Source organism: Rutidosis leptorrhynchoides, chromosome 3 (genome assembly GCF_046630445.1).
Source record: "Rutidosis leptorrhynchoides isolate AG116_Rl617_1_P2 chromosome 3, CSIRO_AGI_Rlap_v1, whole genome shotgun sequence".
NCBI lineage: Eukaryota > Viridiplantae > Streptophyta > Magnoliopsida > Asterales > Asteraceae > Rutidosis > Rutidosis leptorrhynchoides.
The window spans coordinates 472,764,543-472,836,631 of NC_092335.1; the positions used below are offsets into that span (position 1 = coordinate 472,764,543).

The following is a 72,089-nucleotide window of genomic DNA, read 5'->3' on the forward strand; positions in this document are numbered from 1 at the left end:
AATATATTGCAAAAGCATTTAAAAAGGGAGTAAATGAAACTCACCATAATGTATTTTGTAGTAAAAATACATATGATGACATTGAACAAGTGTAAGGTTGGTCTCGGATTCACGAACCTATATCATTTATATATATATTAACACATATAATATTAATCAACTAAGTTTGTATCGTATTAAGATTAAAATTCTTATATATATTCATTTTAATACACATAATATGTTATAATATGTATATAATATCTAATTTAATTAATATCATCTTACTATAAATGATATTATATTAAAAACATGATATTTATGTGATATTAGTATATTTATGATATAGGTAATAAATATATTTTGCATGAATAGTATTTGTTATAATAATAATAATGTTTAAAATGTTAATAATAATAATAATATTAGTTATTAGTAATATTTATGGTAATCTAAAAAAAAAGATTAGATTTTAATAATGATAACGATAATAATAATAGTTTTGGTAATAATAATAGTAGTAATAATAACAATAATAATGCTACTTAATAATAATATCCATTTTTTACTACTAATGATAATAATATTAATCATTTTATTAATGTTAACATAATAATACCAATAATTGATATATATATATATATATATATATATAACAACAACAACAACAACAACAACAACAATAATAATAATAATAATAATAATAATAATAATAATAATAATAATAATAATAATAATAATAATAATAATAATAATAATAATAATAATAATAATAATAATAAAAAAAAAATAGAAATTCTACATCAAAAATAAAATAGGCTAAGGAACTAATGCCCTAGCCCAGGTTCGAACCCGTGACCTCTCGCTTAACAACCACATGCCTAACCAGTCCTCTGCCAATTGCTTAACTGTTTTAATTACCGGATTAATTTCTTTTAACCGTTCTACGTCTGTCTTTCCTCTTCTCCTTTTAACCTTCATTGTGGATCATTTAAATCAAAGTTTACAAAAGCTTAAAGGGCTGTAGCAGTTTCAACCAATCCGAAGCCCAATTTGCAATACTTAATTAACTAGAGATCAAGCTAAACGTCCGCTAGTCCTCGGCCCAAGAATCAAATATATGGCTAAAATTCTAAGTTCATTATTTGTTGTTGTGTTAATGATGCGATCTTTGCAGAAGGGTAAATCAATCACACCGTCCTTCCTTTCTTCTTTCATCATCCTTATCATCGTTTATTATGATATCAGCATATTCATGTTATTATCATCATGATATTCACTAACCCTAATGATAATATTAATAATGATTCTACTAATTTTCTACTACTTAAATGAAAAAGGGAGCAAGTGGTTGATTGTTTCGGCCCACATCATGAAGTAAAACCGAAACATGGGTTACCACAATCATAAAGCATCCTTATCGTGTATCACCTTTTTCCCTTTCATTCTTGTCATCTACTACCAATCAACATCATTTTTACTCAATTTACTCATAATCATACGTAATTCATCTAAAGGAAATATAATGGACGTTACTTTTTGTGAATTCTTGGTCGGCCATTGAGCTTTTAAAACATCCCACTATAAAGATAGGGACGGTGTTGTTGGCCAAGGGATACAATATAAATCAAACCTTCCATTTACTTGATCAACATAATCAACTCACCGTAATATATAGTTGGTACCGTTTGTTGATAATGAAATGAGTACAGCTACCCTACCACTTAACAAGTGTCTTTGGTTTAAAATAAGAACAAGAATTAATAACGGTTTCAAACGGGATCATTGATAAGGTGTTTTACTGTTCGATGTTTTAAAGAGAATAAAGGTGGTGTTGGGGGTGATATTCGAATGGGTTTGTGAAGTGTAACAGAAAATGGATATAGCAAATAGCAGATCACGAAGGAATAGAGGGAAACGTAGAGAGGATTTAAGGGCGAGAGAGAGTGGTTTTGGTTTTATTTGGCTCGAATGGATACTAATCGAGCAGATGGTTTTGATGGTGGCGAACAGGAGTAAAGAAATTGAGATGGTGAGCAAGAGTTCATGTTTGTTGATGGTGGTTTCGTTTGAGCAACACAAAGAAGAAGAAGAAGAAGAAGAAGAAGAAGAAATATGGGGTTGTAGTGATGTTCTTTGAAAGTTTGAATTTGATTTTTCTGTTTTCAATTTCCTCCCCTTCTTTTCGAATTACAGTAGACAATGTGATATATAGTCAATATTGATTATATGAATCTACTATGTGAAGCAGTAGAGTTGGTTGTTTTCTAATGTTAATGGTCGACAAGAATCATTGAGCAGGCAGATAAAATAAATATATATATATATATGACAGATTGAGATTGCTAACAGAATTGGATTCATCCTAATGTTTTAGATTATGATTTGTACAAAAGAAGACCAATTAACTATAGCTTGACAAGGATTGGAAACAGAATACGTTCCCTTCTATATTTATATATGTACATAAGGTGTTTATATACTTATATATCTGTATATGTAATTATATATGAATATATCTGTAAATTAGTTTATCTGTTTATCTACTTATATATATAACAGTATTTTTATGTATGTATTTGTATCAGATTATCTTCTGTATTAATAATATATACATATTTTAATAATATTACTACTAGTAATAATTGTATAAATAATAATAATAAAATTAATAATACTGATAATAATAATAATGTAAAAAAATGATAATTTTAATAACTTTAATAATAATAATCATAATAAGAATGATGACAATAATATTATTAATAATACTATTAATAACACTACTTAATATTGTTAATTATAATATTAATAATAACAATAATCAGATTTCATTTTATATAATAATACTAATAATACAAATATTAATATTAATATTATCATTAATAATAATAATGAAAGTAATGATAATTATATTCAAACTTGTAACTAATTTTATAATAATAATATTACATATTATTAATTATGTAATATTTACATTACAATATAACAATAGTGAATAACTATTATATATATTACTACATACATATAAAATTAATTGTGTACATAATTCATATATATATTTATTCTAATAACATCTTATTTATTTGGTATATTATTCTACATATTTGATCCAAATGATTAAATGGTATTATATCAATTCAAATTAATATATACACTTACTTTTATATTTACATATATATTTATTTACACATTTTTTTACACATAAATTTTCGTGAATCATCGAGCACGGTCAAAGGGTAATTGATTACATGAACATAGTTTCAAATCTTTTTGAGACTCAACATTACAGATTTTGCTTATCGTGTCAGAATCATATAAAGATTAAGTTTAAATTTGGTCGAAAATTTCTGGGTCGTCACATGAATGACTCCAAGTAATATCTTTAAATTGAGCAAATGCACAGCAGAAGATTTCTTTCAATCCTGAGAATAAACATGTTTTAAAGTGTCAACAAAAAGGTTGGTGAGTTCATTTGTTTATCGTAATCGATTATTTCCATAATTTTAATAGACCACAAGATTTTCATATTTATAAACAGAACCTCTCGTCTGCATAAAGATAAAATCATTCATATGGATTGAACACCTGGTAACCGACATTAACTTTAATGCATAGAATATCCCCAAACAGAACCTCTCGTCTGTATTATATAAATCTCGAAGTACTAAAGCCATCCATAACCTGAATGGGGGTTGTTAGGACCAATAGATCTATCCTTAATATTCACGTCAATTAGGAACAGAACCTCTTGTCTGCCTAATTCTTAGGTTACCAAGCTAAAAGGGGTGATATTCGGTTTAATAATCTAACTATAAAATGTAGTTTCGATTACTTGTGTCTATTTCGTAAAACATTTATAAAAGCAGCGCATGTATTCTCAGTCCCAAAAATATATATTGCAAAAGCATTTAAAAAGGGAGCAAATGAAACTCACTATACTGTATTTCGTAGTAAAAATACATATGACGTCATTGAACAAATGCAAGGTTGGCCTCGGATTCACGAACCTATATCAATTACACATATTAAAACATGTAATCGTAGTCGAATAATTTATATATTATTATTATTGATGTACTTTATATATTTGATATTTTATAAGTTTTATTATTTATTTACATATTTTCATTTCATATATATAAATATTAATATAGTTAAGTTATGCGTATTAAATATACCTATATATAAATATCATTTATTTGTTAAATTAATGATAATACCAAAATAATGATAAATAATTAGACTTAATAATGATGTTGAAAATAATAATTTTTGATAATAATAATTCTTATTTTCATGATAATTCTAATAGTTTTAATAATAATACTTTTAATAATAATGATGAATAAATAATGTTTATATAGAATCGTGTCGATGATAATAATACTAATAGTACTGATAAAAATATTAACTATAAAATAACCATTTTATTACAAATGATAATAATGGTAATAATAAGTTTAATAACAATACTAATAATCATATTAATAATAATGGTGATAATATTAATAATAATACTTATGTCATTAATAGTATTACTAATATATATATATATATATATATATATATATATATATATATATATATATATATATATATATATATATATATTATATATATATATATATATTAGTATATTAGTAATACTATTAATGACGTAAGTATTATTATTAATATTATCACCATTATATATATATATATATATATATATATATATATATATATATATATATTAGTAACAATGGTAATAATTATAATGCTAGTAATAATAACAATAATAATAATACTGATAATAATAATAATAATAATATTAATAATGATAATACTAATAGATTTTAATTGATATTACCTATAATAATAATGATAATAACACTCATAATGTTAATATTAGTGATAACAATAATTAACATAATAATAACAACATAATTATTAATAATAATAATAATAATAATAAAAATAATAATAATTATAAATAAGTAAATAAGTAAACTACCTTATGCGAATCAGCTTTCTAAAAAGAAAATAATGTCCCAGCTAGGGTTCGATCCTGCAACCTCTTGTAAACCCAAAACCCACACAAACCATCCAGCTATACCCGTTTTTCTGAAATTATACTAAACCTAATTCTTTAAAACCCATTTTTGTTTATTAATTCCTTCTTCTTCTAAAAGAATTGGATTGATCAGATTAAATCAAATACCATAACAGTAATTACAAAGATTAAATTGGGTTTTTAGAAATTGCAACCTAAATGGAAATTGGCTGTGAATCATTTAAATCATCATAACAGAGAAAAATCAATTGAAAAAAATATAGCAACGGCAGAATAAAATAACGTGAAGAACACTCAAACATGATTTTGAATTTGAGACTATTTTGATTTACGATTCCTTCATGAAATAGGTGTTAAATGACTCCTAGAAACTTTAGGAATCATTAATTTGCCTTGAAACATCCAGACGAGCTCCAATTTTCTTAAGAACAATTTGGTTGACTTTTTAAATTAACACTTTGACTCACAAATTCGAATTTGTTTTGAGAAATTGGAACGTGAAACTTTACAGAAAGTTTGAGTGAAGGATTTCTGACAAAACTACATTTATACATTTTGAAATTGACTTCAAATTCGAGGTTTTGCAGTTTGAGTTCAAAATCGATGTGTCGAGCTTTTCTGTAATATTTTTGGGTTTTCTCTCCCTTAGCAGACGCGAATGACAGTATCTATATATGATAATAATGTTTGTAATCGAATAATCGAACAGAACAATGATGTGATTCAGTTTGTAAGGTTGTGATGGTGGTCGACAAGTATATTTCAAACACCTAGTTAAGAACAAAATAAAAAAATAAAAGTCTGATATCAATCTGTACAGATTTTTGGTTATATCTGGATTGAGATAGACTGGTATCAACTTGTTGATATGAAAACAAAAATTCACAACAGAATGATAGATATAGGTAACAAGGTTGTACGATATTCAAATTTATATAATTATTATTAATAATTAATAAATATATTAGTAGTAATAACAATTAAATTAATAATACTTATATTATAAATAATAATGATTCTAATTCTAATAATCATAAAAATGATTATAATCGTATTCTCAATGATAATAATAATAGATTGTATTATTTTATAATAAATATAACTATAATAATACTAATGATATTAATAATAATAATAATAATAATAATGATAATATTGATAAAGATAATAATAATAAATAATCATAATAACTTAAAATTATAATTTTACTATTAATTATATTAATATAACACATTAGATGTATCAATTCTATATACTATATTAAATGATATACTAATATTAATATTAATAATAATATTAATATTAATACTAATATTAATAATGAAGGTAAATATAATAATATTAATATAACTTTTATATTTTAACTTGTAATTAAATATATTAATATTACAATTTATTAATCATGTAATATATAATAATTATATAATACATATATATATATATATATATATATATATATATATATATATATATATATATAATAGCATATATTGAATATTTAAAATTTATACCTTACAATATAATAATAATTATTTATAGAAATCATATATATATAGATTCATAATAATATTATATATAAATTCATATATTTTCATATAACAGTAACTTACTTATTCTATTTATTATTTTACATTTTTAATTCTAACTGATTAAAGTGTATTTATTTATTCAAAATATTATATATACGCTTATATTTATATTTCTATATATATATATATATATATATATATATATATATATATATATATATATATACACACACACACACACACACAATTGTTCGTGAATCGTCGAGCACAGCCAAGGGTAATTGATTACATGAATATAGTTCCAAATTTTTTTTTTTTTTTAGACCTAACATTACAGACTTTTCTTATTATGTCGAAATCATATAAAGATTAAGTTTAAATTTGGTCGGAAATTTCTGGGTCGTCACAGTACCTACCCGTTAAAGAAATTTGGTCCCGAAATTTGATCGAGGTTGCCGTGACTAATAATAAGAATGTTTTCATGACCGATATGAGTTGATAAATAGAGTTTTATCACTATTGAGTAATATGGGTAAAGTAATTCGACTACTCGAAACGTAAGAGTGAAGCTATCACAAAAGAGTGAATTGAAGTAATAAAGTTTCATCTTAACTCTTGATGTAGTCATTGTTGATCTCCGGAATTCCAGCGATTTAAAGATAATCTTCGAATCTATATAAGATTTGATTCTTCGGTATCTAAGGAATTTAGGATCCGCTTTGATTAAATGCGATAATCTGTTTTGATTTCCCTGTCGAATATTTCGCTATAAATCCACCCTCTTCGTTTCCTTATTTCCACAGTTCACACCCTCTTTTCTTTCTCCTTCAACTCATACTTTAAAGAATTCGTCAATATGCTCCATCCGGTTATAATTCTTGATATACTCCTAACTTTCATATCTGTCATTCTTCTTTTTCATCTGCTACCAGAAGAATTTATTTACTTCTACTATACTCTTGGTTTTATAGTGTTTTTAGTTCTCCCGTGTCTTTATGTTACTATATGCATCGATATATACAGTTTGTAATTTCTAGGTTGTTGTTGGGTTTTATATATTCCCTTATTTTTTAAAGTCTCTGCTTCTGTCTTCTATAATCATTGTCATCCACAGTTAATGCTCGCTCCTATTTGCTGTGATTTATACTTCAATTTTTATTTCGAAGCTTCATTCTTTTGTTTTCTCTTCTTGCCATTAAGCACCGTATGTAATGGTCCAGAATTCGTAGATATGAATTTTAGAATGAACATAGTTAATGTTCTAAGAAGAAAATTGTAATGGCACGATCTTGATTTGTCAAATTACCAGAATATCTGGAAAAGACTGAATCATCAAGAAAAATATTTTCTTTATATTTTTAGAGGTTAAATAGAATATCAGAGTCGTGTAACATGGCACATGATGACGGTATGGCCTGTGAATCGTCATGTCCCATTAGAAAATCAGCATGACTTACTGTAATATAATCACGTTGATCAAGTGTCATTATATTATACTAACTCATGCTTCAGTTCCCAACACTACTTCAAAAATATTCATATTTTAAACTCGAGTGTTTTAAAATTTAGAAACTAAAATAGTTCCTTTTATGATGTAACGCAGATAGCGCGAAGAGATAAATAATCTCAGATGAGAATAGTTATGAATATATCTTCAGAAATATGGAGAATATTTATAATGAAATATACGATGATATCTTAGAATATCTAAGGACAGAGGATGATGAAGAATATTGTCCTCAAGGGTTTTAGAGTAAGGAGCAATGTATTCGCTAAAGACTTCAGCAGGCATTGAATCATTTGGATTCTTTGAAGGTAGATTTTGCCTTTGTGATTTGTCCACAGCCTCCTTCATAGTTTGCTCAATTCGCTTTCCAGTTCCAAACCTTCTTTTTTTCTGAACTTTATCAACACACTATTCTTTATCATCAAACTTTTTACTGCTAAGGTCGTTTACAGTTTTTGCTGCTTCATCAGCATTTTTCAAAATTTCAAGAACTAGTTCACAGTTCAGGGTGTTTTTCAGAAACTTCACATTCGGAGTATGTAAGTCTAGGAGATAGACGTTATATGTACACATATAATTGTTGGCGTAGACATGTTGCGAGATTTCAAAATACTGTTTGCTAATTCCCAGTAATTGACATGACAATTCTTGTTACAAGATGCGGATGAGTAAATGATGGGGTTTCGATAAATATAATGATTTTTCGGGAAGTCAAAAATCAGTGAAGTTGTTGGTAAGTTTATTGCTAATGTGGTGGAACATAAATGGTTCCCCGGTAACGATGGCAAAAGGGCAACGTATATATCAAGGTTATAATAAGACTGTTTCGACTGAAATGTCGAAGTTGTCTTGCTGGAGCTGTGACAAAACTGTCTATTTTGAAAAGAGATCGAAAAGTTGTTTTAGCTAATAAATGCCAAAGGGTCTGACACAGATACGTGTTAAACTATGACTTTGGTTTTTAGAGTTTTTCAGATGCATGACTGTGGTTAACATGTGGTTGGATCATCATCTTGATTGTTCATTATTTGAAGTGTCTTCAGGAATTTCGAAGGGTTTGAACACAGATTGAAATCGTTAATATACATATGATGTTCTAGCACAGTTTTTAAAGTCAAAGTATAACTTCAAAAGATGTAGGAATCTAAGAGTGATGATACTGGTTATATTTCGAATTGAATTCTGCGATTTCAAAATCAGAATATGTAGTTGAATTTAAATGAGTATGGTTGTTTTGATTTCTATAAAAGAATGTATATTGTTGAGAAAATGGTGAGTATAGTTGATGATTGCTGAATCAGATTTGAAGAATGTAACATATTAATTGTGAATTTATATATCTCTCGGGTATTACCTACCCGTTAAAAAAAATTCACAGTTAATATTTTGTACAAAAAAATTTTATTACAGTCTTTATGAAATATATATGTGTATATTTTCTTCAGATGTAACATAGATTTAATGAGTTAATATTAAACTCATTTGATTTACGATTGAAACTAGAATTGAATAACCCCTACAACTTTAGTATTTCTTCAATGTAATTGAAATTATGAATCAATACTTTGCATGAGGTTGGTGTTCATGGAATTCTTGTGAACTTCGCAAGGTACGAATGATGCTATCTAAAAAGTTTCGAGTACATCGATGATGAAAGTGTAAAATCAAACATATATTTGAATAGTACACTTGATTTATTATGAAATGGAATTCATTGAATTAAAACAGAGATTGTAGTTAACGATGGTTAAGTTGCTGACGAAGGACGTACATTATTGCATATTAGTAATATGAATTAACCGAGTAGTTAAGATTCACACATAATAGCTTAGTACGGAAAGATTTATTATGGTTCAAAAATTTATATATAAGATATACATATAAATCCTTTAGTGGAAATGAGTTAATACTTCATAACTCGTTGATATGACATACTTGTTGTTGATTTGTAATGACGTCCACGGTGATTCTTGAACTGTCGGAGCTTGTGATGTTATAGGTGCTGCTAGTGCTGATGATGCTGATGGTACTGACGGTGCTGGTGATGCTAACGGTACTGTTGATGATGTTGATAAAACAAGTCTAGCTTGTAAATCACGCACCATTCTTTTCAGGATTTCTATTCTTCCTCCTATCAATTTGGTTCATTCATCTGATTTACGGTTAGGGCTAGAATAGATAATCTCTAAGACTTTGGAGATTACATAATTGCTGCGAAAAGTTTCTCCAATGAATCAATACTTCATCGGTTATTATTGTTGGTACTCCTTGTTATCTACGGTGCGTATGACATTGATATTCGAGGTACAGATTGTGATGTTGAGTGTAACATCCCGTTTTTCCCGAATGTGTATTAAGGTGCGTATTTATCCTCGTGAATTGTATCCGTGTTTGATTATGTTTAGTTAAGGGTTTAATGTGAAGACCCGTCCTAATCCATCCGGACGAAGTCCATATCGATTACAAACGATTCACAACAGTTGATTACATCGCGAGGTAATTGACCTCTATATGATAAATTTTACAAACATTGCATTCGTTTTTAAAAGACAAACTTTCGTTACATCGACAGTTGACAGGCATGTAAAGCATTTCATAATATATCCAAATATAATTGACTTAATAATAATCTTGATGAACTCAACGACTCGAATGCAACATCTTTTGAAATATGTCATGAATGACTCCAAGTAATATCCCTAATATGAGCAAATGCACAGCGGAAGATTTCTTTCGTACCTGAGAATAAACATGCTTTAAAGTGTCAACCAAAAGGTTGGTGAGTTCATTAGTTTATCATAAAGAATCATTTCAAAATTTTAATAGACCACAAGATTTCATACTTCCATTTCTCATAATCATACGTCCCATGCATAGAAACAAAAATATCATTCATATGGATTGAACACCTGGTAACCGACATTCACAATATGCATATAAGAATATCCCCATCATTCCGGGATCCTCCTTCGGACATGATATAAATTTCGAAGTACTAAAGCATCCGGTACTTTGGATGGGGCTTGTTGGGCCCGATAGATCTATCTTTAGAGTTCGCGTCAATTAGGGTTTATGTTCCCTAATTATTAGATTACCAGACTATATAAAAAGGGGCATATTCGATTTCGATCATTCAACCATATAATGTAGTTTCAATCACTTGTGTCCATTTCGTAAAACATTTATAAAAACAGCGCATGCATTCTCAGTCCCAAAAATATATATTGCAAAAGCATTTAAAAAGGGAGTAATGAAACTCACAGTACTGTATTTTGTAGTAAAAATACATATGACATCATTGAACAACAGAACAATGCAGGGTTGGCCTTGGATTCACGAACCTATATTATTCATATATATATTAAAACATATATTTGTAATCGAACAAACATATATATTATTATTAGTGATATACTTTTATATCAAATATTTATATATTTCATTACATATTCATTTTATATATTTTAAGAATATAAGTTTTGTTAGGTTATATGTACTAAATACATTTTATTTATATATATCATTTGTTTGTTAAAACGGTATCTTTGATAATACTAAGATAATATTTGTAATGATAATATAATGATAATGGTAATACTACTAATAGTTTTAATGTTAAATCTTATAATAATAATAATAATAATAACAGTAGTTTTTAATAAAATGAAAAATTTAATAATGATAATGGTTTCGAGAATGATGATTTATAATCTTATAATACTTATTACTGGATAATAATAATATTTATAACTATCTTGTTACTAATGGTAGTCTTAATAATAATACTTTTGTTACTAAAAATAATAAGTCTAAAATGATGCAAATGCTAATATTACCGATAATTGTAATGGTTTATATTACTTTCTTGATAACTATAATAATAATTTTTAATCATAATAATATTTATATTGATATTAATATTACTAATAATATTGCTAATAATACCTAATGACGTTACTTAATCAAAATGTTAGTATTATTAGTCAGAGTATTTATGTGAACATAATGATAATAATAATTCATCTATTATTAGTTAATAAATATAATAATCATAGTAATAATAACAATATTTTTAGTTATAACTTTACTTGTAATAATAATAATGATAATTGATAACTAACACTTATTAGTAATAGTAATAATAATAATAATTGTAACACTAACAATAATAATAACAATAACCATAATAATAATAATAATAATAATAATAATAATAATAATAATAATAATAATAATAATAATAATAATAATAATAATAATGAAAATGAAAATGGAAAAGGAAAACTACCTCAAGGCCTTTTTAAAAAATTTATGCCATACCCGAGACTCGAACCCGTGACCTCTCGTAACCCAACACGATCCTTAAACCAACTGGGCTGTCGCCCATTATCCGAAATAACACAGCAAAAATTTATATTTAACCCGTATTGCTTATGCTTCCTTTTTCTTCTTCTTCTCTCAAGTACTCAATCGACCAAGCTCAAAATTAGCCTCAACACATTATGTCTCTACTTTAGGACTTTCATACGAATCATAATCAGTCCATATGAGTCTTTAAATTTCTTGAAAAAAAAAAAAAAAATAACAGAAAGACAGCCAACAGCGACGACTGTTTAATAGCAAAAAAAAAATTAAATTTGATTTTTGGGACTTTTTGGTAAATGATATCTACATGAAATAGTTTCTAAATCATCATTGGAATATACAAGAATCATCAATTGAAATTAAAACACTAACAGGTAATCAAATTTTGTGATGAATCAAATGTTAGAGTTTTTAAAATCAAATTTGACTTCTGAAATTGATAATCGATACTAAAAATTGAAACTTGTAAATTTACAGATAGATTAAATGAAGGTTTCCTAACATCTCTGCATTAACACAATTTGGAATTAAATAGGAAATCGAGACATTGTGAAAAAGTATTAAGAACAGGACACGTCGTCTGTTCTTGTTTATATCTGTTTTAAACAAAAAAAAATTGATACAGCAATTTTAATTGATACTGATAGGAGAACGTGCAGTTGCTTGAGTGTGTCCAACTTTGATTAAAATCCTTGGTTTAAAGCAATTTGATCGACACAAAATCATTTGTTCAGTACGAATATTAATAAAAAATTTAAAGTAAACTTGTGATTTTTCAACAGCTTGTACGATTGACTAAGTTGTTTAACATATTCATAGATAGAAACAAAATTTGTTATGATTTGATTGTGATGTAAATGGATTCTGCATATATATATATAACTGATTACATACAATTTTGTGTTAATAAATAAATAAGTATATATAATACTAGTAATAATTATATAAAATATAATAAAATAAAATTAATAATAATAATACTATCAATAATTCTATTAATAATAATAACAAATAATAATGATCATAAAAAGAAATTGATAATTTTATTGGGTTTAATAATAACAATCATAATAAAATGATAATAATAATAATAAAAATAATATCACTACTTTTATTAACAATAATAACAATAAATAACAATGATTCTAATAAGATACTAATAATCATATTAATGTTAATTAATAAGTTTAGTAATAAGAATGATAACATTAATAATCATAATATTAATAACTTTTAATATTAATTACATTAACAATAATTATATTACTAATACTTTATAACAACAATTATAATAATGATAATTCATAAATTACAATTATAATATATTCAATAAACTAATATAGGTATTGAGATTAGTATTGTATTAATAATTAATAATGAAAATTATTATGTTAATTATATTCTTAACTTGTATTTACATTTAATATATACAACTTATTTAGTTTATATCTTATTGTACTTATTTAATTTTAAATGTTTAAATTACCTTTTTATAATTTCTATCTATTATATATATACTCACATTTATATATATATACATATTTGGTTACAAGAAATTGTTCGTGAATCGTCGGAATTAGTCAAGGTCAAATGGATAATTAATTACATGAATATAGATTTCAAAACTTTCGAGACTCAACATTACAGATTTTGCTTATCGTGTCGAAATTATATTAAGATCAAGTTTGAATTTGATCGGAAATTCTCGGGTCATCACAGTACCTACCCGTTAAAGAAATTTCGTCCCGAAATTTGAGTGAAGTCGTCATGGCTAACAATAAAAATGTTTTCCTGGCGAATATGAGTGGTAAATAGAGTTTTATCGTTTTCGAGTAATATAAATTAAACGATTCGGTTACTTGAAGCGTATGAGTGAAGCTATCGTAAAAAAAATGAATTGAAGAAAATAAGATTTTCCTTAGCTTTTGACGTAAATAGGGTTGAATTTAGAAAATAAGGTGCGTCTTAACCTTTTACGTTGTCTTGGTTGGATTCCGGAATTCAAGGGATTTAAAAGAAAATCTATAAGATCTGATTCTTCGGGATTTATGGAAAATAAGATCTCTATAATTAAATGTGATCATCTGTCTCGATTTCTCTGTCTGGTATTTTCACTATAAATGAACTTCTTCCGTTCTATTACTTCTCACCACTTCCAATTTCTATATTTTAATTCATACTTTCAATTCATCAGTAAATATGCTTCATCCAGTTTTAATCCTTGTCCTTATCCTTACTATCGCATCAATTATTCTCCTTTTCCAACTACCACCGGAGGAATCTGTTTTCTTCTACTTCGCCCTTGGGGTTATAATGTTTTTAATTCTCCCATGTCTTTATGTTTCGATAAACATTGATATGCACAGTTTGTAATTCCTGTGTTTATGATCAGTTTTCTATTTCCTTTTATTTTTCGGTGCTCCCTGCTCTTGTTTTCTCTTCCCGACTCCAAGTCAAGCGAATAATGGTCCAGAATTCTTAGATATAGAGTTTCGAATGATAATAATGTTCTAAGTAGGGTGGAACGTGATAGTACGATTTGATTTTCAAATTTATCAAAATTACAGAAGATAGAATCATCAAGAATACATTTTCTTGATATGTTCCGAAGTTAAGTAGAATGAAAGAGTTATGTAACATGGCACATGATGACGTTAAGATCAGTGAATCATCACGTTCCATTAGAAACTCAGCATGACTTACTGTAATATAATCACGTTGATCAAGTGTCATTATATTATACTAACTCATGTATCAGTTCCCAACACTACTTCAAAACATTCGTATTTTAAACTCGAAAGTTTACAGAATATAGAAAACTAACAGTTTCTATATGATGTAACACTGATAGCACGAAGAGATTAATGATTTCAGATTTGATTAGTTATGAAAATATCTTCAGAAATATGGAGGATATTTATAATGAAAGATACGATGATATCTTGGAATTTCTAATATCGATGGATTATGAAGAAGATTTATCCGTAAGGGTTTAGATTCGGAAGCAAGGTATTCGCTAAAGATTTCATCAGAAACAGAATCATTTGGATTCTTTGAAGTCAAACTTATTCTTTGTGATTTGTCCACGGCTTTCTTCATAGTTTCGCATAATCTGCTTTTCGGTACTAAATTTTCTATTGAATGTTTCCAATATAATGATACCCAGGAAGCACGAAGAGGTATATACTTTCGGACGAGAATATTTATGAAAATATCCTCAGAAATATCGAAGATATTGATGATGATATTTTGGAATTTCTAAGTTGGATGGTTGATAGAGAAAAATTTTCCGTAAAATTCTAACATGACTTCGGAGCAAGATATTCTCTAAAGATTTCAACGGATCCAGAATTACCTGAATCCTTTGAATATAGGGTTTGGTTCTTGTATTTGTCCTTGGTCTCCTTCATGGGTAGCTTAATCTGTTTTTCAATACCCAATTTTCTATCGAGCGTTCCTAACACTCCTTTCTTTATCATCAAACTTTTGGTTGTTTAGGCCATCTACCATTTTTTCTGTTTCCTCTGCATTTAATGCTGTGATATCTGAATCATCGGTTATTAATCCGAGGTGGTTTCAGGAAAATTGTGTTTTTAGATGATTAAACGCTGATGGTAATATGGTGGAATATGAAAGGTTCCCTGGTAACAATAAAAGAGCATACATATAAATCAAGGTGATAATAAGGTTGTTTCGAACGAAAAGTCGAAGTTGATTTGCTGGAGCTGTGACAAAATTTGCTACTTTGAAAGGAATTACCAAGTTATTTTGGGTAATAATAATACTAAAGGAATTAGCACAACTATGTGTTAAACGTTTACTCAGTTTCTGAGAGTTTTTCAGATGCATAACTAAATGCATCAATCTTTTCTCCCGTAGATGAAGTGTGGTTAGCTCATCCTTTCGATTGATGTGTTTTCAAGCATCATGAAAAGTTTGAACGCAGATCGTAATTGTCAAGATATAATTTGAAGTTTAGGATGAAATCAAGTGGCAAACTTGAAGAATTATTTAGTTTCATATTTTATAATCAATATTTTAATTCATTTTAATTGTCCAATGTCGGCAGTCTACAGTTGATAGTCCACAGTTGACAGTCCAATAATTCATATATAATTTAATATATAATATTCGAATTGGTTAATATGTATCGTGACCCGTATACGTCTCAGACTCGATCACAACTCAAAGTATATATATTATTTGAGAATCAACCTCAACCCTGTATAGAGAACTCGATCATTACTGCATATAGAGTGTCTATGGTGATTTCAAATAATATATATAGATGTGTCGATATGATATGTCAAAACCTTGTATACGTGTCCCGATATTTAAAGTGCGTAAAAAAATAAATAACAGAAATTTAAATGACGATAAATAAAGTGCGTAAAGTAAATAACAGAAATTAAATGACGATAAATAAAATTGCGAGAATGTAAATTGCGCTAATTAAATTGCGATAAATAAAATGTAATCAGTTAGCTAGGAACAATTAGCTAGGAACAGTTAGCGTGGATTCTTAACAAAATTTCTCATAGTTAATTTGTTTGTTTCTAACAAATTTTATTTTGTCAAATGTTTTCTTCATTATGCCACTTGTTGGATTCTGATAAATCAAAATCCAAATATTAAATTGGATGAATATGGTTATTCTGTGGTGAACGGATTTGTATATCGGTGGATGTAAGTAGGATAGTATATGACTGTTAAAACAGATTCGAAGAACGTACAATGTAACTTATTAATGTAAAATTTAAATATTCCTCGGGTATTACCTACCCGTTAAAATATTTTCACCATTAACAGTTTGTACAAGAGAATTTTTAATTACAATCTTTATGAAAACATATATACATATATATTTTCTTCAGATGTATTCATGGATTTAATGAGTTAATATGATATTAAACTCATTTGCTTTTCGGTTGGAACTAGAAAAAAAAATCTCTAAAACTTTAGAGATTACATATTCGCCATGTCGAACGAAGATAAATGAGGTAGAACGATACGTAGAACGAAGATCATACTCAAAGTACAGATGATGATATTGAAGCATGGATTGCTGATGGTACTAGTGCTGTTATTGATGGTACTGTTGGTGCCGGTGATGTTGTTGAAGCTGGTACATTTTGCACCATATTCTCCGAATTGATTATTCGAGCGCGAAGTTCGTTGATTTATTACTCCAGGATAATTGTCGATCGGAACGAGTGGATGAATAAGATTCAGAATTGTAGATAGAATATAATATTGTCGAGTTACCCTGGAAATGAGACTGAAAATGGTGTCTCGAACAGGTTCGCCGGTAAACGCTTCAGGTTCAATGTCAAGAGGTGAATTCAGTTGGTGGAAGGGATTGCCTTCTGCGCGTTTCCATTAATTAAGTCGACTACGAACCCATCAGATGAATTGATAATGGCTAATTGTTTGATTCATGCCGGTGACGCTGTTTTCGGAGCTTAGGTGAACATCTATGTCGGAATAGTTGTCGGAATAACTATCAGAATAGCTATCGAAACCTGAGGGACTCGAACAGGTTGCAGGATTCATCTCGTACAATCAGATGAAGGATTTTCGATAAGAAATAGATTATAGGATGTAGATTAGTACCCTGCAATACATAATTTACATATGCATATATAATACTAACATCCCATAAGTTACGGAGGAATCTACGGAATATGTCAGGCAAAGTTACAGTAACAGATACGCTAAGATATAGATTAGCAGATACGATAAGATATAAATTTTATCTATACACTATTCATGCAATCATTGCAATAAGATGTGTCTAGACTAAGAATGATAAGCAGGTAATTTCCTAAGGATGATAAGCAGATGATTTCCGACTAGAAATGATAAGCAAAACTTTTGATATGCAGACACGGTCGAAGTCCAGACTCACTAATGCCTCCTAACGACTTATCAGTTAGACACACTAATGCAGACCTGGTTCGCTAAGACCTCTGCTCTGATACCAACTGTGAAGACCCGTCCTAATCCATCCGGACGAAGTCCATATCGATTACAAACGATTCACAACAGTTGATTACATCGCGAGGTAATTGACCTCTATATGATAAATTTTACAAACATTGCATTCGTTTTTAAAAGACAAACTTTCGTTACATCGACAGTTGACAGGCATGTAAAGCATTTCATAATATATCCAAATATAATTGACTTAATAATAATCTTGATGAACTCAACGACTCGAATGCAACATCTTTTGAAATATGTCATGAATGACTCCAAGTAATATCCCTAATATGAGCAAATGCACAGCGGAAGATTTCTTTCGTACCTGAGAATAAACATGCTTTAAAGTGTCAACCAAAAGGTTGGTGAGTTCATTAGTTTATCATAAAGAATCATTTCAAAATTTTAATAGACCACAAGATTTCATACTTCCATTTCTCATAATCATACGTCCCATGCATAGAAACAAAAATATCATTCATATGGATTGAACACCTGGTAACCGACATTCACAATATGCATATAAGAATATCCCCATCATTCCGGGATCCTCCTTCGGACATGATATAAATTTCGAAGTACTAAAGCATCCGGTACTTTGGATGGGGCTTGTTGGGCCCGATAGATCTATCTTTAGAGTTCGCGTCAATTAGGGTTTATGTTCCCTAATTATTAGATTACCAGACTATATAAAAAGGGGCATATTCGATTTCGATCATTCAACCATATAATGTAGTTTCAATCACTTGTGTCCATTTCGTAAAACATTTATAAAAACAGCGCATGCATTCTCAGTCCCAAAAATATATATTGCAAAAGCATTTAAAAAGGGAGTAATGAAACTCACAGTACTGTATTTTGTAGTAAAAATACATATGACATCATTGAAAAACAGAACAATGCAGGGTTGGCCTTGGATTCACGAACCTATATTATTCATATATATATTAAAACATATATTTGTAATCGAACAAACATATATATTATTATTAGTGATATACTTTTATATCAAATATTTATATATTTCATTACATATTCATTTTATATATTTTAAGAATATAAGTTTTGTTAGGTTATATGTACTAAATACATTTTATTTATATATACCATTTGTTTGTTAAAACGGTATCTTTGATAATACTAAGATAATATTTGTAATGATAATATAATGATAATGGTAATACTACTAATAGTTTTAATGTTAAATCTTATAATAATAATAATAATAATAACAGTAGTTTTTAATAAAATGAAAAATTTAATAATGATAATGGTTTCGAGAATGATGATTTATAATCTTATAATACTTATTACTGGATAATAATAATATTTATAACTATCTTGTTACTAATGGTAGTCTTAATAATAATACTTTTGTTACTAAAAATAATAAGTCTAAAATGATGCAAATGCTAATATTACCGATAATTGTAATGGTTTATATTACTTTCTTGATAACTATAATAATAATTTTTAATCATAATAATATTTATATTGATATTAATATTACTAATAATATTGCTAATAATACCTAATGACGTTACTTAATCAAAATGTTAGTATTATTAGTCAGAGTATTTATGTGAACATAATGATAATAATAATTCATCTATTATTAGTTAATAAATATAATAATCATAGTAATAATAACAATATTTTTAGTTATAACTTTACTTGTAATAATAATAATGATAATTGATAACTAACACTTATTAGTAATAGTAATAATAATAATAATTGTAACACTAACAATAATAATAACAATAACCATAATAATAATAATAATAATAATAATAATAATAATAATAATAATAATAATAATAATAATAATAATAATGAAAATGAAAATGGAAAAGGAAAACTACCTCAAGGCCTTTTTAAAAAATTTATGCCATACCCGAGACTCGAACCCGTGACCTCTCGTAACCCAACACGATCCTTAAACCAACTGGGCTGTCGCCCATTATCCGAAATAACACAGCAAAAATTTATATTTAACCCGTATTGCTTATGCTTCCTTTTTCTTCTTCTTCTCTCAAGTACTCAATCGACCAAGCTCAAAATTAGCCTCAACACATTATGTCTCTACTTTAGGACTTTCATACGAATCATAATCAGTCCATATGAGTCTTTAAATTTCTTGAAAAAAAAAAAAAAAATAACAGAAAGACAGCCAACAGCGACGACTGTTTAATAGCAAAAAAAAAATTAAATTTGATTTTTGGGACTTTTTGGTAAATGATATCTACATGAAATAGTTTCTAAATCATCATTGGAATATACAAGAATCATCAATTGAAATTAAAACACTAACAGGTAATCAAATTTTGTGATGAATCAAATGTTAGAGTTTTTAAAATCAAATTTGACTTCTGAAATTGATAATCGATACTAAAAATTGAAACTTGTAAATTTACAGATAGATTAAATGAAGGTTTCCTAACATCTCTGCATTAACACAATTTGGAATTAAATAGGAAATCGAGACATTGTGAAAAAGTATTAAGAACAGGACACGTCGTCTGTTCTTGTTTATATCTGTTTTAAACAAAAAAAAATTGATACAGCAATTTTAATTGATACTGATAGGAGAACGTGCAGTTGCTTGAGTGTGTCCAACTTTGATTAAAATCCTTGGTTTAAAGCAATTTGATCGACACAAAATCATTTGTTCAGTACGAATATTAATAAAAAATTTAAAGTAAACTTGTGATTTTTCAACAGCTTGTACGATTGACTAAGTTGTTTAACATATTCATAGATAGAAACAAAATTTGTTATGATTTGATTGTGATGTAAATGGATTCTGCATATATATATATAACTGATTACATACAATTTTGTGTTAATAAATAAATAAGTATATATAATACTAGTAATAATTATATAAAATATAATAAAATAAAATTAATAATAATAATACTATCAATAATTCTATTAATAATAATAACAAATAATAATGATCATAAAAAGAAATTGATAATTTTATTGGGTTTAATAATAACAATCATAATAAAATGATAATAATAATAATAAAAATAATATCACTACTTTTATTAACAATAATAACAATAAATAACAATGATTCTAATAAGATACTAATAATCATATTAATGTTAATTAATAAGTTTAGTAATAAGAATGATAACATTAATAATCATAATATTAATAACTTTTAATATTAATTACATTAACAATAATTATATTACTAATACTTTATAACAACAATTATAATAATGATAATTCATAAATTACAATTATAATATATTCAATAAACTAATATAGGTATTGAGATTAGTATTGTATTAATAATTAATAATGAAAATTATTATGTTAATTATATTCTTAACTTGTATTTACATTTAATATATACAACTTATTTAGTTTATATCTTATTGTACTTATTTAATTTTAAATGTTTAAATTACCTTTTTATAATTTCTATCTATTATATATATACTCACATTTATATATATATACATATTTGGTTACAAGAAATTGTTCGTGAATCGTCGGAATTAGTCAAGGTCAAATGGATAATTAATTACATGAATATAGATTTCAAAACTTTCGAGACTCAACATTACAGATTTTGCTTATCGTGTCGAAATTATATTAAGATCAAGTTTGAATTTGATCGGAAATTCTCGGGTCATCACATTTAAAATGTAGAATATGTTCAATCAGGCATGTTATCGCATTTCAAGTAAGTTTATCGCGGCCCAGTGCGTCGCGTAACGCGACAGGATGGTTCCAAACGCGATAAAAGTCTGAGAAACATCACAGTAGGGTTGTCGCATTTTGGGTTAGTGTGTCGCGACTCAGTGCGTCGCGGATCACGATGAACTCTATTCAAACGCGATGGTTAGGGTTTCCTGACTTCTGTGAATCTGTCGCATTTGAAAAATGTATATCGCGTGTGGGTGTCGCGTATCGCGACAAAGTGTCGTGGATCGCGACAAAAGTCGCTGTTTTACCTTTTTAACCATTTTAAATGGAATCTTTTGAAGGCATTGTAGTCTTTTCACCTATGGCCGGTTTTGGGGGACTAAATGCTGGTTCAAGCTTATCCTCTCCTCATTCATTCCATTTCCATTTAATTAAATTAAAATCTAGTGAGAGAGTGAAGCTTTTAGAGTGAGAGAGGCCATTTTGGTGAAGAAGAAGGTCGAATCTTGCCCGAACCCAAGCTTTAATGTTGTACCTTGCATCTCTAGCTACACTTTGATAGTCTTGGTAAGTCTTAACTCTATGTTTTGAGTTTTAATTAGTTTATGCTAGGGTTTGGTTCATTTGGAACTTGTAAGACCCGTTTGGGGGTAATATGGGTGGATTTGGGTTATATTGATGAAAGGAAACCCTAATAGCTTTCATCTAGGGTTTGGTCTTATGAATTGAGGTTGTAAGTGTTAAATGGTGTTGATAGTCACTAATACACTTGTTAAAAGATGAAAGATTGTTAATGGGTCCAAGTTTGACCAAGTTTGACCTAGTTTGTAAGTCTAAGTGTTAAAATGGGTCAAATGAGTAATGATTGACCTAATTGGGTGAAATGGGTATGAAATACCCTAAGCTGGTGTTAGTTGGTGTAAGCTGGTGTTAGTAGACTCTAATCACTAGCTTTTAGTGATTAATAATGAGTCTCGGCCTTTAATGGGCGGTTTTGGTGTAAAAGGGTCATTCAATGCATTTGGGTCATTAAATGCTCAAGAGTTAAGTAATGTGGTTAGTTCCACAAGTTTGTGTATTGAATGTGTACTTAATGTATTAGGTACTTTGCTTTGAAGCATACGGAAGTGTTTGATCATCACCGACGTGTTAAGGTGAGTGGAATAATTATATGTGTGCATATATGATGTATTTATTTGTGTAGTATGAGTTTTGAAGTGTCGATGTGTTAAGACACCACTTCTCACGTGGCGAGTGAAGTGTCGATGTGTTAAGACACCACTCGGGAGTGAAGCATCGATGTGTTAAGATGCCACTTCAAGAGATGTAACGAGTGAAGTGTCGATGTGCTAAGACACCACTCGGGGTGAAGTGTCGAAGTGTTAAGGTACCACCCGGGGTGAAGTATCGATGTGTTAAGATGCCACCCGTGGGGTTAGTGTACGAAGTGTTAAGTGCACTAATGGTTGTTATGAACTCCGATGGTCCTTTAAATACCGTTCCCTCATTCGATTGGTTAACCATGGTTGTGTGTGGATTGTAGCATATTATATTGTTTGTGCTATATGCTATTGTTATGCTAGCTCGTATGGTGAAAGGTTTAGTATTATACTTGTGATGGTATGATTATTTATATTGTTAGCATGTATGCGGTAAATGGTTAAGTGATTGCAAGTAAGTAGATTGTATATGTATTCGTATAATTGTTGCATTCACTAAGCGTTAGCTTACCACTCTCGTTGTTTATCTTTTTAGATGCATGTGCGGATAAGGGGAAAGGGGTTGTTGGGCACTAGGTGTCCTTTGATGATGTTTCGTTGGAGCTTTTGGAAGTTGGCCTAGCGTTTTGGGTAGTTCAGCCCCAAACCATGCTAGATATGTTGTTTGGATTAAAACTATCATTTTTGGTTAGGTGAAACTTGTATCACATTTGCTAATGGTCGTCGTGCCTATTGTAAACATTAAACTTGTTGTATGTTTTAACGAAACGTGTGGAATGGTTTACATATTTGATTGGCACATAAATGTGTATTATTTTTAAAAAAAAAAAAATTATCGTATGAAATATGGGTTGGGTTGTTTCATTGAGGTGTGAGATGCGGATGTTGTTGTTGGTGCTTGTAACCTTTGCACCATATTCTCTTAAGCCACTACCCGAGCGCGAAGCTCGTTGACTTCTTCTATTACACCGAGGTGATTGTCGGTTCTGACGAATGGATGAATAAGATCTAGAATTTGAGAAAGTATATAATCATGACGAGATACTCTGGAAAGGAGAGAGAAAATGGTGTCTCGAACAGGTTCGCCGGTGAGTGCTTCAGGTTCATCGCCAAGAGGCAATGTGGTGGATGGAAGGGATCACCTTCTTCTTGTATCCAGTGATTAAGTAGACTACGAATCTATCCCCAATTCATCCAGAATATGTGATGGCTGATTGGTTGATCCATTACGGTCACACTACTTTCGGAGCTCGAGTAAAACTCCATATCGGAATCCGAGGGACTTGAACTAATGGCGAGTTCCATTTCGTACGATTGAATAAAGAATTTTTCGATATGAAATGATTTTCGGCTATCGGATGGTATTCTAATTACATAGAATATCTATATATAGAATAAAAGATTTCGTAGATTACGGAGGATTTACGGAATATGTCAGGCAAAGTTCACAGTAACAGATACGCTAAGATATTAATTAGCAGATACGCTAAGATATGAATTTTGTTTATACACTATTCATGCAATCAATGCAGTAAGATGTGTCTAGACTTAAGAATGATAAGCAGGTAATTTTCGATAAGAAATGATAAGCAAAAATTTTTGACATGCAACTAAGGTCGAAGTCCAGACTCACTAATGCATCCTAACAACTATCAGTTAGACACACTAATGCAGACCTGGTTCGCTAAGACCACCGCACTGATACCACATGTAAAGACCCGTCCTAATCCATAAGAACAAATACAATAACATATGATTATATTGCGAGGTGTTTGACCTCTATATGATATATTTTATAAACATTGCATTCGTTTTAAAAGACAAACTTTCATTACATCGAAAGTTGACAGGTATGCATACCATTTCATAATATCCAACTATAAATGATCTAATCTGTCATTTACTTAATCATAATTTTTACTGAACTCAACGAATTGAATGCAACATCTTTTGAAATATGCCATGAATGACTCCAAGTAATATCTTTAAATTGAACAAATGCACAGCAGAAGATTTCTTTCAATCCTGAGAATAAACATGCTTTAAAGTGTCAACAAAAAGGTTGGTGAGTTCATTTGTTTATCGTAATCGATTATTTCCATAATTTTAATAGACCACAAGATTTTCATATTTATAAACAGAACCTCTCGTCTGCATAAAGATAAAATCATTCATATGGATTGAACACCTGGTAACCGACATTAACTTTAATGCATAGAATATCCCCAAACAGAACCTCTCGTCTATATTATATAAATCTCAAAGTACTAAAGCCATCCATAACCTGAATGGGGGTTGTTAGGCCCAATAGATCTATCTTTAGGATTCGCGTCAATTAGGAACAGAACCTCTCGTCTGCCTAATTCTTAGGTTACCAAGCTAAAATGGGTGATATTCGGTTTAATAATCCAACCATAGAATATAGTTTCGATTACTTGTATCTATTTCGTAAAACATTTATAAAAGCAGCGCATATTTTCTCAGTCCCAAAAATATATATTGCAAAAGCATTTAAAAGGGAGCAAATGAAACTCACTATACTGTATTTCGTAGTAAAAATACATATGACGTCATTGAACAAATGCAAGGTTGGCCTCGGATTCACGAACCAATATCAATTACACATATTAATCGTAGTCGAACAATTTTTATATTATTATTATTGATGTACTTTATATATTTGATATTTTATAAGTTTTATTATTTATTTACATATTTTCATTTCATACATATAAATATTAATATAGTTAAGTTATGCGTATTAAATATACCTATATACAAATATCATTATCATTTATTTGTTAAATTAATGATAATACCAAAATAATGATAAATAATTAGACTTAATAATGATGTTGAAAATAATAATTTTTGATAATAATAATTCTTATTTTCATGATAATTCTAATAGTTTTAATAATAATACTTTTAATAATAATGATGAATAAATAATGTTTATATAGAATCGTGTCGATGATAATAATACTAATAGTACTGATAAAAATATTAACTATAAAAATAACCATTTTATTACAAATGATAATAATGGTAATAATAAGTTTAATAACAATACTAATAATCATATTAATAATAATGGTGATAATATTAATAATAATACTTATGTCATTAATAGTAATAATATATATGTATATATATAGGGGCAGGATCAATGGGGAAGTAACCAATCGGGGGGAAGCAAAAAAAAAAAAAAATTTTAGGTTTTTTTTGAAATTTTTTTTTTTCCGGCATCAAGATCACACAAAAATATGAACATTTAGAAGAGACACTTCGTGATGAATGTTATTATTTAGGCGGAAAAACGATCGACAAAAATAACATTCAAGATAATATTGTTCGTGAAGAATATGAACGTTTTTTTTCATGTTTTGTGAAGTAAAATTTAGCCCGATTTAGAGTTTGGGGTTTAGGGTTTAGGGTTTAGGATTTGGTGTTTTGGGTTTATTCCATAAACCCAAAACACCAAACCCTAAACCCTAAACCCTAAACTCTAAACCGTTCGTGTTAAAAATTCTATCTAAATCCTAAATCTAAATCCTAAATTTAAACCCTAAACCCTAAATTTCTAAACCCTAATATCTAAACCCTATAAACCCTAATATCTAAACCCTAATATCTAAACCCCAATAGCTAAAACCTCAAAATACGCTTGAAAAACACGATAATTGTTATATATTACTTCTTCGAGCGTTTTCTCGCCAAAATAAAAACATTTATCGCAAAGTGTCTACTAAATGTTCATATTTTCATCTCATCTATAATGTTCGTGAACAAAGTTTTTTCAAAAAACGAAAAAAAAAAATTGCTTCCTCCCGCTTCCCCCCGATTGGTTACTTCCCTCTTGATCCTACCACTATATATATATATATATATATATATATATATATTAGTAATAATAACAATGGTATTAATTATAATACTAGTAATAATAACAATAATAATAATACTGATAACAATAATATTAATAATGATAATACTAATAGGTTTTAATTGATATTACCTATAATAATAATGATAATAACACTCATAATGTTAATATTAGTGATAACAATAATTAACATAATAATAACAATATAATTAACAATAATAATAATAATAATAATAATAATAATAATAATAATAATAATAATAATAATAATAATAATAATAATAATAATAATAATAATAATAATTATAAATAAGTTAATAAGTAAACTACCTTATGAGAATCAGCTTTCTAAAAAGAAAATAATGTCCCAGCTAGGGTTCGATCCTGCAACCTCTTGTAAACCCAAAACACACACAAACCATCCAGCTATACCCATTTTTCTGAAATTATACTAAATCTAATTCTTTAAAACCCATTTTTGTTTATTAATTCCTTCTTCTTCTAAAAGAATTGGATCGATCAGATTAAATCAAATACCATAACAGTAATTACGAAGGTTAAATTGGGTTTTTAGAAATTGCAACCTAAATGGAAATTGGCTGTGATTCATTTAAATCATCATAACAGAGAAAAATCAATTGAAAAAAAATATAGCAGCAATAGAATAAAATAACGCGAAGAACACTCAAACATGATTTTGAATTTGAGACTGTTTTGACTTACGATTCCTTCATGAAATAGGTGTTAAGTGACTCCTAGAAACTTTAGGAATCATTAATTTGACTTGAAACATCCAGACGAGCTCCAATTTTCTTAAGAACAATTTGGTTGACTTTTTAAATTAACACGTTGACTCACAAATTCGAATTTGTTTTAAGAAATTGGAACGTGAAACTTTACAGAAAGTTTGAGTGAAGGATTTCTGACAAAACTACATTTATACATTTTGAAATTGACTTCAAATTCGAGGTTTTGCAGTTTTAGTTCAAAACCGATGTGTCGAGTTTTTCTGTAATATTTTTGGGTTTTCTCTCCCTTAGCAGACGCGAATGACAGTATCTATATATGATAATAATGTTTGTAATCGAATAATCGAACAGAACAATGATGTGATTCAGTTTGCAAGGTTGTGATGGTGGTCGACAAGTATATTTCAAACACCCAGTTAAGAACAAAATAAAAAAATAAAAGTCTGATATCAATCTGTACTGATTTTTGGTTATATCTGGATTGAGATATACTGGTATCAACTTGTAGATATGAAAACAAAAATTCACAACAGAATGATAGATATAGGTAACAAGATTGTACGATATTCAAATTTATATAATTTATATAATTATTATTAATAATTAATAAATATATTAGTAGTAATACCAATTATATTAATAATACTTATAAATAATAATGATTCTAATTCTAATAATCATAAAAAATGATTATAATCGTATTCTCAATGATAATAATAATAGATTGTATTATTTTCTAATAAATATAACTATAATAATAATACTAATGATATTAATAATAATAATAATAATGATAATATTGAAAAAGATAATAATAATAAATAATCATAATAACTTAAAATTATAATTTTACTATTAATTATATTAATATAACACATTAGATGTATCAATTCTACATACTATATTAAATGATATACTAATATTAATATTAATATTAATACTAATATTAATAATGAAGGTAAATATAATAATATTAATATAACTTTTATATTTTAACTTGTAATTAAATATATTAATATTAAAATTTATTAATCATGTAATATATAATAATAATTATATATATATATATATATATATATATATATATATATATATATATATATATATATATATATATATATATATAATAGCACATATTGAATATTTAAAATTTATACCTTACAATATAATAATAATTATTTATAGAAATCATATATATATAGATTCATAATAATATCATATATAAATTTATATATTTTCATATAACAGTAACTTACTTATTCTATTTATTTTTTTACATTTTTAATTCTAACTGATTAAAGTGTATTTATTTATTCAAAATATTATATATACGCTTATATATATATATATATATATATATATATATATATATATATATATATATATATATATATATATATATATATATATATATATATATATATATATATATAGACACACACACACACACACACAATTGTTCGTGAATCGTCGAGCACAGCCAAGGGTAATTGATTACATGAATATAGTTCCAATTTTTTTTTTTTTTTTTGAGACCCAACATTACAGACTTTGCTTATTATGTCGAAATCATATAAAGATTAAGTTTTAATTTGGTCGGAAATTTCCGGGTCGTCACAAAAACTGTATTTTCTGCAGGCGCAAGGTAGATAATTTGACCTTGCGCCTCCTGTTAGTAGCAGGCGCAAGGTTCTTCTTGCGACCTTGCGTCTCTTTTTGTAGCAGGCGCAAGGTGTTTCTTGCGTCCTTGCGCATCATGGTTAGTAGCAGGCGCAAGTTGTTTCTTGCGTCTTGCGCCTGTTGATTTTGGGGGCGCAAGATATGTATTGCGTGCTTGCGCCTCAACCTTTTTGAAGGCTCAAGTCTTGAGCATGTGTAATTAATTAGTGTTTATTGATTAGTAGTGTATTTACAATAGTTTGTGCATATTAGTATTACAACATACGAAATCACACACGAAATCACACCATAAAATAAAAATTAAACAATGTTGCAAGATCCGAAATCATCCCTAAAATTGCAGAAAATACAGAAAATGAACATAAACTTCTTCCGGGAACTAATTGATACCTAAATCGTACGTTGGATAAAACTGAGATTGATAAGCTTGAGACGGTTCGACTGTCTCTTTCGACTTTGATTTTGAGGTTGTGTTTCTTGACCGTTGAGAATTTGATTCACCTATTCGGTCATAAGCAGCTGGGCATGTTGATCGAGAATGACCTGGTTCTTTGCAACGACTATAGGTTCTTACTTTTTTTTGTAGTTTCTTCACCTTTTGAAGGAATACGTTTTTTAACTTTAGGATGTCCAGGTTGTCTTTTCTTTAGAATTGGGGGTGTATAATTTGCAAAATCTCGGGTCCCGGATCCGACCATTCAGACCGATGGGGGAGAGGAATAATGTGTTCGGAATACGTATTTATATATGTTTGAGACGTGAACCAATGTGATACATAACAACTGACATCCTCCACTCCTAAGAGTCGTGCTGATGCAATCACATGACCGCAAGGTATGCCCGATAATTGCAATTGACCACATGAACAAGTTTTATCTTCCAGATTAATAAACCCATTTTTTCATCCATCATGCACCTCTATTAGATCATTTGTCGATTGAAATGCTCGCCATCTTCTTGATTTGTCCGTCCTCTTGGCTAGTTTACGTTCAACATATGGAGTAACCGGTGAAGTAAGACTAACTGATTTGTTACGATGTTTGAAATACCAATCCTGTATTGAACAACGAAAAATTTTCAGCAACATGCAAACGGGTAGCTTGTGAGCATGTATTTTGTTGAGGTTGAAGCATTCTTACTTTGTCGACAACATAAATATCAATAGGCTCGTTTGAGACAGCGTGTTTTAAAAATTCATAAAAATCTTCATGATCATCAGTAATATCAAATATATGATTATCAACAATATATCTCAGTGAAACAGGTGCATTAGGTGGCAATTCAATTTTTTTAAGAACTTTTCTTAACAATACTCTTCGATTTATTGGTTTTTTGTGGAGCAAGTGGTAGTTTTAATCTGGTTCTAAAACAATCAAGGGGCAGATACATAGGTATGTTGTTAACAAATTCAAAATTACCCCCGCAACATACATGAACAACAAATGCTTTATCATTACTACAGCTCATTAATACAAAAATTAGTGAAAAAATAGATAAAAGTGTACCTTAACGATGCTCTAATGACATGATATATTTTGAAATGAAGTGAAATGAAATTGATTATCTGGACTTCTAGCCAAAGTAAATATATAGGAACAAAATCTTATCCGTAAAATTACAAAAAATCTAACAAATAGGTGATAAGTCCGTGTTTATATGGTGAACCTCTCCTCTGTTACCAATTGATTTAGTTGAAATAATAAGAATAAACTCAGACACAACAGGTGCAGGCCCACCGTAGTACAATAATAAGTATGAACTCTTCAAACATTGGTGCATGATCTTCTTCACTCTTCAAAGCATCATTTTTCAAACCTCAATCTTTAACCCTCTACAACAAGACAAGATTAGTTTTCAAGAAAAAAGGGGTCTTTCTTTTATAGACCTGATCAAGGAAGAAGGATTAGCTGAAACCCTAGATTATTACAGAGTGTATTTTGTTGATAAATCTGGCCAAAAGGTTTTTTTTTTCCTTCGACCCTATTAATAAAGTTTGTATTTTTGCTTATTGGGGCGTGATTATTTGTTTGTATATAATTAACAAGTAGAAGTAGATAATACGTATATCAATATGAATGATCATTCGGGTTTCTCGTATTGAAAAATGGGTATGGTAATTTTTTATTTAGGGTTTATATTTGTGTATGAAGAAAAAATTATAAAGTTTTTGTTTTGTATGAAATTGTTCATAAATCCAAATACACTAGTGAAATGACCCGTGAAACCATATGTTATTTAAACGAAACAGTTTAATTATATGTTTTAGGTATTAAGTGAACATAAATACTAAAGCCAGTTAGTTTAATGACTCGTGGTACCATAGATTCTGACTAAGAAACTTGTTGTTTTTACAAACATATTGATATACTTAACTTTTTCAGAATATATGAACTACATTTATTCTCCCACGACCTTTTTTCAATTTTCATTACAATTACTATTCTCTCTGTCATAAAAGCCTATATTACAATATTTTATTGAGACATGTATTTCGTATATATATGTAATGTAATTAATCTCGTAAAGAAAACTTATATCTAAATAATAATAATAATAATAATAATAATAATAATAATAATAATAATAATAATAATAATAATAATAATAATAATAATAATAATAATAATAATAATAATAATAATAACAATAATAATAATAATAATTAAGTTTGTTCTAAAATTGATTTATAATTTTAATACTCCGTAATAATTATTAGTAACAACAAATAACTCTTTAATTTTTTTTAAAAAAATTTAAAATGCATTTATTATATGAAGGTTGTACAATATGCTTCAAAGTTTGTACATGTTCATGGGATCGATGTTTTGTAAAAGATTGTACAATTTGTTTTAAAGTTTGTACATATGATCATGATGATGTTTTATCATAAGGCTGTACATAATGCTTCAAATATTGTACATATGGTCATGGAGGTGTTTTACCATAAGGTTGTACATAATGCTTCAAATATTGTACATATGATCATAGGAGTGTTTTATCATAAGATTGTACATAATGTTTCATATATTATACAATGAACATGTTAATATTTTTATTAAATATAATTAATAATTTTAAAGACATCATCATGAGGGGCTTAGAAATTTTTTATTTATTTTTGAATTTTTTTTAAGCTTGAATAATTTTTATTTATGATATAAGCAGTTTAATAATATATTCTAGGTATTAAGTGAACATAAATGCTAAAATCATTTAGTTTAATGACCCGTGTAACCACAGTTTCCGACTAAGAAACTTGTCGTTATTTTTACAAACATATTGATATACTTAACTTGGTCAGAACAAATGAACTACATTCATTCCCCCACCACTTTCTTTCAATTTTCATCACAATTATTATTTTTCTTGTCATAAAAGCTACATTACATCATTTTATTGAGACATGTATTTCACATACATATGTAAACGTAATTCATTCCGTAAAGAGAACTCATATTTGAATAATAATAATCTAATAATAATAAAGTTTTCTATAAAATTGAGAATTTATATTTTTGATAATAATTATTAGTAATAACAAATGTCTCTTTAATTTTTTTTGAAAAACTAAAATACAATTATTATATAAAGGTTAATATGCTTTAAAGTTTGTACATGTGTTCATGATGTGTTTTGTAAAAGATTGTATGATTTGTTTTAAAGTTTTTACATATGGTCATGAGGATGTTTTATCATAAGGTTGTACATAATGTTTTAAATATTGTGCATATGGTAATGAGGGTGTTATATCATAAGGTTGCACAAATTGCTTCAAATATTGTACATATGATCATGGGGTATTTTATTATAAATTGTACATAACGCTTCATATATTATACAATTAACATGTTAATATTTTTATTCAAAATAATTAATTATTATAATGACATCATCATAAAAAGCTTAGATTTTTTTTTCTTTATTTTTAAATTTTTTTAAACCTGACTAATGCTTATTTATGATATAATTTTAGACATTTATATGATAATATAGATTGATTCAAAAAACTGGAATCACCTTTTTCTTTTCATGTTTCATTACTCTTACAAGTGATTACAATACTGAATTATGTTATTTAAAATGCTTTTAATTGGTTTGAAAACGAAACAGCATTATGCTTTGAAGGTGATTACTGAGACGAATGAGTCATGGGCTAAGCTTGTCAAGCGAACAACCCCGGCTGGGGAGCTTTCGCCTGTGTAGATGCAAATTCGTAAAGATTAATCGGAGCCACTCGTCTAACATGCTAGGCAGCTAGCCTACGCATTTTATGTCATAATTTTTTTTATTAGAGTTACATTTGAATTGATGCATCTTTTTCACATCATTTGTGTCGTAACGGAAAATCGAATATTTTTTAGTCATTGATTTATGAGAAACTCATAACATAAGTTGATCAATCACATATTCACATGGATCTGATCTGATACTATACACATTTGCGTCCGTTGCGCCGTTTTGGTGACTTGCCCGTCTCGACCCCGTCCCGTCTTCCAATAAGTTGGTTAACGGTCAAAAGTTGGGTCAAATGCAGGAAAGGTCGGGTCAACGCCGGTCAAAATTCAAAAATTCGGTTAAAATCGGTCTAAAGTCAGTCAAACAAATCAAAATTGACGTAGTTTAGTGTTATTTTTTTGTATTATATTAACGCCAATAGCGTTTATAGGTAGAAGCTTGTCAACGAAAGTTTTTTTGCTTTAAAATATGTGTATATATATATATTTATATATATAAAAGTCAACGTCGTCAGTGAACATTCGTCTCGACCCCATCTCGATGTTTTTTGGTCCCGACCGTCTCGAACCCGTCTCGCGTCTTTTTCATGTATGTATACAACATAAACTGCCAAAAGTGAGCAAGTAGCATTATGGCAGACATTATAGTCGTGAAGATTGGCTAAATTTGGTGATATCAGATAATTGTGGTCTTAAGGTTGGAGTGTTTCAAGCGTTTGGTTTGTCAGTTGTGTTTGGTTAGTGCTCATCAGTTGGTATGGTCTTGTCTGTACAATGTTGTTATGTTTTTTAGTTTGTATTTGGATCTAGATCAATAGTTGTAACATCGTAGGATCTTTCAATCAGACGCAGACGAAGGTCTAACTCAACAGTAGCACAATTAGATCTCCTGATCTATTCTGATTAAATTTCTTGTTTTTTCTCCCAAAAAAAGAGAGTAATCTGTACATTTATAACACGAGATCGAATTAAAGTAATTCAATCTAGCATTTTTACGGTTCTACGGATGTTTTCGATGCGTTATTTACACTCGAAGGTGTCGTGTTAGACTGCTCAATGGTCGTCTCTTTATCTTCGTTATATCCATCAACACTTGGAAGAAAGACACCTACATGAACAAAAGTTACCCAAAATACATTAAAATCATATTTAGTTACCAGGCGTAAAATACTGTGTTTGATTCAGCATACCTATTAACCATATTCCAGCTGCCAAAAACAGTATCGAAGTCAAGATCAACGTTGATTTTCTCCAGTTTCTAAGTTTGTCCTGTTTCGTTACACGTAAATTTTAAAAACATGTTATCAAACTGCACGTAATTCGCTTCTTAATTGGAGAGAAAAACACACCTGCAGAACTCCAACAAGTGGTGAAGAAGGTACATCACCAAAGACATGAATAGACACAGTCCCCATAGCAATAGCCAATGGTCGTAAGCTCGGTTTAACAGCATGCATAGATACAAAATTTACAGGACCCTGCACTCGATAGTATACAATGTTTCAATGTAAAAAGAAGTCTTTATAATTATGATGATGATATTTTCACCATCAAAAATGATAAATTCACAACATTTGTGAATTAAATATTTGTACTGTACAAGTACCTAATGCAAATTTGTGGTGGATCTATCAATTTTCGATTTTGATGGTGGAAAACAGTCACAATATGTACGCGGACAAACAGGTTACCTGAGTTGCGAAAACCATTATCTCCCCAATTAAAAAGAAAACGGCGAAAACATGCACGTTCCTGAAACAAAAGGCGCTGAAGCAAAATATTGCCCCAAAGAACGTTGTTGTGGACAGGAGCTATAGAGTATAAACACAACTTGTTTCAGTATCAATACAATTTCAAGATATTTGTATGACCATACATCCGAGCCATGTTTTTTAATGAATAATAGGTACCTTAAAAGCGTTGGGAATTGTAGAACCAATACGATCTAGGATAAAACCGCCCGATAATGTCCCAACGATTCCACCAACAATCGTGATCCCTCCAAACATCATGTCAGCATTGTTCTATGAAAGAATATATAATTAAAAGTAGGTAAGCCAAATCAATCTTATAGTTTCTAGTAAAGTTTCCATTTACTTCTTCCATCCCAATTTTAATAATCCACAGACAAAAAAACACAAGACACAGTTTAAAAAAGTCATCATCATTATACCCTTTTTTAGCTAACTATTTAATTATTATAATAGTTGACTATTAATTTGAGACATCACAAAAAGAAAAATTATACTATTAAATTGAGACGGAGGGAGTAAATAACATGTACACTCGCTTAAATGTTATACCATACGATATATGCTATAGCCAGCCTTCGGACCCCAGTATGAATAAGCCCCTATCACAAAGTTGTATGAAATATAACCTGCAAATATCATAAGAGTTTAGACACTTATAGTGTTGTTGCATTTGTATAACTTCACAAGTTTCTATAGAGATGTGAGAAATTAGTACCTAATACATTTACTACATATATCCTCACAAGAAGAAGATCTTTAAGATCTTCACAAAAGCTAGATAAATAACTACAAGAAGTATATAAGAATAATTGTTATTACTGGTTGATTACACAGATATTTTATATCATTATGTTTTCTTTGAGAACAAACCCGAATGTTTTCTCGTTGAGCTTCTTTTTTGGAGACCGAATCACATCCTTTTCAGCTGAAACGCCTGCAATAATACAGACGATAAGCTGAAAGGAAAAAAAAATATATATATATATATATATATATATATATATATATATATATATATATATATATATATATATATATATATATATATATATATATATATATATATAGTGGTAGGATCAAGAGGGAAGTAACCATTCGGGGGGAAGCGGGGGGAAGCAAAAACTTTTTTTTTTTTTTTCGTTTTTTGAAAAAACTTTGTTCACGAACATTATAGATGAGATGAAAATATGAACATTTAGTAGAGACACTTTGTGATAAATGTTTTTATTTTGGCGGAAAAACGCTCAAAGAAGTAATATATAACAATTATCGTGTTTTTCGAGCGTATTTTGAGGTTTAGCTATTGGGGTTTAGATATTAGGGTTTAGATATTAGGGTTTAGAAATTTAGGGTTTAGGGTTTAGATTTAGGGTTTAGATTTAGGATTTAGATTGAGTTTTTAACACGAACGGTTTAGAGTTTAGGGTTTAGAGTTTAGGGTTTAGGGTTTAGGGTTTAGGGTTTGGTGTTTTGGGTTTATTCCTAAACCCTAAACTCTAAATCGGGCTAAATTTTACTTCACAAAACATGAAGAAAAAAAACTTTCACATTCTTCACGAACAATATTATCTTGAATGTTATTTTTGTCGATCGTTTTCCTGCCTAAATAATAACATTCATCACAAAGTGTCTCTTCTAAATGTTCATATTTTCGTGTGATTTTGATGCCGCAAAAAAAAAATTCAAAAAAAAAACGGGAAAAAAAAAATTTTTTGCTTCCCCCCGCTTCCCCCCGATTGGTTACTTCCCCATTGATCATGCCCCTATATATAGGTAGGATCAAGAGGGAAGTAACCAATCGGGGGGAAGCAAAAACTTTTTTTTTTTTTTCATTTTTTGAAAAAACTTTGTTCACGAACATTATAGATGGGATGAAAATATGAACATTTAGTAGAGACACTTTGTGATAAATGTTTTTATTTTGGCGGGAAAACGCTCGAAGAAGTAATATATAACAATTATCGTGTTTTTCGAGCGTATGTTGATGTTTTAGCTATTGGGGTTTAGATATTAGGGTTTAGATATTAGGGTTTATAGGGTATAGATATTAGGGTTTAGAAATTTAGGGTTTAGGGTTTAGATTTAGGATTTAGATTGAGTTTTTAACACGAACGGTTTAGAGTTTAGGGTTTAGGGTTTAGGGTTTGGTGTTTTGGGTTTATGGAATAAACCCAAAACACCAAACCCTAAACCCTAAACCCTAAACCCTAAACTCTAAATCGGGCTAAATTTTACTTCACAAAACATGAAGAAAAAAAACGTCTATATTCTTCACGAACAATATTATCTTGAATGTTATTTTTGGCGATCGTTTTCCCGCCTAAATAATAACATTCATCACGAAGTGTCTCTTCTAAATGTTCATATTTTCGTGTGATCTTGATGCCGAAAAAAAAAATTCAAAAAAAAACGAAAAAAAAATAATTTTGCTTCCCCCCCTTCCCCCCGATTGGGTACTTCCCCATTGATCCTGCCCCTATATATATATATATATATATATATATATATATATATATATATATATATATATATATATATATATATATATATATATATATATATATATATATATATATATATATAGTAGAGGGATCAAATCAGAACTTTTAAGCAATGAGAACTCTGAGAACTAAGTTAGTCGAGCAAAAAATAAGACGCGGCCGAACAAAAATATGGGTAGTCGAGCAAAAAAATTACAAGGCCGAACAAAAAAAATAGGTGCATTGTTTGCTTGGTTCTACATTTTATGTAGAACATGATGTATAACACAGATGTAGAACATGTTGTTCTACACTTGTTTTACATCAATTTTCATCAAATTAAGTTAGGATTTAGATTTAGGGTTTAGATTTTAGGGTTTAGGGTTTAGATTTAGGGTTTAGAATGAGTTTTTTACACGAACGGTCCGTAAACCCTCAACCCTAAACCCTAAACTCTAAATCGGGCTAAATCAAAAAAAAAAATTTGAATTTTTGAAAAAAACAGGTGAAATTCGAACAAAAAAAGATATTCGAACCAATTTTCGTTTTACAATTTTGTAGAACCGAACCAAAATGTTGTAGAACCGAACAAAAATTCAGGCGGCCGAACAAATTTGCCCCAATTCGAACGAATTTTCGTTCTACAATTTTGTAGAACCAAACAGAAAATGTAGAACATGTAATTTTCATGCATCTTAATTTTTGTTCGACTAACCACAAAATTGTTCGGCCGCGTCATTTTTTGTTCGAATTTGAGTTCTCAGGTTCTCACTCTTAGTGAGTTCTCAGTGGATCTCTCCCTTATATATATATATATATATATATATATATATATATATATATATATATATATATATATATATATATATATATATATATATATATATAGAGAGAGAGAGAGAGAGAGAGAGAGAGAGAGAGAGAGAGAGAGAGAGATTGAGTCTCCAACTGTATACGGAAACGTTGGGTACCTTTAAGTTGCAACGGTTTCATTATAAAACCCAAAACAACAAACGGAACCATAAAAACTGCCTCACCAAAAAATGCAGAACGCCAACCGTAACCATCTCCAACCTGAAATCAAACAAGAACAAGATCCATTAGTCTAGCCTTTTAAGAATAAATAAAATAATATACATATATGAAAACCGTAGCGAACAAATAATTCGAATAATTCATATAATATAGCAAATACAGGTTGTCACTTACTAGTCCACCATAAACATAGCCAAGGGCAACGCCCGTAGGTATACACATGTAAAATATACCCAACCATGCTGATCTCTATAATCGAAAAAAGATACAAGTTCAGCTCATTTTTAAAGACATTAATGTACATAGAATATAAAAATCTTTTAATAAGGTATAATTAGTCTGCAAGAACTTGAACCTGAGTAACTGGAGCGTTTTCATCGATGAATGGAGCTGCAAGACTAATAAAAGAAGCTTCACCAACACCTACTACCCTGAAAATATCAAAAGTTTGCATCATAATCTCACAATCAAAGATAAGTTTCAAGTTATGATGATTAGACTAAGTTTGCTCACATTCGACAAAATGCAATTGTCCAAAAATCGATTGAAATTCCACAACCAATTGCAGATAAAGTCCAAACTGACAACCCAACTGCAATAAGCCTGAATGGATTGATACTGCACAAGAACATTGGTATTTATATCAATCCCAAAATTCTTTTTTATTACAATAACGAGTACAAGGGTAAACGGATAAAGTTTTCCTGTTCAGGTTACTCGGGGAAAGCCAATATTTTTTACTCAGATGTACGTAACTGTGTTATCGCATGACCGTTTTCCAACATATACTGCTAATGAGGTTTGAACTTGTGACCTTATAAATTAAAAAGTGGTTATTTTCGAGATTTATACTTACCTTTTAGCTAGGGATGCGAATATTGGAGATGCAACTAAAAGCCCAACCATAAAAGCAGAAGATAGAATACCATCTTCAAAGTTATTCAACTTAAACTCACCCCTACAAACACAAAGTTATCAAGTTACATAAAAATGTAACTTTTCGAGTACCGAAATAAGTCAATAAGACGTACTGAATTCCGGTACCACGTGAGCATTCTCCATTTGGCTTACAACTTCCCGGAACACCATTTACACCCGTACTCGCAATCACTCCTCGATCTAAATAAGTTATCAAGTTTATCACACAGAATAATACAAGCAACCTGTGAAATATTGAATACACAATCACTTATACTCAAAATTTCAGCTAATTTTTAATACACCTCGTTAAATAAACGTTTAAAATTTTTGAATTACAAGGGTATCCAACATTCGTATGAACGAAAAGAATCATGACAGATCACATATATGTGGATTCTCACATTAAAAAAAAGAACCTTTGAATCATGACAGATCATTATACGGTTACCTTTTAGGTGTGAACCACGAACCTTCGAATGAATCATTTGAATCGTTGTCTATATCGGTGTCGACAGGAGGCACATTTTTCACATGATTATTGGATCCTCCTCCATCTGCAACATCCATTTCATGAAATAATGATAATTCCTGTGTGTTGAGTGTATGTTTCTTGTTGTAAAGTCTGCAAAAAATTTATGTTTGTTGAATAAGAATGTCATCAACAAAGCCCTTTTGTTATTTGATTTATATTCTGTTTTTGTTATTTGTTTCTGCAAAAATGTTACTCCGTATGATGATGTTATTAACGGGTGGTCCGAGTCTCTCTGGGTTTATTTCATAAATTTCATATTTTTATTGCAATTTATATCCTCGTTAATTAGTTCTTTCTACATATCACACTAACTACGACTTAAATTGGTAAGCTTCACTTATGTTTAATTGCGACTCAAAAATGAGGCTTCAAAAAACACGTTGATTGCTTATTGTTTCTTACCTTATCCGGATAAGATTTCATTTCCAGAGAGGTTATGTTGGAAACTAAACTTGATTGTGGGCTATTTGTTTTGGATTTGGGCTTGCAAGTATACAAATATTTTGGATCAAGATTATAGCCCATTATGTAGAAGCTTCTTGTAATATGTAGTAGTGAAAGTGTGTAGAATGTGTGTAGAATAATCTTGTAAAATATCTAGGTCTAGAAATACTAGGAAATATCTAGATAGTAGTAGATGATGGAGTGATCTAGACTACTCCATTGAGTAGTATAAATAGAGAGCTTCACCCCTCATTTGTAATCAAGCAAAAAAGCAATTCAATAAGCAACAAAATATAAGCCTTCAAGATCAATCAAACTTCTAAATCATCAATCCTCTCTTCCACAAATAATATACATAACCTCCTATTTCCAACAAATTGGTATCAGAGCTTGGTTCGACAAGATGATGGCCAACAATGTCATCACATTTCCTCGCCTCACAAAGGATAATTATGATCGATGGAGCATCCAAATGAAGACCTTCCTAGGTGGACAAGACTTATGGGAGATTGTGGAGGAAGGCTATGAGGAACCTGCAGAAAAAGGTCCTCTCGGCAAGGAGAAAAAATTAATGAAGACGAACGATCAAAAGGCTCTTTCCATCATCCAACAAAGTGTAGATGATGGAGCTTTTGAGAAAATTGCAAGTGCAACCACCGTCAAGAAAGCATGGGAGATCTTGGAGAATTCTCACAAGGGAGTTGAAAAGGTGAAAAAGGTTCGACTACAAACACTACGAGGTGAGTTCGAATCCTTAAATAAGAAAGACTCAGAATCAATTTCCGATTATTTTACAAGAGTCTTGGCGATTGTCAATCAATTAAAGAGGAATGGTGAAACTCTAAGTGATGTAAGAGTCATTGAGAAGATTCTTAGATCATTAGATTCGAAATTCGACTATATAGTCGTAGCCATCGAAGAATCTAAAGATCTAGAATCAATGACTATAGATGAACTCATGGGTTCACTACAAGCCCATGAAGAGAGGTTCAATAAGAAAAATAAGGAGCCTTTGGAGCAAGCTTTACAAGCAAAACTGTCTTTCAAGGAAGAGAGTAGTGAAAAGACTCATCAACCGAGTCAACGAGGTCGTGGTCAAGTACGTGGCCGAGGACGAGGACAAGGATATATCAAACGTGGAGGTTATAGTTCTTACAGAAATGAAGAAAGAAGTCAAAATTTTCACCCGACAAGAGGTCGCGGGAGAGGCTACACAAGTAGAAGGCCAAGGTATGACAATTCTCAAACCAAATGCTATAATTGTCATAAATTTGGCCATTATGCTTCGGAATGCGAGAAGTCAGACAATTACGTGCAAGAAAGAGCAAATTTAGTGCAAGAAGATACCGAAGCCGTGAAAAACACTTTGTTACTAGCATGCAAAGGTGAAGATAACGGAGAATCAAATTTGTGGTATCTCGACACGGGTGCAAGCAACCATATGTGCGGTGACAAAAACATGTTTGTGGAGTTAGACGAGGTAATTAGTGGAAATATCACCTTCGGAGATTCCTCTAAAGTACCGGTTAAAGGCAAAGGTAAGATTCTCATCCGCTTGAAAAATGGAAGGCATCAATTTATCTCTAACGTGTATTATGTGCCTAATATGAAGACGAATATACTGAGTATTGGACAACTCTTAGAGAAAGGCTATGATATTCACATGATAAACCGTACTCTTTCTTTAAGAGACCAAAAAGGAGGTTTGATTGCTAAGGTGCCAATGTCAACGAATAGGATGTTCATGCTAAATATTCAACATGACATTCCAAGATGTTTAAAAGCATGTTTCAAAGATAATTCTTGGCTTTGGCACATGAGATACGGGCACTTAAATTTTGGAGGCTTAAAATTATTATCAAGTAAAGGAATGGTGAAGGGTTTGCCTCCAATTAATCATCCGGATCAAATATGTGAGGGATGCCTTCTAGGAAAGCACTTTCGAAACAGTTTTCCAACAGAAGCTTCTAGTAGAGCGAAGAAACCTCTAGAACTTATTCACACGGATGTGTGTGGACCCATCAGCCCACCGTCTTTTGGTAAAAATAGATATTTTATTCTATTCATTGATGATTTTAGTCGAAAGACATGGGTCTATTTTCTAAAAGAGAAGTCGGAAGCTTTTGGAATGTTCAAGAAGTTTAAAGCATTTGTGGAGAATCAAAGTGGTCTCACCATAAAGGCGTTGAGATCCGATCGTGGAGGAGAGTTCACATCCAAGGAATTCAAGAAATTTTGCGACAACAACGGGTTACGACGTCCTCTAACTCTTCCGTATTCACCTCAACAACATGGTGTTGCGGAAAGAAAAAATAGGACCATTCTTGATATGGCCCGGAGTATGTTAAAGAGCAAAAGGATGCCTAAGGAGTTTTGGGCCGAGGCAGTGGACTGTGCGATCTATCTATCAAATCGCTCGCCCACTAGAAGTGTCAAGAACAAAACACCCATTGAAGCTTGGAGTGGAAGGAAGCCCGGCATCTCACACCTTCGAGTGTTCGGAAGTGTGGCATATGCTCATGTGCCAGATCAGAAGAGGACGAAGCTCGATGATAAAAGCGAGAAACTCATATTCGTGGGCTATGACTCAAGTTCGAAGGGTTACAAGCTATACAATCCCAATAATGGTAAAGTAATCTCAAGTCAAGATGTGGTGTTCGATGAAGAAGCAACATTGGATTGGAATGTTCCCGAAGAGGAGAACTACGACTTTCTCCCTTATCCATTCGAAAGTACTGCAAGGAACGAAGAATATCTAGAAGTTCAAGAACCTTCTAGTACACCATCTCCGCACTCTCCACGTACTCCAACCACTACACCTAATGAAGTGACACCAACATCAGGAGGAGAATCAAGTAGGCTACAACATCATACAAGGAGCATTAGGGATTTGTACGAGGTAACCCAGCCTATGGAGGATCTATCATTGTTCTGCCTTCTTGCCGATTGTGAGCCAATAAGTTACGAAGATGCAGCAAAAAGCCAAAAGTGGAAACGTGCCATGGACGAAGAGATTCAAGCAATCGAGAAGAATAATACGTGGGATCTTGCCACACTACCAAAGGGACATAAGGCTATTGGTGTAAAGTGGGTGTACAAGGCCAAGAAGAATTCCAAAGGTGAAGTTGAAAGATACAAGGCAAGGTTGGTGGCGAAGGGATATAGTCAACGAGCTGGCATAGACTATGAAGAAGTATTTGCTCCCGTCGCTCGTCTAGAAACTATAAGATTAATAATCTCACTTGCGGCTCAGCATAATTGGAAGATTTATCAAATGGATGTCAAATCCGCGTTCCTTAATGGCCACTTAGAAGAAGAAGTCTATATAGAACAACCTTTGGGATACATCGTGAAAGGCCAAGAGAATAAGGTGCTGAAATTGAAAAGGGCCTTATATGGGTTGAAGCAAGCGCCTCGGGCATGGAATAGCAGGATAGACAAGTATTTCCAGCAGAATGACTTTACAAAATGCCCCCATGAGCATGCCCTCTACACCAAAGTTAGCAATGATGGAGATGTTATGATTGTGTGCCTATACGTGGATGACTTGATATTCACCGGTAGTAATCCCAAAATGTTTGAGGAGTTCAAGAAAGCAATGGTTCGGGAGTTCGAGATGACCGACATTGGACTTATGGCTTACTATCTTGGGATCGAGGTAAAACAAAAGAAAGAAGGAATATTCATATCCCAAGAAGGTTATGCGAATGAGGTGCTCAAGAAGTTTAAGATGAATGACTGCAAGTCAATGAATACACCGGTGGATTGCAATCTCAAATTGTCAAAAGATGATGAAGGATACTTGGTGGACCCAACACAATACAAGAGTTTGGTTGGAAGTCTGAGGTACCTAACCTGCACGAGGCCAGATATTCTCTACGGAGTTGGACTAGTAAGTCGATACTTGGAAGCACCTACAATAAATCACTTGAAGGCGGCCAAGAGGATACTTCGCTACATCAAAGGTACGATTGACTATGGCCTGTTTTATTCGCCTTCTGAGCACTTCAAGCTAGTTGGATACAGTGATAGTGATTGGGCTGGAGACATAGATGATCGTAAGAGTACGAGTGGTTTCGTGTTCTATATGGGAGATACGGCGTTCACATGGAGCTCGAAGAAGCAACCCATTGTGACTCTGTCAACGTGTGAAGCCGAGTTTGTAGCAGCAACATCATGCACCTGTCATGCAATATGGCTCAGGAAGTTACTAAATGAGCTTAAGTTTTTTCAAAAGGAAGCTACGGAGATATATGTGGATAACAAGTCTGCGATTGCTCTAGCAAAGAATCCAGTCTTCCATGATCGAAGCAAGCACATCGATACGAAATACCATTTCATCAGGGAGTGTGTTACAAATAAAGAGGTGCAGATAAAGTACACGAAGTCATTCGACCAAGTTGCTGATATTTTCACAAAGCCTCTAAAACACGAGACTTTTCAGAGATTACGGAATATGCTCGGAGTGACGAAATCAAGTTTAAGGGGGGCTGTTGGAAACTAAACTTGATTGTGGGCTATTTGTTTTGGATTTGGGCTTGCAAGTATACAAATATTTTGGATCAAGATTATAGCCCATTATGTAGAAGCTTCTTGTAATATGTAGTAGTGAAAGTGTGTAGAATGTGTGTAGAATAATCTTGTAAAATATCTAGGTCTAGAAATACTAGGAAATATCTAGATAGTAGTAGATGATGGAGTGATCTAGACTACTCCATTGAGTAGTATAAATAGAGAGCTTCACCCCTCATTTGTAATCAAGCAAAAAAGCAATTCAATAAGCAACAAAATATAAGCCTTCAAGATCAATCAAACTTCTAAATCATCAATCCTCTCTTCCACAAATAATATACATAACCTCCTATTTCTAACAGGTTATACATTTTTCGGATAATTAACAAGATTTTTTAATCCAAAAAAACCTATCAAATATCGATAATCTTATCATAAAATGTTATTCATATTCATATAATATTAAAAAAAAAAAAAAAAAAAAAAAAAAAAAAAAAAAAACAGTAACCAATTTGTGTGTTGCGTGCGGCCTCATTTCCAAATCGCAAAAGTTAACGATATCAAGCCTGCGTATAGGGCAACAAGCTACAAGCAAGGCGGCTCTTGTGTGTTGCATCTGACGAATAACATGCATGGGTGAATTTGCAACTTTTCAAAAAATGGCAAACTGTCACAAACCCTAAAAAGGGACAAATCTATTTCTTTATTAGTTCATCCGTCCCAAAGTAACTTTTTTTAAACGTCTTTTTTTCAACTTTGACTTCAAATTTATTTTGTTTGTGTTATATAATACTCTGTATTACTTTAAAACTCAATCATATACGAGTATATTTTATCAAATATATATATAGTGCACAAACAAAAATATTGTAAGCCAAAGTTGGAAATGGAAGACTTCAAAAGTCAAAATAAAAGTTATTTTAGAAATTTGAATGGAGGGAGCAACAATTTCATCTTGTATAGGAAAAATAAAATTAGCTAATCATAGTGTATCGACTCTATTCAACTTGCAACGAGCTGAGACCCCTAAACTGGTTACATGAGTGACGGTCACTAAATTTGACAAAATAATGTTACAACACAAAATAAAAGACTTCTACGAGTTACAAACAACAAAGGGTGTAAACACTGTACATTTTCTTTTTGTAGTCTATTATCGAGTTCTTCATGTTTATGGTAAAGAAGAAACAGGAATTGCATCATCCGGTTGATTTTCAAGTAACGGTATCACGGCCGATGGTTCGGCAGTAGTCACTTGATTCTCATTGTCTTCATTGTACTTGTCCACACTGGGAATAAAGACACCTGCAAAAACAATCAAAACGCACCAAAGAAACATTAAATTTAGTATACTTGTGACATATAATAACTTTGTAATAAAAAAATAAAAACATGGAAAGATGCATATAGTATTTCCGAAACGATCAATGTTGTTGCATCTTACCGATAAACCATATCCCAGACGCCAAAAAGAATACTGAAGTCAGGATCAAAGCAGATGTCCTCCAGTTGTCAACTTTGTCCTGCGTCCACAAAACGTATTGCTTCTTAATAAGAACAACTATTAATATAATAATACAAATATAGCTTATTATCATAAAATAATTTCTTCGAAGTTTGACATGTAAACTGGTTCCCAATAAAAAAAATAATTAAATAATAACCAAACCTGTAGAATCCCGACAAGTGGAGAGGATGGAACGTCACCAAAGATGTGAATGGAGACAGTTGACATAGCCATAGATAATGGTCGTAAACTAGGTTTAACAGTATGAAGACACACAAAATTCACAGGACCCTGCAACATATTAAATGATGTACTTCTCATATCAGAATAAGAAACTTTAATTAGATATACACATCGAACTTGATGAATCTTATCCTTAACGCAAAAGTTACCTGAGTGGCAAAAACAAGAATCTCCCCGATTAGAAAGAGAACCATGTAAACGTACAAGTTACTGAAACAAAACGCACTAAAGCAAAATACTGCTCCAAGAAATGTTGCAGTAGAAAGAAGCTGCAAAGTGTAAAATATAAAACACAAATCAAGGGCTCGATCAATGTACAGTTGTAAGTACAGGTGGCAAACTAGCCGGATCGGACAGGTTGATTATGTAGCCGTGTGGGGTGAAACGGGTTGGGTCAAGTGACTTTAAGTTGTCAACACTCGACACGAAAATTATATTCTTTTTTTTTTTTCTTTAATAATAATTAAGGTGTCATATATGATTACGGTATTCATATGAAGTCAATAAATGTAAATATATACACTTTTAATCACTAGTTAGAACTTTGTACATTTAGATATAAAGCATAACTCAGAACAATCCATTAAAAAGTACATGGGTCCAAATTGCTCCCTTTAGTTTTATGACTGGCAGAACGTACGAATGTACACACAACATTAAAAGAATATACGGGTAAACAAATGAGGTTTTTTCTGCTAACCGGGTCAACCCGTGACCGTTTCGGTCCCTGTTAATATTAAAAGAAAATTTGTACCTTAAAAGCATTAGGGATTGTGGAATTCATGTGATCCAAGATAATACTCCCACCTAATGTCCCCACAATTCCACCAACGATTGTTATTCCACCGAATAATATATCAGCATTGTTCTGTAAAAGATGAAATATTCAGACACGCAACTTTAGCAAATATAAATTTGTTTGAATTCTATTTTTTACAGAAGTTATTATTTGAAAAAATCGAAAGTTCTTACCATTTGATATATGCTATAACCAGCCTTTGGTCCCCAATACGAATAGGCACCAATGACAAAATTATATGCAATATAACCTAGAACGTTTATCACATATATCTTCTCACTCAAAAGATCCTTCATATCATCCCAAAATCTGGATAACTGATTCGAAGTAAATGAAACATAGCTGCAACCAAATAAAATAAAAGGCAGTGACTTTAATACAATCCTTGAATACAGATACATACAGATATCACTAATTTCTTAAAAGCAGCGTTTATGTTTATATATTGTTATTATTTTCAAAAATACCTGGAGTGTTCCTTAGCGCTTTGGTCAGAAAAAGGTTCATTCGATGAAGCAGTCAATTGTTTATCGTTTGACATCCCTACATATAAAACAAAATTCATTAATCGTTATACTAAGGTCATTAAGGAATATTCTATTTATGTTGTATTAAAAAGTACGTACCTTTCATTTGTAATGGTTTCATGACAAATCCCAAAATAGCAAACGGAAGCATTAGAATTGCCTCACCAAAAAAAGCAAAACGCCAACCAAAACCAGCTCCAACCTATGAATCAAAAAACAGCAGCCATTATTATTATTATTAGTTCGACCAATTCTGGTCAAATTTGTTTATTTGAGTAATCATCAAAATTCAAGATTCACAATAACAAAGAAAATTCAGGTGTATACCACTCCACCATAAACATAACCAATAGCAATTCCAGTCGGTATGCACATGTAGAATATTCCTAGCCATGCTGTTTTCTGTGCAACAAAAAGGTGTAATGTTTTCAACAAATTATTTAATTTATACACACAACACACACCATTTTTATCCAGACTATAGTTTATAAGAACATAAACATAAAATCAGAATACATTATGAGTCATTCAATGATTAAATTGTATGTGAATGATGGGTAATTAGTTAATTACCCAGTGAGAAAGAGAACCTGTGCTACTGGAGCATTGTCATCAATAAAAGGAGCTGCAAGACTTATAAAAGACGCTTCACCAACACCAACTAGCCTGAAGAAAAAAAATGATATTTCAGTGATACGAAAAGCTACAAAGAGATGTCACATTTTAATAAAAAAAATGGTGTTTCAAGTAGTTAACTCACATTCGGCAGAATGTGATTGACCAAAAGTCAACTGAAAACCCACAACCAGCAGCAGCAAGAGTCCACACCGACAGCCCAACACCAATAAGTCTAAAAGGATTGACACTGCCCATATAAACAATATTTGGGTCAACATTATAACTTATTTGATTATAAATGTAGCACGATACAAAAGATAAAATATACTATCAATAGCGAATCGTATGAATAATACAAAATTCTAACATGAACTACAATTTGGAACAAATGAAGATTTTTTGCAAAAATGGTATTAAAAAAATGATTTTGCTAACGTCAACCCTTAGGGCTGTCGTCAACGTGCGTGAAACAATTGTACAGTTTACTTTGTGTCGCTTTCAAGTCAATAAGTAATCGCTGAGTACAACACTTTAAAGCACACTAACGACAACCCTAATGGATGTTGTTAGTAAAATCTTAAAAAAATGTAAGATCTTCCAGAAAGATTAGATGAGGGATATTGCACAATGATATGACCCAATATAAAATTATTATACAACACGAACGAATGATAAAGTCTAAAGAATCTGTAAAATTGGAGACAAAATAACATTCAAATCTGTCGGAACACTTCAAAATTTCAACTTTTATAGTGCTTATTGATAGAACATTTTGAATTTAACATCGCCTAGGTACAAGGCAGTTAGTATAGAACCAGATACCAAAGTCACCAGAAACGATCCCCGATATTGTAGATTAATTAACTTACCTTTTGGCCAATGATGCAAATATCGGAGATGCAATAAGGAGTCCAACCATGAAAGCAGATGAAATGACACCATCTCTAAAGTTTGTTAGATCAAAATCACCCCTGCAGATTAAAAACATACAAAAAATATCTAAACAATAATGTTATTAAGTAACCAACCGTAGCTTATAAAACGAAGACTTACTGAATTCCACTACCATCTGAGCACACACCACTCTCTGTACAACTTCTGGGACTACCATTTACACCATTACTTGCAATTGCTCCTCGATCCACATAGTTTACTAAATTAATCACACAAAACACTACAAGCAACCTGTGCATACATATCCAATAAGCTCTAATAAATCAAATCATTCTCAAAAATAGATCAAACTGTTATGAACATATAACCCTATTGCTTAATGTAACCACCATGACACAAACCAAAAGTTCCACCTAAAATTGTTACCTTACCTGTAAATATTTTTCTTAAAAGAAAACAGTTATTATAGCTAACAACTAACTAATGCACAAAAACTTTATAATACAAATTTCAATCTCACATCTCTAAGAAAGACTGAAAATTCCTTAAATTTAACATTTTTTTTTACCTTTTGGGAGTAAACCAAGAAGGATGAGCAGGAGTAGAGTCAGATAAAGTAGATGAATATATAGCCATATCACTTAGGTCAAACAGGGGCTTAAAAAATTCTTAAGTAATCCCTTGTAAAACCTTCATGTACCTGCAGATACAAACATACAAATTATATACTTAAAAGACTATTTCGCATAAATTTATTGACTTTTTATGTTTAATTAAAAGATAAGCTAACACCTACCGAACCCTTCTTCGTTTCCCCTAATGTTTACACATCCGAAAATTGTTTTCAAGTCATACAGTCATTACAAATTTAAAACAATCTGAAACACTAATTACAATCATATATAACCTAAATGAAAGTCCGTTGTCTATAAGCAGTGCGTGCAGATGACCTAAAGATTCTAATTAGGGTTTTAATTATAAACTTATAAATAGAAGAATTCGTTACATTGGCGGATAAGGTTTGACTTAACTGACCTAATGGTGGTGTGACGGCCGACAGAGACGGTGATCGACGGCGGAGGATTGATCTTGATATGTTGATATATATATTTTTTGTATATATAATAATTATATATGTGATCGATGAATGATAATCTTGAAATGTGTAGGTGTGAGGAAGAGCGATCTTTGCGGGGACACAAACTAAATGAGAGAACGTGCAATCCAAAGAACCGGGTAGAGAATGATTTTTAATTTCCATAGAGCAGGTAAATAGCTTTGAATTTATGGTCGCGAGCTACTCGAGCTCGACTCGTTAAAAGTTAGATTCGAGTCGAGTCTAAATAAGCTCGAGCCCAAGCTTAAACTTTATATAAAGCTCGTTTAGTAAATGAACTTGAGCTCGAACTTTAATGGTGTATCATATGGGATACACGTATAAAAGCATCATTTTTACACAAAAGGACTGCTCGAAAAGCATAAAAGACAGCAATAAGAGCAATTTTTATTAATAGTCGTGCAACGCTCAGTCAAGCCGCTCAGCGTTGTGCGTAAGCCCTGTAGGCAGCTTCTATGCTTAAGCCCTTGAATATGTGACGACCCGGAAATTTTCGACCAAATTTAAACTTAATCTGTATATGTTTCCGACACGATAAGCAAAGTCTGTAATGTTAAGTCTCAAAAATTTTGGACTACTTACATATATGCAATTACCTTCGACCATTACCGACGATTCACGAACAAGTGGTGGTAAATAAATATATGTAGATATATAAAAATATGTATATATAATAGTTTGAAATAATAATATACGATTTAATTGCTTAAACTAAATAAGTAAAATAAATTACAAAATAATAAATGTTGTTATTAAAATGAATATATATATATATATATATATATATATATATATATATATATATATATATATATATATATATATATATATATATATATATATATATATATATATATATATCATTATATTGTAATATATATAGGATGTACAAATATTAAGTATTCAATAAATGTTATCATATATGTTATTATATAATTATTAAATATTACATAATTAATAAATCGTAATGTTAATATATGTAATTACAAGGTGAAATATAGTGATTATATTAAAATTGTTATTATTACTTTCATTATTATTATTAAAATAAATATTTATATTAATATTAATGTCAGTATTGGTAATATTATTATTTTCAATATATAATATATAGATATGAAATTGATACATATAATTTGTTATATTACTATTATTATTATCATGAATAATATTATTATTATCACTTTTATAATAACTATTATCATTATTATTTATTATTATTATTATTATTATTATTATTATTATTATTATTATTATTATTATTATTATTATTAATATAATTATTAATTGTTGGTATTTAGTAAATATAAAATATGAAAACAGATAGATACAAAATCTGTTACATTTCATTATCTACTTTTAGTCCTTTTATTCCTTGTTATCCAGATTCCTTGTCAATCATGACTGTTATACTTTGTTATTATGAAAAGCAATTGGATTATTGTCACAACACGTTTTAATCTTTAAGTAAGTGGAGTGAATTGTTTTAATATTATATAATATGGTTCCATCTATCTAGTCTCTACCTCTATATCTTATATATTCATACAAACGTATTATATGTGGAATCACCACTTTACTTCCTCTCCATTTACAATCAATCATCACCATGATCACTATGTAACCATCCTACAACCACCATCAACAACTCGATCACCATATTATTCAAACTATCGTGAACATTATTACTCGCTCGTATTTTTATTATGTTGGATACAACCTATAAACCACACACCATAAACCCAACCCAAACCAACCCCCACATGCTCGACACCATTATTACTACTTGTTGTGTTCTTACTCGATGAAACCACCACAATCGTCAACGAACACCACCCCCAATAACCTGTAACTCGCTTCTTCTACTGCTTCGTCAGTCCTATTTCCTGTTTTTATTTACAGCCTACAACCAGTCGTCACCATCACAAAACCATCACCACCATTCACTATTGTTACAGCTATCTGTTTCTGTTTATTCGAATCAAAAACCTTCACCTCTTCACCTTCTTCTTCTTCTTCTTCTTCTTCTTCTTCGTGAACGACCAAAACCAACCACGAAACCACCACCACAGCACTTCCATCAACCAATTACTAGTGCTGTTAATTCACCCTTATAAGATCCTGCTGTTATACGCGTGTTCCTTGCTCCAAAGATCAATTAAAAACTCCTCCTGCAACTACAACGTTTCTGTTTACATCCATTGATCAAACAACCAATGAGGGCTGTTGTTGCTTCTCGTTTCTTCTTACCTGCTACTGCTATATAACTTCTGCAACTATCGCAAACCCTCTCTCTCTCTCATTCTCTCTCTCACTTCAGTTCCTATTTAATTTCGCTGAGACCCTCACCACAGACTATTGTTTCTACTACAGATGTCCTATCGAACCATACAAACACAACAACACCACCATCGAATAGCATCGTTATCATCACATGCTACTACTATTATCTGCTGGAACTACCATTGTTTTCTTTTTCTTTTTCTGTCCGGATACCACGAACAAAACCCACCTGCATACTCGTTATCTTCCTCTTGTTTTGCTTTGCTGTTGAAAAACCCAAAAACCAAACCATCGAACCCATATGAAATAGGCTGCTAATTATCGATCAAAACAAGCGGTTAACGGCCATTAATCATGCTACGAAATTATTGGATCAAATTGCTATTTCGTGTTCTTTTCCTTTGTGGCCGACAATTCATAAACAAGGACCCTACAAACCATCGAACGGTTTAATTAAATGGAATACATCTGGTGGTTTTACATTGAAACAAGCAAACGGGTTAAATTTAAAACAACTTGGGTACTGTTGGTACCGAGGTACTGTTGATGGTACGAGTTGTAGCCTTGGAAAATATGGTGCAAAACATACCTGCTTCGGCAACATCACCGGCACCAACAGTACCCTCAGTAACAGCACCCGTACCATCAACAATCCACGCCTCAACATCTCATTATGTACCTCGAGCATAATCATCGTTCTACGAATCGTTCTACATCATTTATCTTCGTTCGACATAGCGATTATGTAATCTCTAATGTTTTAGAGATTATATATTCTTGTTCTAACGATAAATCAAATGAGTCTAATATCATATTAACTCATAAATCCATGATTACATCTGAAGAAAATATATATGTATATATGTTTTCATAAAGATTGTAATTAAAAATTCTTTTGTACAAACTGTTAATGGTGAAAATATTTTAACGGGTAGGTAATACCCGAAGAATATTTAGATTTCACATTAATAAGTTACACTGTACATTCTTCCAATCTGATTCAACAGTCATTTACTATCCTACTTACATCCACAGATATACGAATCCGTTCACCACAGAATAACCATTTTCATTCAATTTCATATTTGGATTTTGATCTATCAGAATCCAACAAGTAGCATAATGAAGAAAACATTGGACAAAATAAAATTTGTTAGAAACAAACGAATTAACTATGAGAAATTCTATTAAGAATCCACGCTAACAAAATCCTAGCTAACTGTTCCTAGCTAACTGTTAATTCCTTATTACATTTATTTATCGCAATTTATTTATCGCAATTTTAATTCTCGCAATTTTTATTTATCGTCATTTAATTTCTGTTATTTATTTTACGCACTTTATTTATCGTCATTTAAATACTGTTATTTACACATTTTAAATATCGGGAAACGTATACAAGGTTTTGACATATCATATCGACGCATCTATATATATTATTTGGAATAACCATAGACACTCTATATGCGATAATGTTCGAGTTAACTATACAGGGTTGAGGTATATTCTAAATAATATATATACTTTGAGTTGTGATCGAGTTTGAGACATGTATATAATAGGTCACGACACGTATTAATTAATTCGAATATTATATATTAAACTATATATGAATTGTTGAACTACTAATTGTGGACTACTAACTGTGGACTAATAACATTGGACAATTAAAATGAATTAAAATATCGATTATGACATATGAAACTAAACATTTCTCCAAGTTTGCCACTTGATTTCATCTTAAACCTCATTTATATCCTGACGATTACAATCTGTGTTCAAACCTTTCATGAGTCTTGAAAACACCTCAATCGAAAGGATGAACCAACCGCACTTCATCTATGGAAGAAAAGATTGATGCATATAGTTATGCACCTGAAAAACTCTCAAAAACTGAGTAAACGTTTAACACATATCTGTGTTAGCTCCTTTGGCATTGTTATTACCGAAAATAACTTTACAACCCCTCTCCAAATTAGCCAGTTTTGTCACAGCTCCAGCAAGTCAACTTCGACTTTTTGTTCGAAAAAACCTTATTATAACCTTGATATATATGCGTGCTCTTTTATTGTTACCGGGGAACCATTTATATCCCACCACATTAGCAGTAAACTTACCAGCAACTTCATCACTCATTGGCTTAAGTGTCTCCGAAAAACCATTATATTTGTTCATTAAAACCCTATCGTATACACATCCGCATCTTGTAACGAGAATTACCATACCAATTACCAAGAATTAGCAATCAGTATTTTGAATCTTGCAACGTTACTACATCAACAGTTATATGTATACATATAACATCTATCTCTTAGAATTATGGTCTTCCATTCTGATACTCTGAAAAGCACGCAGTCTATGAACCAATACTTTGAATATTGAAAAAGTTGAATGAAGCAGCAAAAATTGTAAAGGACCTTAACAGCCAAAAGTTTGATGATAAAGAATTATGTGTTGACAAAGCTTAAAAGAAGGTTTGGAACTGGAAAACGGATTGAGCAAATCATGAAGGAGACTGTAGACAAATCACAAGGACTAAACCTGCCTTCAAAGTATCCAAATAATTCAGTGTCTGCTGAAGTCATTAACGAATACCTTGCTCCTGACTCTAAACCCTTACGGACAAATCTTCTTCATTATCCTCTGATATTAGAAATTCTATGATATCATCGTATCTTTCATTATAGATATCGTCGATATTTCTGAAGATATTTTCGTAACTATTCTTATCTGAAATCATTTATATCTTCGCGATATTATTGTTACATCAGAAAGGAAACTGTTTTAGTTTCTAAATTCTGAAAGATTCGAATTTAAAATATGAATGTTTTTGAAGTAGTGTTGGGAACTGAAGCATGAGTTAGTATAATATAATGACACTTGATCAACGTGATTATATTATAGTAAGTCATGCTGAGCTTCTAATGGAATGTGATGATTCACAGTACCATCATCATGTGTCATGTTACACGACTCTTGTATTCTATTTAACCTCTAAAAATATCAAGACAATACTTTCTTGATGATTCGGTCTTTTCCGGATATTCTGGTAATTTGACAAATCAAGACCATGCTATTTCAATTTCTTTCTTAGAACATTAACTATGTTCATTCCGAAATTCATATCTACGAATTCTGGACCATTACTCACTTTACTAGAGGTCGAGAAGAGAATAAAAAGGCAAAGAGCTCCAAAATATAAAGGAAAATATAAAGCCCAAGAACAATATGGAGGTTACAAACCGTGGATATTAATACGAATAACAATATAAAGACACGTTAGAATTAAGAATAGTATCACCCCAAGGTAATAGTAGAAGTAAACAAATTTTTCTGGTGGAAGATTGAAAAGAAGGATGACAGAAATGATAATTAGGAAAATATCAAGGATTAGAACGGGATTAAGCATTTTCATAATCTTTTGGATGTGTGAACTAAGAAAGAAAATATAGGAATGGTATAATGGAACGAAAAAAGTTTAATTTATAATGGGAACATCAGACAGAGTAATCAAGGCAGATCACCGTATTTAATTATAAAAATCCTAATTCCCATAAATCCCGAAGAATCCGATCTTATAGATTTCGAAGATTTTCTTTAATCCCTTGAATTCCGGAATTCAACTAAGACAACGTCAAAAGTTAAGACGCGCCTTATTCTCTAAATTCAACCCTGACTACGTCAAAAGCTAAGACGAATCTTTTCTTCTTTATTTCGCTCTTTTGTGATAACTTCACTCGTACTCTTCGAGTAATCGAATTATCTTATCCATATTACTCAACAGTAATAAAACTCTATTTATCAGCTCATATGCGTTATGAAAACATACTTATTGTCAACCATGACGATCCCAATCAAATTTTGGGACGAAATTTCTTTAACGGGTAGGTACTATGACGACCCGGAAATTTCCGACCAAATTTAAAATTAATCTTTATATGTTTCCGACATGATAAGCAAAGTCTGTAATGTTAAGTCTCAAAAATTTTGGACTACTTTCATATATGCAATTACCTTCGACCATTACCGACGATTCACGAACAAGTGGTGGTAAATAAATATATGTAGATATATAAAAATATGTATATATAATAGTTTGAAATAATAATATACGATTTAATTGCTTAAACTAAATAAGTAAAATAAATTACAAAATAATAAAAGTTGTTTTTAAAATGAATATATATATATATATATATATATATATATATATATATATATATATATATATATATATATATATGATTAGGATGTACAAATATTAAGTATTCAATAAATGTTATCATATATGTTATTATATAATTATTAAATATTACATAATTAATAAATCGCAATGTTAATATATGTAATTACAAGGTGAAATATAGTGATTATATTAAAATTGTTATTATTACTTTCATTATTATTATTAAAATTAATATTTATAATAATATTAATGTCAGTATTAGTAATATTATTATTTTCAATATATAATATATAGATATGAAATTGATACATATAATTTGTTATATTACTGTTATTATTATCATGAATAATATTATTATTATCACTTTTATAATAACTATTATCATTATTATTATTATTATTATTATTATTATTATTATTATTATTATTATTATTATTATTATTATTATTATTATTATAACTATTAATTGTTTATATTTAGTAAATATAAAATATGAAAACAGATAGATACAAAATCTGTTACATTTCATTATCTACTTTTAGTCCTTTTATTCCCTGTTATCCAGCTTCCTTGTCAATCATGGCTGTTATACTGTGTTATTATGAAAAGCAATTGAATTATTGTCACAACACGTTTTAATCTTTAGGTAAGTGGAGTGAATTGTTTTAATATTATATAATATGGTTCCATCTATCTAGTCTCTACCTCTAGATCTTATATATTCATACGAACGTATTATATGTGGAATCACCACTTTACTTCCTCTCCATTTACAATCAATCATCACCATGATCACCATGTAACCATCCTACAACCACCATCAACAACTCGATCACCATATTATTCAAACTATCGTGAACATTATTACTCGCTCGTATTTTTATTATGTTGGATACAACCTATAAGCCACACACCATAAACCCAACCCAAACCAACCCCCCACATGCTCGACACCATTATTACTACTTGTTGTGTTCTTACTCGATGAAACCACCACAACCGTTAACGAACACCACCCTCAATAACCTGCAACTCGATTCTTCTACTGCTTCGTCAGTCCTATTTCATGTTTTTATTTACAGCCTATAACCAGTCGTCACCCTCACAAAACCATCACCACCATTCATTATTGTTACAGCTATCTGTTTATGTTTATTCGAATCAAAAACCTTCACCTCTTCACCTTCTTCTTCTTCTTCTTCTTCTTCTTCTTCTTCGTGAACGACCAAAACCAACCACGAAACCACCACCACAGCACTTCTATCAACCAATTACTAGTGCTGTTAATTCACCCTTATAAGATCCTGCTGTTATACGTGTGTTCCTTGCTCCAAAGATCAATTAAAAACTCCTCCTGCAACTCTGTTTACATCCATTGATCAAACAACCAATGAGGGCTGTTGTTGCTTCTCGTTTCTTCTTACCTACTACTGCTATATAACTTCTGCAACCATTGCAAACCCTCTCTCTCTCATTCTCTCTCTCACTTCAGTTCTTGTTTAATTTCGCTGAGACCCTCACCACAGACTATTGTTTCTACTACAGATGTCCTATCGAACCATACAAACACAGCAACACCACCATCAAATAGCATCGTTATCATCACCTGCTACTACTATTATCCACTGGAACTACCACTGTTTTCTTTTTCTTTTTCTGTCCGGACACCACGAACAAAACCCACCTGTATACTCGTTATCTTCCTCTTGTTTCGCTTTGCTGTTGAAAAACCCAAAAACCAAACCATCGAATCCATATGAAACAGGCTGCTAATTATCAATCAAAACAAGCGGTTAACGGCCATTAATCATGCTACGAAATTATTGGATCAAATTGCTATTTCGTGTTCTTTTCCTTTTGGTCGACAATTCATAAACAAGGACCCTACAAACCATCGAACGGTTTAATTAAATGGAATACATCTCGTGGTTTTACATTGAAACAAGCTAACGGGTTAAATTTAAAACAACTTGGGCCTTTAATTGATACTTGGGCCGAGATTAGTGATTTGGGCCGTTATTTATAACATGGGCCATATTTTATTTTTGAGGTTGGACTGAGACAGTAATATGGTTAAATAAATATAAATCGCAATATAAACCAGAAAAGATGGGTCGGACGGATGGTTAGGGGAGTTTTCTGGTTATCGGGAGGTCGTGGGTTCGAGCCCTGTTTAAGGCATTCTTTTTAGGGAAAAAGCTTTTAAAGGTAGTTTCAAGTGTTATTGTTTTTATTGTTATTATTATTATTATTATTAATTGTTGTTATTATTAAGTTAATTATTATTATCACTAATATTAGTAATATGATTATTAGTATAATTAATAGTATTATCATTATTATTATTACTAGTATTATCATTAAGTATTATTATAATTATTAGTATTAACATGATTTTAAAATTATTATTATTATTATTAACATTAGTATTAGTATTATCATTAAAGAACATTATTAGTAGTAACATTATTATTAAAACTATCATTATTATTATCACTATTACTATCATTATTATTATTATTATTTTCATTAACCTAATTTTTATATAATTTTATTTACATTATTTTTATTATCATTATTATTATCATTAATATTATTATTAATACAGTATTATTATTACTACAAATAAAACGGCTATTATTATTATAAAAATTATTATGTTCATTATCATTATTAAGATTATTATTACTAATCTACTAAATAAATATTATATATATAAGAAAAATATATTACATAACTACATTGATATTTTTTTTATCTAAAGTATACAAAATAAATATAATTAATTAAGTTATTAATAAAACACATAAGTTACTAAAATAACGAGTAAATCACTAATAATATATAAATTTGTTCGATTACCATTATACGTGTTAATATATATATAAATGATATAGGTTCGTGAATCTGAGCCAACCCTGCATTGTTCAGTTGTTCAATGCCGTCATATGTATTTTTACTACAAAATACAGTATTGTGAGTTTCATTACTCCCTTTTAAATGCTTTTGCAATATATATTTTTGAGACTGAGAATACATGCGATGTTTTATAAATGTTTGACGAAATAGATACAAGTAATCTAAAATTACATTCTATGGTTGGATTATCAAAATCGAATATCGCCCTTCAAGTCTGGTAACCTAAGAATTAGGGAAATGGCCCCTAATTGACGCGAATCATAAAGATAGATCTATTGGGCCTAACAACCCCCATTCATGTCTATGGATGGCTTTAGTACTTCGAGATTATTATTATACAAACAGCGATGTCTGTGGGGATATTCTATGCATTATGGTTAATGTCGGTTACTAGGTGTTCAATTCATATGAATGATTTTTTATGTAGATGGCTATATGCATGCATGATGTTTATGAGAAATCAAAATATGAAATCTTGTGGTCTATTAAAAATGATGGAAATGAATATTGATTACGATAAACTAATGAACTCATCAACCTTTTGGTTGACACTTGAAAGCATGTTTATTCTCAGGTATGAAAGAAATCTTCCGCTGTGCATTTGCTCATTTTAGGGATACTACTCGGAGTCATTCAGGACATATTTCAAAAGACGTTGCATTCGAGTCGTTGAGTTCATCAAGATTATTATTAAGTCAATTATAGTTGGATATATTATGAAATGGTATGTATACCATCAACTTTCGATGTAATGAAAGTTTGTCTTTTAAAAACGAATGCAATGTTTGTAAAATGTATCATATAGAGGTCAAGTACCTCGCGATGTAACCAAATGTAATGTATTCGTCCAGATGGATTAGGATGGGTCGTTAAAGAATAGGGGCGTGATCGACACACATCCACGTCAGCCCACGCCAAAGTCGGTTACGGATATTTCGCCTAACCAAATTAATCAGCATCTGATACGTGTTTCTGAGAATTTTGGATATTTTATGCCTATAAATAGACCCCCTGGGTCACCACATTTAACAGTTCAGTCACTTGTGGCAGAGAGTAGGGGTGTTCATAATATCCGAATTCGAATCCGCAATCCGAATATCCGTGTATCCGATCCGAAAAATATCCGAAAAATCGGATATCCGAATTTTCGGATATTCGAAAATCGGATATCCGATTTTTCGGATTCGGGTTTCGGATAGAACTTTTCAAAATACTCGGATATTCGGATACCCGATATCCGAAACACACATTAATAAATAATAATATTTTTACACGTTTATTTATAATAATTATAATAATTTATATTTAGATATTTTAGAAGGGCAGGTGACAAACAGCTGGACAAACTCACAAAAGTACAGGGACTCCTTTTTCTCTCTGACTTTTCTTTTTCTCTTACAAATTCACTTTCAAAAACCCTAGATCTAACTTTATCTCGACTCTTACGGCGATTTCATCTTCAATCAGCATCACATCTTCACTCTTTATCTAATCATCTCATCTTTAGTCTCCATCCATCATCGATTTAAGGTAACTATAAATCTATGATAACTTTTAATTTCATTATCTAAATCGTCATATTTGAAACAAGGTTACACGAAGTCACGAAGCCCTTTAGCTCTTTACAGCATCTGATTTTAATATATGCATATTGTTGGGTTAATTGGTTTATCCTAAGTTTAGATTATTTATTATTTGTTTGATGTTTGCTAAGGTTTTATTTAATTATTTATAAGTAGTTAAATTAGTATGTAACTTTGACCGAATTCCATGGATACCATTAACGAAAGTGGGTCAGTAAGTGATTGGATGAGAAATGGGTTACAAACGTGTGCTGGTATTTAGTTATAGTTTCTTGTATTAGCTATTTATAGCTTTGTTATAGTCTGATTATTATAAATAAAGAACTTTGATTTGAACCTTGCTTCTGTTTATGAGTAGGAATCTGATGATATGTTTGTTAGTTGGTTAAAGTTGTGTTCATGTTCCTTAAATGTTACTTTAGCATCTTAACGAGTACACTTTAATATTTTTCAATTTTTTTTACAAGAATCCTAAATTGGATGGGGTAAAAAAAAACCCCAATCGGTGTTTGTTAGGATCATTTACAACCATGTTAAAAGTTGTTAATTTAGAGCTAAAGATTACAGTAAGTTAAGTATCAACAAAATTGTAGCTTCATATTTACTTGCGATATACTTGATGTTTAAGATCTCATGATTTCAAACCTCATTATCTTGAATGTTACTATGTTACTGACTGATGCAATGATGCTGCTGGCATGCTGCTATGTTACTGAACTGATATGTTCATAAGATGTTTAGTACTTTGTTATTCATATGTTGTGATATATATAGATTTCTTTAGTTAATTATTCACTTTAATTTTTATGTACAGGTAGTGCTTTGGTACTTTTGATGATTGGAAAGAGTGAAGAATTGAATATTCGTTCTTTACCACGTTGTTATGTTTGTGTTTCGTAATTTGGATGTTGAACTTAGGTTTAAAGTAATATGGATAATTTGTATTTTGAATTTGTTATGTTTGTGTTGAGACTTATGTTTTATGTAATCTATGTGTTATGTTTGTGTTGGGATAATCCATGTAATTTGTATTTGATCTTAAGTACTCAAAATAAGTTTCGGATATTCGGATAATCCGAAATCCGAATTCGAAATTTCGGATATCCGAAATTTCGGATTCGGATTTCGAATGGCCAAATCCAATATCCGAAATTTCGGATATCCGAAATTTCGGATATCCGGTTTTGAACACCCCTAGCAGAGAGTACACTTTCTCTCACACACTGTACTTTCTCACTCTAGAACTTCACCGCTTAGCAACAGAACGCTAGACGGACCAACTCTCAGTGTGGTCCAACAAGATTGATAAGGCCTGTGACAACCCGAAAATTTCCGACAAAAATTCAAACAAAATCTTTATATGATTTCATTTAACTTCGACTATTTCCGACGATTCACAAACAACCGATTATAAAAAGATATGTAAATATATATGTGTGTGTATATACATCACTTACAATCATTATTATTATCAGTATATTATTATAATTATTATTATTAATAATTATCATTATCATTAATATAATTACTAATAATATTATTAGTATTATCACTTTTTATAAATATCATTATTATTAAATTAATACAACATATTATTAATAATATTGTTATTATTAATATTATTATTGATAATTATCATTAACCTTGTTATTAATGTTATTATTATTATTATCATTAATAATATTATTATTACCATCTTAATATTATCATTATTATTATTTCTATTATTATTATCATTATTGTTAGTATTATTAATATCATTATTTGTTTACTAATATCGTTATTAATATTATTAGTATTGTCATTATTACTAAAACTATTAAAATTATTATAAATATCATTATTATTATCAACATTATTTTTTAATTAGCATTATTTTGTTATTACTAGTGTTATTATTATTTTTATTATTATTAATAATATTAAAGTATTATTATATTTAAATATATTTATATTTATTATTATTTAAATATAAATATAAAAATCAGATAATGGATAAATTAGGTAAATCTGCCTTTTAATTTTTTTTATTTTTTTATCGTGAGATCTACTTTTCTTATTTTTTATATATACTTTTAAAAATAAGATTAGGTATTCAATTTTTTTTTTATATTTTTTTGCTTTCTGTGATCATGAATTCCAAGTCGACATCCTCATATGTTAATCAATCAACCATCTTAATTATTGATATAAAGGCATTCAAATTCACCATCTACGATCATAACATTTGTTAATGAAATATTTTTTTCCTTTTTCTTCTTACAGCTCGTCACCTCTGTATTGCTTCATTTTTTTAAAAGCTTCGATAACAAATCAAATTTTAAAATCCTTAAATACAGTTGTGTTAGGAATAATCCATTCATACTCTCTGCAAAATCCTAGGTTCCAATTTCCATTATCGAGTTCAAATTTTCAAGTCAAACTTTATTTTCAAAAAGTCAAAGGATGTGTTCATCAAGAAATTCGAAGTCGTCTTGTTGTTTTCAGTCAAATTAACGATTCAGAAAGTTTCTAAGAGTTATTTGAAACCTATTTCATGTTATAATCTTGTTCTAAAACGATCTAGAATTCGAAATTGGATATTGAGTTCATATCGTGTTTAAAAGGGATGTTTCAGTTTTTAATTTGATTCATTATTTGGTTTTAATTATTCTGATCAAACACTTATTATCCTGTCTCGTTTATACAAACATAATTTAGCTATTATGATTTTGAATCGTTTCCAAGTGATTTGATTTTTGAATTTGGGAAGAAGAAGAATAACAGATACGTGTTATATATATAGATAGATTAAGAATAGAAAAACAGAAACGGAGTATTGGTTAAGGGTGTTAGCGGGTTAGCGAGAGGTCTCGGGTTCGAACCCGGTCTTGGGCAATTCTTTTTAGGAAGGCTTTTTAAAGGGTATAAACTTTTTTTTTATTTCTATTATTATTATTATTATTATTATTATTATTATTATTATTATTATTATTATTATTATTATTATTATTATTATTATTATTATTATTATTATTATTATTATTATTGTTATTATTAGTTATTGTTATAATTGGTATTACTCCTAATATTTACAAGTATCATTATCATTAATACTAGTAATATTATCATTATCGTTACTACTAAAAGAATCATTTTTAAAATTTTCAAAACTTTCATTTTATTTATTTATTAAAACTATCATTATTATTACAAATATTAATCATTTAAATATTATTAGTATTATCTAATATTATTATTATTAGTAGTATTACTATCATTATAATTAGTAATAATTTGTATTATTATTATTATTATTATTATTATTATTATTATTATTATTATTATTATTATTAGTATTATTATTAAAAGTATCATCGTAATCAAATATACCTTTTTATATATTATTATCGATATTATTACTATTACTAATGTTAAAGTTATTATAAACATTAATATTTAAAACATAATTATAATTAAAAAGTATCACTTTAATTAAAGTTATCAATATTATCATTTCTAATAAAACTATCATTTTATTAAAAATTAACATTGTTATTAAAATTATAATTAAAATTTCATTTAGGTTATTATTATTATTATCGTAAAAAGATACAACTTTATATTTATACTTATTAATATTATTTTACTAAATAAATACTCGTTGTATAAAAATATATTCAAAACCTACAACAGAACTATATTTATATTTTTATAATGAACACTGCTTAATTAATTATAATAAATATATTTAATGTACTATTTTCAAATAACATATAAAAATAACATACATATATATATAAACCTATATAATTGAAATAACAAATATATTACTATAAGTAATATATTATACACAAACTGGTTTGATTAACATTATATGTTCAATATACGTGTTAATATATAAATAATTGATATAGGTTCGTGAATCAGAGGTCAATTCTGCACTTGTTCAGTGCCATCATATGCATATTTACCACAAACTATCGTATCGTATTGTGAGTTTCATTTGCTCCCTTTTTATCTATATTTTTGGGCTGAGAATAAATGCAATATTTTTATAACTGATAGACACAAGTGCAAACTATTATGCGACCAACATGAGTACTTTTATTGTGTTGATATGTAACATGTTATTGTGTTCATATGAAACATGCAAAACCCTGCTTTGTAATATCATTAATTGCTAGATAATGAAGAGGCAAACGGAATTATTATAAATAGCGCTATTGGGAGTAACGTCCCGCACTGTTGACCTCAGGTCAATTGGTGGTATAATAATGATCTCGACAATTACATATGTATTGTCTCGGGGTAAAATCGTTTAGTTTTGATATTATACGCTCATGGCATACTTTTGATATACATGATATATCGTCTTTTATTATATTAAATCTTGTGATCTATTACTGAAATCATTATTTATGACAAACCTATGAACTCACTCAACCTAGTGTTGACTTTTTAAAGCATGTTTATTCTCAGGTACTTAAATATTGCTTCCGCTGTATATCTGCTGCTTTGATGATGATTGCTTGCTATGCTTGGAGTCTTCATTACATATCATATCAATTAAATACATTTAATGCTCTAAATACAATGTAATCTATTTATCTTCTGCTGCAAAACTCAATAAAACGTCTCATATAGAGTCGTTCTCGTTTATACAACCGTGATTTGATATAATTAGTCACAAATACCCCAGGCCCTATTTGGGGGTGTGACAAAATTGGTATCAGAGCAGGCTGTTGTAAAGAACCAGGATTGCATTTTATGTGTGCCTTATACAATTAGGTACCTTAGCAATGTAATGCATTTAATTGTTGCCTTTAAATGTTAAATGCTACACTATACCTTAGAAACTATGCTTATTAAATTCTTTAATCTTCCTTAGAATGCCAAACCAATCTAAGAACCCTGCTCACTCTCCTAAGTACTATCCAATTCCTCCACCACATTTAAATGCGACACCGTTCTCGACATTTTTTTGTCATCTATCATGGTTTTGTGTATTACATATGTATTACATGAAATGTTATCCATGATTCTTGAAATCTCTACTATTCATATTCATTACTTTCAAAATCTTTGCTTTCTCGTTATTTTTGATCATTGAATTTTCTTGACGGATGGCGTCTACGAAACTCTAGAATGGAAGGGTTTGGATTACCGATTTAAAGGATTCTATAGCTCAAGCCCCTAGACCTGAATAGGCCATTACGAATTGATAGTCTTTAATCGAAAGATTATCTGATTACATACTTATCATTTTTATCTCGACACGTCATACTGCAATTATTGCATAAGTGGAGTATAGACAAATCATATCTTATCATATCTATCCCAATAGACTTTTTCTAACACTTTTCCTAAATTTCCTCCGTAAATTACGGAAATCTTTTTGCTATATATACGTATTCAAAGAGACGAATATATCATTCAATATTCAACACCCATTTCATATCAAACCCTATTCCAAACACATGATATGGATTTCTCACCTGATTCCTCAAGTTCCTCTAGCTCCGAAGATAGTGTGATGGGAGCACACCCACCGATCAATTATCGTGATTTCTTCAGAAAATGGAGATGGGTTCGCGAAATACTCACCCTATGGAGAAATGAAGAAGGTACTCCTTATCATGAGCCAAACTTACCACCAAATGTCGGAGTACTCGATTTACTTACCGACGAACCTGTTCGCAATACTGTTTTCACTCTTTTCGCAAGGATTTTCTGCCTCAAAGGTCGACCCGATGTAGCCCAAGACAGTATTCGTCCTCTACTCTCGAATTCTAACCAGATAGGGTTATTAGAAGAAGTTAGAAGACTTCGAACTAAATATCAAGAATTTACAAACCTTACGGAGGAATGGGTAGAACTAATCCATAGACTCGAGCGTAAAATAGAAACCCTGGAGGAAACGGTACACAATTTGGAAGCTAGGCTCACACCTACTACCCAAGTACCACAAGCAACACCAGCAACAAAACCAGCACCACCAGTACCAACAGTATCACCAACATCACCAACATCACCAACACCACAAGCAATACCAGCAATAGCCTCAACAATACCTCCAACATCATCAACACAGCAAGCGTTATAAGCACCAGCAGTTGCATCAGTATCAGCAACAGCGTCAGCACCATCATCTTCATCAACAACAACATCCGCATCACAAGCGTCAACATCACAGTCTGTGCCACGAGCATCAACATCATACGCACCATAGACACCAAAGAATACCAGTAACAACAAATGAAGAAGTATTGATTCATAACTACATTGAAGAAATACTCTGCAGAGAATATGTAGTTTCTAAAAGTTTTTGGAGATTATTTATTCTTGTTCCAACCTAAAATCAGATGAGACTAATATGATATTAACTCATTAAATCCATGATTTACATCCGAAGAAAATATATATGTGGGTATATTTTCAAAATCTTTTGTACAAACTGTTGATGTTAAAAATATTTTAACGGGTAGGTAATACATAAGAAATATTTAGAATTCACATTAATATGTTACACTGTACAATCTTCAATTATGATTCAGCAGACATTAACTATCCTATTCACATCCACATATATATGTATCTGTTCACTGAAGAACAACCATTTTCATTCAAATTCAATTGGACATCCAAAGCTTTAGCAGGTGTTATCTTCCTAAGATCACTACATTCATATATTATATTCATTCGCATTCTTATCACATCAAACCACCGAAACCATCATTCATTACTTTTGAGATTTACAACATTTCTAGTTACATCCTACGCTTAAACATTTCTACTCCAAATTTTTGAAAACACCTCAGAACTATAACCAACGATTCAGATTTGCTAACCTTATGAAGGCTAATGAAGCAACAAAAGCTATAGATGGTCTTAATGGTCAGAAGCTTAATAATAAAGAATTGTGTGTTGAAAAAGCTCTAAAGAAAATCTTGAAATGTCCCGTTCATATCGATTATAAACGTTCCATATTAATTGATTTCGTTGCGAAGTTTTGACCTCTATATGAGACGTTTTTCAAAGACTACATTCGATTTTTAAAACAAACCATAACCTTTAAAATATTACGACGATTATCAAATAATGATAATCTAAAATATAGCGTTTTCACATGACCATTACATAATGGTTTACAATAATATTACACAACAATATATATGTCTTCGAATGCAGTTTTTAAACAATATAATACAAGCATGCTGACTCCAACTCTTGTCCATAAATTTGCATGCAACAGCGAAAGCTCTTAATAATCACCTGAGAATAAACATGCTTTAAACGTCAATAAAAATGTTGGTGAGTTATAGGTTTAACCTATATATTTATCAAATCGTAATAATAGACCACAAGATTTCATCTTTCATTAACATGCAATCTGCATAAAAATCATTCATATGGTTGAACACCTGGTAACCGACATTAACAAATGCATCTAGAATATCCCCGTATATAAATATCGAAGTACTAAAGCAGTTCAAATTCTCTGACTGTGGCATGTCAAAGCCCATAGATCTATCTTTAGGATTCGCGTCAATTGGTGGCAATTATAATAAACACCAATTCTTAGGCTACCAAGTTCAACAAAGGCGATATCCGGTATAACGATTCAACATAGAATGTAGTTTCAATACTTGTGTCTATTTTGTAAATCATTTTCAAAACTGCATGTATTCTCATCCCAAAAATATTAGATTTTAAAAGTGGGAATATAACTCACTTTCACAGATTTTTACTTCGTCGGGAAGTAAGACTTGGCCACGGGTTGATTCACGAACCTATAAAAAATATGTACATATATATCAAAGTATGATCAAAATATAATTACAACATTTTTTATTACGTTTTAATGATTTGAGTTTGTTAAGTCAGCAGTCCTCGTTAGTAACCTACAACTAGTTGTCCACAGTTAGATGTACAGAAATAACGCAATATATATTATCTCGAATCAATCCACGACCTCGTGTATACAAGTCTCAGGCTAGATCACAACTCAAAGTATATATAATATTTTGGAATCAACCTCAACCCTGTATAGCTAACTCCAACATTACTGCATATAGAGTGTCTATGGTTGTTCCGAAATATATATAGATGGGTCAATATGATATGTCAAAACATTGTATTCGTGTCTATGGTATCCCAAGATTACATAATATATGTTAGAATACATGTATAATACAATATAAGTTAGCTAGGATATGATTACTATAGATTTGTTACTAATTTTCACGTAGCTACAACAAGCAAAATTATCCAATATTGTTTTACCCATAACTTCTTCGTTTTAAATCCGTTTTGGGTGATTCAAGTTGCTATGGTTTCATATTGAACTTAAGTTTATGAAGCTAAACATAAAAAGTATAAGTTTATAGTCGAAAATATAGGTTACAAGTCTTTTTTGTAAAGGTAGTCATTTCAGTCGAAAGAACGACGTCTAGATGACCATTTTGGAAAACAAACTTCCACTTTGAGTTTAACCATGATTTTTGGATATAGTTTCATGTTTATAAGAAAAATCATTTTCCCAGAAGAATAACTTTTAAATCAAAGTTTATCATAGTTTTATTTAACTAACCCAAAACAGCCCGCGGTGTTACTACGACGGCGTATATCCGGTTTTACGGTGTTTTTCGTGTTTTCAGGTTTTAAATCATTAAGTTAGCATATCATATAGATATAAAATATGTGTTTAGTTGATTTTAAAAGTCAATTTAGAAGGATTAACTTTGTTTGCGAACAAGTTTAGAATTAACTAAACTATGTTCTAGTGATTACATGTTCAAGTCTTCGAATAAGATAGTTATACATATATGAATCGAATGATGTTATGAACATCATTACTATCTCAAGTTTAGTAGGTAAACCTACTGGAAATGATAAAAAAATAACTTGAGCTTTAAAGGATCTTTGATGGCTTGGAGGTTCTTGAAATAGAATCATGACACAAAACAAGTTCAAGTAAGATTATTACTCGAATTAAGATAGTTATAGTTATAGAAATTTAATTAAAGCTTGAATATGAATATTACCTTAATTTAGAAAGATAACCTACTATAAATAACAAAGGTTTCTTGATCTTAGATGATTGCTTGGAATGGATTAGGAAACTTGGAAGTAAACTTGTAAACGTGGAAGTGTTCTTGATGTATTTTTGAGTAATTGTTTTTATGATGATTATAGGTAATAACCAAAGCTTGTATTTGATGATTTTTGCTAGAAAAATAGTAACTTAGACGTTTATGGAAGAGTGTGTGTGTTTTGAGAGAGAATTGGGAAGAAAATTGGAAGTGAAATGGAGTAGGTGGTGAGTGGTGAAGGTGAGTGGGGTTAAAAGGAGTTCTTGTTTTTGTTTCCTTGCTCATAAGTCATGATAGTTGTCTAATTGTTGGTTCCACATGTTTGTTGACTATCTAGGGCTACTAAGATCTGAATTATTATGTGTATATACCAATAGTATATACGTCTAGGAGCTGGGTATTGTACGAGTACGAATACGGTTGCATACGAGTAGAATTGTTGATGAAAATGAATGAGAATGCAATTGTAAGCATTTTTGTTAAGTAGAAGTACTTTGATATGTGTCTTGAAGTCTTTCAAAAGTGTACTAATACATCTAAATACACTACATGTATATACATTTTAACTGAGTCGTTAAGTCATCGTTAGTCGTTACATGTAAGTGTTGTTTTAAAACTTTTAAGTTAACGATCTCATTTAATGTTGTTAATCCATTGTTTATTATATCTAATGGGATGTTAAATTATTACATTATCATTATATTATGATGTATGAATATATCTTAATATGATATATATACATTAAAATGTCGTTACAACAATAATCGTTACATATATGCCTCGTTTCAAAATTCTTAAGTTAGT

General features: G+C 30.1%; 1 protein-coding gene and 1 pseudogene across 1 annotated transcript; both read right to left on the reverse strand.

Annotated features, from left to right (window-relative positions):
- Nucleotides 1-34,760: 34,760 nt before the first annotated feature.
- Nucleotides 34,761-40,614, reverse strand: LOC139901674 (probable sphingolipid transporter spinster homolog 2; annotated as a pseudogene).
- Nucleotides 40,615-46,474: 5,860 nt separating this feature from the next.
- Nucleotides 46,475-51,344, reverse strand: LOC139898123 (probable sphingolipid transporter spinster homolog 2). Its single transcript, XM_071880831.1, has 15 exons — nt 51,159-51,344; nt 50,692-50,823; nt 50,283-50,414; nt 50,099-50,200; nt 49,372-49,476; nt 49,202-49,277; nt 48,939-49,013; nt 48,711-48,813; nt 48,552-48,627; nt 48,258-48,426; nt 48,040-48,153; nt 47,435-47,554; nt 47,205-47,333; nt 46,980-47,058; nt 46,475-46,840 (listed from the first exon to the last, which is right to left on the reverse strand). The coding sequence occupies exons 2-15, from the start codon at nt 50,757-50,759 to the stop codon at nt 46,707-46,709; spliced, it is 1,482 nt and encodes a 493-aa protein (XP_071736932.1). The 5' UTR covers nt 50,760-50,823; nt 51,159-51,344; the 3' UTR covers nt 46,475-46,706.
- Nucleotides 51,345-72,089: the final 20,745 nt, after the last annotated feature.

Bases quoted from the DNA above. Each gene is read 5' to 3' on its own strand.
- LOC139898123 (XM_071880831.1), bottom strand. From the start codon at position 50,759: ATGGCTATATATTCATCTACTTTATCTGACTCTACTCCTGCTCATCCT. The intron at 50,415-50,691 runs GTAAAAAAAAAT...ATGTATGCACAG, and splicing joins TCTTGGTTTACTCCCAAAAG to GTTGCTTGTAGTGTTTTGTG. The intron at 47,555-48,039 runs GTACAAATTTTC...TACACTTTGCAG, and splicing joins CAATCCCTAATGCTTTTAAG to CTTCTTTCTACTGCAACATT.